Here is a 72,089-nt window from a genome sequence, read left to right as displayed (position 1 = left end):
AACCGTATGGCGCAAGAAATGGTATGTAAACCCCGTATTTACATATCTGCCACTGTGCAGGAGAATCCGTATAGGTGTTCGAGTGTTCGAACCGTAATGCGCAAGAAATGGTACGTAAACCCCGTATTTACATATCTGCCACTGTGTTGGAGAATCCGTATAGGTGTTCGAGTGTTCGAACCGTATTGCGCAAGAAATGGTATGTAAACCCCGTATTTACATATCTGCCACTGTGCAGGAGAATCCGTATAGGTGTTCGAGTGTTCGAACCGTATTTCGCAAGAAATGGTATGTAAACCCCGTATTTACATATCTGCCACTGTGCAGGAGAATCCGTATAGGTGTTCGAGTGTTCGAACCGTATTGCGCATGAAATGGTATGTAAACCCCGTATTTACATATCTGCCACTGTGCAGGAGAATCCGTATAGGTGTTCGAGTGTTCGAACCGTAATGCGCAAGAAATGGTAAGTAAACCCCGTATTTACATATCTGCCACTGTGCAGGAGAATCCGTATAGGTGTTCGAGTGTTCGAACCGTATTGCGCAAGAAATGATATGTAAACCCCGTATTTACATATCTGCCACTGTGCAGGAGAATCCGTATAGGTGTTCGAGTGTTCGAACCGTATTGCGCAAGAAATGGTATGTAAACCCCGTATTTACATATCTGCCACTGTGCAGGAGAATCCGTATAGGTGTTCGAGTGTTCGAACCGTATTGCGCAAGAAATGGTACGTAAACCCCGTATTTACATATCTGCCACTGTGCAAGAGAGTCCGTATACGTGTTCGATTGTTCGAACCGTAATGCGCAAGAAATGGTACGTAAACCCCGTATTTACATATCTGCCACTTTGCAGGAGAATCCGTATAGGTGTTCGAGTGTTCGAACCGTAATGCGCAAGAAATGGTATGTAAACCCCGTATTTACATATCTGCCACTGTGCAGGAGAATCCGTATAGGTGTTCGAGTGTTCGAACCGTATTGCGCAAGAAATGGTACGGAAACCCCATATTTACATATCTGCCAGTGTGCAGGACAATCCGTATAGGTGTTCGAGTGTTCGAACCGTATTGCGCAAGAAATGGTAGGTAAACCCCGTATTTACATATCTGCCACTGTGCAGGAGAATCCGTATAGGTGTTCGAGTGTTCGAACCGTATGGCGCAAGAAATGGTATGTAAACCCCGTATTTACATATCTGCCACTGTGCAGGAGAATCCGTATAGGTGTTCGTGTGTTCGAACCGTATGGCGCAAGAAATGGTATGTAAACCCCGTATTTATATATCTGCCACTGTGCAGGAGAATCCGTATAGGTGTTCGAGTGTTCGAACCGTAATGCGCAAGAAATGGTACGTAAACCCCGTATTTACATATCTGCCACTGTGCAGGAGAATCCGTATAGGTGTTCGAGTGTTCGAACCGTATTGCGCAAGAAATGGTATGTAAACCCCGTATTTACATATCTGCCACTGCGCAGGAGAATCCGTATAGGTGTTCGAGTGTTCGAACCGTATTGCGCAAGAAATGGTACGTAAACCCCGTATTTACATATCTGCCTCTGTGCACGAGAATCCGTATAGGTGTTCGAGTGTTCGAATCGTATTGCGAAAGAAATGGTAAGTAAACCCCGTATTTACATATCTGCCACTGTGCAGGAGAATCCGTATAGGTGTTCGAGTGTTCGAACCGTATTGCGCAAGAAATGGTATAAAAACCCCGTATTTACATATCTGCCACTGTGCAGGAGAATCCGTATAGGTGTTCGAGTGTTCGAACCGTATTGCGCAAGAAATGGTATGTAAACCCCGTATTTACATATCTGCCACTGTGCAGGAGAATCCGTATAGGTGTTCGATTGTTCGAACCGTATTGCGCAAGAAATGGTATGTAAACCCCGTATTTACATATCTGCCACTGTGCAGGAGAATCCGTATAGGTGTTCGAGTGTTCGAACCGTAATGCGCAAGAAATGGTACGTAAACCCCGTATTTACATATCTGCCACTTTGCAGGAGAATCCGTATAGGTGTTCGAGTGTTCGAACCGCAATGCGCAAGAAATGGTATGTAAACCCCGTATTTACATATCTGCCACTGTGCAGGAGAATCCGTATAGGTGTTCGAGTGTTCGAACCGTATTGCGCAAGAAATGGTACGGAAACCCCGTATTTACATATCTGCCAGTGTGCAGGACAATCCGTATAGGTGTCCGAGTGTTCGAACCGTATTGCGCAAGAAATGGTATGTAAACCCCGTATTCACATATCTGCCACTGTGCAGGAGAATCCGTATAGGTGTTCGAGTGTTCGAACCGTATGGCGCAAGAAATGGTATGTAAACCCCGTATTTACATATCTGCCACTGTACAGGAGAATCCGTATAGGTGTTCGAGTGTTCGAACCGTATGGCGCAAGAAATGGTATGTAAACCCCGTACTTACATATCTGCCACTGTGCAGGAGAATCCGTATAGGTGTTCGAGTGTTCGAACCGTAATGCGCAAGAAATGGAACGGAAACCCCGTATTTACATATCTGCCACTGTGCAGGAGAATCCGTATAGGTGTTCGAGTGTTCGAACCGTATTGCGCAAGAAATTGTATGTAAACCCGGATTTACATATCTGCCACTGTGCAGGAGAATCCGTATAGGTGTTTGAGTGTTCGAACCGTATTGCGCAAGAAATGGTATGTAAACCCCGTATTTACATATCTGCCACTGTGCAGGAGAATCCGTATAGGTGTTTGAGTGTTCGAACCGTATTGCGCAAGAAATGGTATGTAAACCCCGTATTTACATATCTGCCACTGTGCAGGAGAATCCGTATAGGTGTTCGAGTGTTCGAACCGTATTGCGCAAGAAATGGTATGTAAACCCCGTATTTACATATCTGCCACTGTGCAGGAGAATCCGTATAGGTGTTCGAGTGTTCGAACCGTATTGCGCAAGAAATGGTATGTAAACCCCGTATTTACATATCTGCCACTGTGCAGGAGAATCCGTATAGGTGTTCGAGTGTTCGAACAGTAATGCGCAAGAAATGGTAAGTAAACCCCGTATTTACATATCTGCCACTGTGCAGGAGAATCCGTATAGCTGTTCGAGTGTTCGAACCGTATTGCGCAAGAAATGGTATGTAAACCACGTATTTACATATCTGCCACTGTGCAGGAGAATCCGTATAGGTGTTCGAGTGTTCGAACCGTAATGCGCAAGAAATGGTACGTAAACCCCGTATTTACATATCTGCCACTGTGCAGGAGAATCCGTATAGGTGTTCGAGTGTTCGAACCGTATTGCGCAAGAAATGGTATGTAAACCCCGTATTTACATATCTGCCACTGTGCAGGAGAATCCGTATAGGTGTTCGAGTGTTCGAACCGTATTGCGCAAGAAATGGTATGTAAACCCCGTATTTACATATCTGCCACTGTGCTGGAGAATCCGTATAGGTGTTCGAGTGTTCGAACCGTATTGCGCAAGAAATGGTACGGAAACCCCGTATTTACATATCTGCCAGTGTGCAGGACAATCCGTATAGGTGTCCGTGTGTTCGAACCGTATTGCGCAAGAAATGGTATGTAAACCCCGTATTTACATATCTGCCACTGTGCAGGAGAATCCGTATAGGTGTTCGAGTGTTCGAACCGTATGGCGCAAGAAATGGTATGTAAACCCCGTATTTACATAACTGCCACTGTGCAGGAGAATCCGTATAGGTGTTCGAGTGTTCGAACCGTATGGCGCAAGAAATGGTATGTAAACTCCGTATTTACATATCTGCCACTGTGCAGGAGAATCGGTATAGGTGTTCGAGTGTTCGAACCGTATGGCGCAAGAAATGGTATGTAAACCCCGTATTTACATATCTGCCACTGTGCAGGAGAATCCGTATAGGTGTTCGAGTGTTCGAACCGTAATGCGCAAGAAATGGTACGTAAACCCCGTATTTACATATTTGCCACTGTGCAGGAGAATCCGTATAGGTGTTCGAGTGTTCGAACCGTATTGCGCAAGAAATGGTATGTAAACCCCGTATTTACATATCTACCACTGTGCAGGAGAATCCGTATAGGTGTTCGAGTGTTCGAACCGTATTGCGCAAGAAATGGTATATAAACCCCGTATTTACATATCTGCCACTGTGCAGGAGAATCCGTATAGGTGTTCGAGGGTTCGAACCGTATTGCGCAAGAAATGGTATGTAAACCCCGTATTTACATATCTGCCACTGTGCAGGAGAATCCGTATAGGTGTTCGAGTGTTCGAACCGTATTGCGCAAGAAATGGTATGTAAACCCCGTATTTACATATCTGCCACTGTGCAAGAGAGTCCGTATAGGTGTTCGAGTGTTCGAACTGTAATGCGCAAGAAATGGTACGTAAACCCCGTATTTACATATCTGCCACTTTGCAGGAGAATCCGTATAGGTGTTCGAGTGTTCGAACCGTAATGCCCAAGAAATGGTATGTAAACCCCGTATTTACATATCTGCCACTGTGCAGGAGAATCCGTATAGGTGTTCGACTGTTCGAACCGTATTGCGCAAGAAATGGTACGAAAACCCCGTATTTACATATCTGCCAGTGTGCAGGACAATCCGTATAGGTATCCGAGTGTTCGAACCGTATTGCGCAGGAAATGGTATGTAAACCCCGTATTTACATATCTGCCACTGTGCAGGAGAATCCGTATAGGTGTTCGAGTGTTCGAACCGTATGGCGCAAGAAATGGTATGTAAACCCCGTATTTACATATCTGCCACTGTGCAGGAGAATCCGTATAGGTGTTCGAGTGTTCGAACCGTATGGCGCAAGAAATGGTATGTAAACCCCGTATTTACATATCTGCCACTGTGCAGGAGAATCCGTATAGGTGTTCGAGTGTTCGAACCGTAATGCGCAAGAAATGGTACGTAAACCCCGTATTTACATATCTGCCACTGTGCAGGAGAATTCGTATAGGTGTTCGAGTGTTCGAACCGTATTGCGCAAGAAATGGTATGTAAACCCCGTATTTACATATCTGCCACTGTGCAGGAGAATCCGTATAGGTGTTCGAGTGTTCGAACCGTATTGCGCAAGAAATGGTATGTAAACCCCGTATTTACATATCTGCCACTGTGCAGGAGAATCCGTATAGGTGTGCGAGGGTTCGAACCGTATTGCGCAAGAAATGGTATGTAAACCCCGTATTTACATATCTGCCACTGTGCAGGAGAATCCGTATAGGTGTTCGAGTGTTCGAACCGTATTGCGCAAGAAATGGTATGTAAACCCCGTATTTACATATCTGCCACTGTGCAAGAGAGTCCGTATAGGTGTTCGAGTGTTCGAACCGTAATGCGCAAGAAATGGTACGTAAACCCCGTATTTACATATCTGCCACTGTGCAGGAGAATCCGTATAGGTGTTCGAGTGTTCGAACCGTAATGCCCAAGAAATGGTATGTAAACCCCGTATTTACATATCTGCCACTGTGCAGGAGAATCCGTATAGGTGTTCGAGTGTTCGAACCGTATTGCGCAAGAAATGGTACGAAAACCCCGTATTTACATATCTGCCAGTGTGCAGGACAATCCGTATAGGTGTTCGAGTGTTCGAACCGTATTGCGCAAGGAATGGTAGGTAAACCCCGTATTTACATATCTGCCACTGTGCAGGAGAATCCGTATAGGTGTTCGAGTGTTCGAACCGTATGGCGCAAGAAATGGTATGTAAACCCCGTATTTACATATTTGCCACTGTGCAGGAGAATCCGTATAGGTGTTCGAGTGTTCGAACCGTACGGCGCAAGAAATGGTAGGTAAACCCCGTATTTATATATCTGGCACTGTGCAGGAGAATCCGTATAGGTGTTCGAGTGTTCGAACCGTAATGCGCAAGAAATGGTACGTAAACCCCGTATTTACATATCTGCCACTGTGCAGGAGAATCCGTATAGGTGTTCGAGTGTTCGAACCGTATTGCGCAAGAAATGGTATGTAAACCCCGTATTTACATATCTGCCACTGTGCAGGAGAATACGTATAGGTGTTCGAGGGTTCGAACCGTATTGCGCAAGAAATGGTATGTAAACCCCGTATTTACATATCTGCCACTGTGCAGGAGAATCCGTATAGGTGTTCGAGGGTTCGAACCGTATTGCGCAAGAAATGGTATGTAAACCCCGTATTTACATATCTGCCACTGTGCAGGAGAATCCGTATAGGTGTTCGAGTGTTCGAACCGTATTGCGCAAGAAATGGTATGTAAACCCCGTATTTACATATCTGCCACTGTGCAAGAGAGTCCGTATAGGTGTTCGAGTGTTCGAACTGTAATGCGCAAGAAATGGTACGTAAACCCCGTATTTACATATCTACCACTTTGCAGGAGAATCCGTATAGGTGTTCGAGTGTTCGAACCGTAATGCCCAAGAAATGGTATGTAAACCCCGTATTTACATATCTGCCACTGTGCAGGAGAATCCGTATAGGTGTTCGACTGTTCGAACCGTATTGCGCAAGAAATGGTACGAAAACCCCGTATTTACATATCTGCCAGTGTGCAGGACAATCCGTATAGGTATCCGAGTGTTCGAACCGTATTGCGCAAGAAATGGTATGTAAACCCCGTATTTACATATCTGCCACTGTGCAGGAGAATCCGTATAGGTGTTCGAGTGTTCGAACCGTATGGCGCAAGAAATGGTATGTAAACCCCGTATTTACATATCTGCCACTGTGCAGGAGAATCCGTATAGGTGTTCGAGTGTTCGAACCGTATGGCGCAAGAAATGGTATGTAAACCCCGTATTTACATATCTGCCACTGTGCAGGAGAATCCGTATAGGTGTTCGAGTGTTCGAACCGTAATGCGCAAGAAATGGTACGTAAACCCCGTATTTACATATCTGCCACTGTGCAGGAGAATCCGTATAGGTGTTCGAGTGTTCGAACCGTATTGCGCAAGAAATGGTATGTAAACCCCGTATTTACATATCTGCCACTGTGCAGGAGAATCCGTATAGGTGTTCGAGTGTTCGAACCGTATTGCGCAAGAAATGGTATGTAAACCCCGTATTTACATATCTGCCACTGTGCAGGAGAATCCGTATAGGTGTGCGAGGGTTCGAACCGTATTGCGCAAGAAATGGTATGTAAACCCCGTATTTACATATCTGCCACTGTGCAGGAGAATCCGTATAGGTGTTCGAGTGTTCGAACCGTATTGCGCAAGAAATGGTATGTAAACCCCGTATTTACATATCTGCCACTGTGCAAGAGAGTCCGTATAGGTGTTCGAGTGTTCGAACCGTAATGCGCAAGAAATGGTACGTAAAACCCGTATTTACATATCTGCCACTTGCAGGAGAATCCGTATAGGTGTTCGAGTGTTCGAACCGTAATGCCCAAGAAATGGTATGTAAACCCCGTATTTACATATCTGCCACTGTGCAGGAGAATCCGTATAGGTGTTCGAGTGTTCGAACCGTATTGCGCAAGAAATGGTACGAAAACCCCGTATTTACATATCTGCCAGTGTGCAGGACAATCCGTATAGGTGTTCGAGTGTTCGAACCGTATTGCGCAAAGAATGGTAGGTAAACCCCGTATTTACATATCTGCCACTGTGCAGGAGAATCCGTATAGGTGTTCGAGTGTTCGAACCGTATGGCGCAAGAAATGGTATGTAAACCCCGTATTTACATATCTGCCAGTGTGCAGGACAATCCGTATAGGTGTTCGAGTGTTCGAACCGTAATGCGCAAGAAATGGTATGTAAACCCCGTATTTACATATCTGCCACTGTGCAGGAGAATCCGTATAGGTGTTCGAGTGTTCGAACCGTATTGCGCAAGAAATGGTACGGAAACCCCGTATTTACATATCTGCCAGTGTGCAGGACAATCCGTATAGGTGTCCGAGTGTTCGAACCGTATTGCGCAAGAAATGGTATGTAAACCCCGTATTTACATATCTGCCACTGTGCAGGAGAATCCGTATAGGTGTTCGAGTGTTCGAACCGTATGGCGCCAGAAATGGTATGTAAACCCCGTATTTACATATCTGCCACTGTGCAGGAGAATCCGTATAGGTTTTCGAGTGTTCGAACCGTATGGCGCAAGAAATGGTATGTAAACCCCGTACTTACATATCTGCCACTGTGCAGGAGAATCCGTATAGGTGTTCGAGTGTTCGAACCGTAATGCGCAAGAAATGGTACGTAAACCCCGTATTTACATATCTGCCACTGTGCAGGAGAATCCGTATAGGTGTGCGAGGGTTCGAACCGTATTGCGCAAGAAATGGTATGTAAACCCCGTATTTACATATCTGCCACGGTGCAGGAGAATCCGTATAGGTGTTCGAGTGTTCGAACCGTATTGCGCAAGAAATGGTATGTAAACCCCGTATTTACATATCTGCCACTGTGCAAGAGAGTCCGTATAGGTGTTCGAGTGTTCGAACCGTAATGCGCAAGAAATGGTACGTAAACCCCGTATTTACATATCTGCCACTGTGCAGGAGAATCCGTATAGGTGTTCGAGTGTTCGAACCGTAATGCCCAAGAAATGGTATGTAAACCCCGTATTTACATATCTGCCACTGTGCAGGAGAATCCGTATAGGTGTTCGAGTGTTCGAACCGTATTGCGCAAGAAATGGTACGAAAACCCCGTATTTACATATCTGCCAGTGTGCAGGACAATCCGTATAGGTGTTCGAGTGTTCGAACCGTATTGCGCAAGGAATGGTAGGTAAACCCCGTATTTACATATCTGCCACTGTGCAGGAGAATCCGTATAGGTGTTCGAGTGTTCGAACCGTATGGCGCAAGAAATGGTATGTAAACCCCGTATTTACATATTTGCCACTGTGCAGGAGAATCCGTATAGGTGTTCGAGTGTTCGAACCGTACGGCGCAAGAAATGGTATGTAAACCCCGTATTTATATATCTGGCACTGTGCAGGAGAATCCGTATAGGTGTTCGAGTGTTCGAACCGTAATGCGCAAGAAATGGTACGTAAACCCCGTATTTACATATCTGCCACTGTGCAGGAGAATCCGTATAGGTGTTCGAGTGTTCGAACCGTATTGCGCAAGAAATGGTATGTAAACCCCGTATTTACATATCTGCCACTGTGCAGGAGAATACGTATAGGTGTTCGAGGGTTCGAACCGTATTGCGCAAGAAATGGTATGTAAACCCCGTATTTACATATCTGCCACTGTGCAGGAGAATCCGTATAGGTGTTCGAGGGTTCGAACCGTATTGCGCAAGAAATGGTATGTAAACCCCGTATTTACATATCTGCCACTGTGCAGGAGAATCCGTATAGGTGTTCGAGTGTTCGAACCGTATTGCGCAAGAAATGGTATGTAAACCCCGTATTTACATATCTGCCACTGTGCAAGAGAGTCCGTATAGGTGTTCGAGTGTTCGAACTGTAATGCGCAAGAAATGGTACGTAAACCCCGTATTTACATATCTACCACTTTGCAGGAGAATCCGTATAGGTGTTCGAGTGTTCGAACCGTAATGCCCAAGAAATGGTATGTAAACCCCGTATTTACATATCTGCCACTGTGCAGGAGAATCCGTATAGGTGTTCGACTGTTCGAACCGTATTGCGCAAGAAATGGTACGAAAACCCCGTATTTACATATCTGCCAGTGTGCAGGACAATCCGTATAGGTATCCGAGTGTTCGAACCGTATTGCGCAAGAAATGGTATGTAAACCCCGTATTTACATATCTGCCACTGTGCAGGAGAATCCGTATAGGTGTTCGAGTGTTCGAACCGTATGGCGCAAGAAATGGTATGTAAACCCCGTATTTACATATCTGCCACTGTGCAGGAGAATCCGTATAGGTGTTCGAGTGTTCGAACCGTATGGCGCAAGAAATGGTATGTAAACCCCGTATTTACATATCTGCCACTGTGCAGGAGAATCCGTATAGGTGTTCGAGTGTTCGAACCGTAATGCGCAAGAAATGGTACGTAAACCCCGTATTTACATATCTGCCACTGTGCAGGAGAATCCGTATAGGTGTTCGAGTGTTCGAACCGTATTGCGCAAGAAATGGTATGTAAACCCCGTATTTACATATCTGCCACTGTGCAGGAGAATCCGTATAGGTGTTCGAGTGTTCGAACCGTATTGCGCAAGAAATGGTATGTAAACCCCGTATTTACATATCTGCCACTGTGCAGGAGAATCCGTATAGGTGTGCGAGGGTTCGAACCGTATTGCGCAAGAAATGGTATGTAAACCCCGTATTTACATATCTGCCACTGTGCAGGAGAATCCGTATAGGTGTTCGAGTGTTCGAACCGTATTGCGCAAGAAATGGTATGTAAACCCCGTATTTACATATCTGCCACTGTGCAAGAGAGTCCGTATAGGTGTTCGAGTGTTCGAACCGTATGGCGCAAGAAATGGTATGTAAACCCCGTATTTACATATCTGCCAGTGTGCAGGACAATCCGTATAGGTGTTCGAGTGTTCGAACCGTAATGCGCAAGAAATGGTATGTAAACCCCGTATTTACATATCTGCCACTGTGCAGGAGAATCCGTATAGGTGTTCGAGTGTTCGAACCGTATTGCGCAAGAAATGGTACGGAAACCCCGTATTTACATATCTGCCACTGTGCAGGAGAATCCGTATAGGTGTTCGAGTGTTCGAACCGTATTGCGCAAGAAATGGTATGTAAACCCCGTATTTACATATCTGCCACTGTGCAAGAGAGTCCGTATAGGTGTTCGAGTGTTCGAACCGTATGGCGCAAGAAATGGTATGTAAACCCCGTATTTACATATCTGCCAGTGTGCAGGACAATCCGTATAGGTGTTCGAGTGTTCGAACCGTAATGCGCAAGAAATGGTATGTAAACCCCGTATTTACATATCTGCCACTGTGCAGGAGAATCCGTATAGGTGTTCGAGTGTTCGAACCGTAATGCGCAAGAAATGGTACGTAAACCCCGTATTTACATATCTGCCACTGTGCAGGAGAATCCGTATAGGTGTTCGAGTGTTCGAACCGTATTGCGCAAGAAATGGTATGTAAACCCCGTATTTACATATCTGCCACTGTGCAGGAGAATCCGTATAGGTGTTCGAGTGTTCGAACCGTATTGCGCAAGAAATGGTATGTAAACCCCGTATTTACATATCTGCCACTGTGCAAGAGAGTCCGTATAGGTGTTCGAGTGTTCGAACCGTAATGCGCAAGAAATGGTACGTAAAACCCGTATTTACATATCTGCCACTTGCAGGAGAATCCGTATAGGTGTTCGAGTGTTCGAACCGTAATGCCCAAGAAATGGTATGTAAACCCCGTATTTACATATCTGCCACTGTGCAGGAGAATCCGTATAGGTGTTCGAGTGTTCGAACCGTATTGCGCAAGAAATGGTACGAAAACCCCGTATTTACATATCTGCCAGTGTGCAGGACAATCCGTATAGGTGTTCGAGTGTTCGAACCGTATTGCGCAAAGAATGGTAGGTAAACCCCGTATTTACATATCTGCCACTGTGCAGGAGAATCCGTATAGGTGTTCGAGTGTTCGAACCGTATGGCGCAAGAAATGGTATGTAAACCCCGTATTTACATATCTGCCAGTGTGCAGGACAATCCGTATAGGTGTTCGAGTGTTCGAACCGTAATGCGCAAGAAATGGTATGTAAACCCCGTATTTACATATCTGCCACTGTGCAGGAGAATCCGTATAGGTGTTCGAGTGTTCGAACCGTATTGCGCAAGAAATGGTACGGAAACCCCGTATTTACATATCTGCCAGTGTGCAGGACAATCCGTATAGGTGTCCGAGTGTTCGAACCGTATTGCGCAAGAAATGGTATGTAAACCCCGTATTTACATATCTGCCACTGTGCAGGAGAATCCGTATAGGTGTTCGAGTGTTCGAACCGTATGGCGCCAGAAATGGTATGTAAACCCCGTATTTACATATCTGCCACTGTGCAGGAGAATCCGTATAGGTTTTCGAGTGTTCGAACCGTATGGCGCAAGAAATGGTATGTAAACCCCGTACTTACATATCTGCCACTGTGCAGGAGAATCCGTATAGGTGTTCGAGTGTTCGAACCGTAATGCGCAAGAAATGGTACGTAAACCCCGTATTTACATATCTGCCACTGTGCAGGAGAATCCGTATAGGTGTGCGAGGGTTCGAACCGTATTGCGCAAGAAATGGTATGTAAACCCCGTATTTACATATCTGCCACTGTGCAGGAGAATCCGTATAGGTGTTCGAGTGTTCGAACCGTATTGCGCAAGAAATGGTATGTAAACCCCGTATTTACATATCTGCCACTGTGCAAGAGAGTCCGTATAGGTGTTCGAGTGTTCGAACCGTAATGCGCAAGAAATGGTACGTAAACCCCGTATTTACATATCTGCCACTGTGCAGGAGAATCCGTATAGGTGTTCGAGTGTTCGAACCGTAATGCCCAAGAAATGGTATGTAAACCCCGTATTTACATATCTGCCACTGTGCAGGAGAATCCGTATAGGTGTTCGAGTGTTCGAACCGTATTGCGCAAGAAATGGTACGAAAACCCCGTATTTACATATCTGCCAGTGTGCAGGACAATCCGTATAGGTGTTCGAGTGTTCGAACCGTATTGCGCAAGGAATGGTAGGTAAACCCCGTATTTACATATCTGCCACTGTGCAGGAGAATCCGTATAGGTGTTCGAGTGTTCGAACCGTATGGCGCAAGAAATGGTATGTAAACCCCGTATTTACATATTTGCCACTGTGCAGGAGAATCCGTATAGGTGTTCGAGTGTTCGAACCGTACGGCGCAAGAAATGGTATGTAAACCCCGTATTTATATATCTGGCACTGTGCAGGAGAATCCGTATAGGTGTTCGAGTGTTCGAACCGTAATGCGCAAGAAATGGTACGTAAACCCCGTATTTACATATCTGCCACTGTGCAGGAGAATCCGTATAGGTGTTCGAGTGTTCGAACCGTATTGCGCAAGAAATGGTATGTAAACCCCGTATTTACATATCTGCCACTGTGCAGGAGAATACGTATAGGTGTTCGAGGGTTCGAACCGTATTGCGCAAGAAATGGTATGTAAACCCCGTATTTACATATCTGCCACTGTGCAGGAGAATCCGTATAGGTGTTCGAGGGTTCGAACCGTATTGCGCAAGAAATGGTATGTAAACCCCGTATTTACATATCTGCCACTGTGCAGGAGAATCCGTATAGGTGTTCGAGTGTTCGAACCGTATTGCGCAAGAAATGGTATGTAAACCCCGTATTTACATATCTGCCACTGTGCAAGAGAGTCCTTATAGGTGTTCGAGTGTTCGAACTGTAATGCGCAAGAAATGGTACGTAAACCCCGTATTTACATATCTACCACTTTGCAGGAGAATCCGTATAGGTGTTCGAGTGTTCGAACCGTAATGCCCAAGAAATGGTATGTAAACCCCGTATTTACATATCTGCCACTGTGCAGGAGAATCCGTATAGGTGTTCGACTGTTCGAACCGTATTGCGCAAGAAATGGTACGAAAACCCCGTATTTACATATCTGCCAGTGTGCAGGACAATCCGTATAGGTATCCGAGTGTTCGAACCGTATTGCGCAAGAAATGGTATGTAAACCCCGTATTTACATATCTGCCACTGTGCAGGAGAATCCGTATAGGTGTTCGAGTGTTCGAACCGTATGGCGCAAGAAATGGTATGTAAACCCCGTATTTACATATCTGCCACTGTGCAGGAGAATCCGTATAGGTGTTCGAGTGTTCGAACCGTATGGCGCAAGAAATGGTATGTAAACCCCGTATTTACATATCTGCCACTGTGCAGGAGAATCCGTATAGGTGTTCGAGTGTTCGAACCGTAATGCGCAAGAAATGGTACGTAAACCCCGTATTTACATATCTGCCACTGTGCAGGAGAATCCGTATAGGTGTTCGAGTGTTCGAACCGTATTGCGCAAGAAATGGTATGTAAACCCCGTATTTACATATCTGCCACTGTGCAGGAGAATCCGTATAGGTGTTCGAGTGTTCGAACCGTATTGCGCAAGAAATGGTATGTAAACCCCGTATTTACATATCTGCCACTGTGCAGGAGAATCCGTATAGGTGTGCGAGGGTTCGAACCGTATTGCGCAAGAAATGGTATGTAAACCCCGTATTTACATATCTGCCACTGTGCAGGAGAATCCGTATAGGTGTTCGAGTGTTCGAACCGTATTGCGCAAGAAATGGTATGTAAACCCCGTATTTACATATCTGCCACTGTGCAAGAGAGTCCGTATAGGTGTTCGAGTGTTCGAACCGTAATGCGCAAGAAATGGTACGTAAAACCCGTATTTACATATCTGCCACTTGCAGGAGAATCCGTATAGGTGTTCGAGTGTTCGAACCGTAATGCCCAAGAAATGGTATGTAAACCCCGTATTTACATATCTGCCACTGTGCAGGAGAATCCGTATAGGTGTTCGAGTGTTCGAACCGTATTGCGCAAGAAATGGTACGAAAACCCCGTATTTACATATCTGCCAGTGTGCAGGACAATCCGTATAGGTGTTCGAGTGTTCGAACCGTATTGCGCAAAGAATGGTAGGTAAACCCCGTATTTACATATCTGCCACTGTGCAGGAGAATCCGTATAGGTGTTCGAGTGTTCGAACCGTATGGCGCAAGAAATGGTATGTAAACCCCGTATTTACATATCTGCCAGTGTGCAGGACAATCCGTATAGGTGTTCGAGTGTTCGAACCGTAATGCGCAAGAAATGGTATGTAAACCCCGTATTTACATATCTGCCACTGTGCAGGAGAATCCGTATAGGTGTTCGAGTGTTCGAACCGTATTGCGCAAGAAATGGTACGGAAACCCCGTATTTACATATCTGCCAGTGTGCAGGACAATCCGTATAGGTGTCCGAGTGTTCGAACCGTATTGCGCAAGAAATGGTATGTAAACCCCGTATTTACATATCTGCCACTGTGCAGGAGAATCCGTATAGGTGTTCGAGTGTTCGAACCGTATGGCGCCAGAAATGGTATGTAAACCCCGTATTTACATATCTGCCACTGTGCAGGAGAATCCGTATAGGTTTTCGAGTGTTCGAACCGTATGGCGCAAGAAATGGTATGTAAACCCCGTACTTACATATCTGCCACTGTGCAGGAGAATCCGTATAGGTGTTCGAGTGTTCGAACCGTAATGCGCAAGAAATGGTACGTAAACCCCGTATTTACATATCTGCCACTGTGCTGGAGAATCCGTATAGGTGTTCGAGTGTTCGAACCGTATTGCTCAAGAAATGGTATGTAAACCCCGTATTTACATATCTGCCACTGTGCAGGAGAATCCATATTGGTGTTCGAGTGTTCGAACCGTATTGCGCAAGAAATGGTATGTAAACCCCGTATTTACATATCTGCCACTGTGCAGGAGAATCCGTATAGGTGTTCGAGTGTTCGAACCGTATTGCGCAAGAAATGGTATGTAAACCCCGTATTTACATATCTGCCACTGTGCAGGAGAATCCGTATAGGTGTTCGAGTGTTCGAACCGTAATGCGCAAGAAATGGTAAGTAAACCCCGTATTTACATATCTGCCACTGTGCAGGAGAATCCGTATAGGTGTTCGAGTGTTCGAACCGTATTGCGCAAGAAATGGTATGTAAACCCCGTATTTACATATCTGCCACTGTGCAGGAGAATCCGTATAGGTGTTCGAGTGTTCGAACCGTATTGCGCAAGAAATGGTACGTAAACCCCGTATTTACATATCTGCCACTGTGCAAGAGAGTCCGTATAGGTGTTCGATTGTTCGAACCGTAATGCGCAAGAAATGGTACGTAAACCCCGTATTTACATATCTGCCACTTTGCAGGAGAATCCGTATAGGTGTTCGAGTGTTCGAACCGTAATGCGCAAGAAATGGTATGTAAACCCCGTATTTACATATCGGCCACTGTGCAGGAGAATCCGTATAGGTGTTCGAGTGTTCGAACCGTATTGCGCAAGAAATGGTACGGAAACCCCGTATTTACATATCTGCCAGTGTGCAGGACAATCCGTATAGGTGTTCGAGTGTTCGAACCGTATTGCGCAAGAAATGGTAGGTAAACCCCGTATTTACATATCTGCCACTGTGCAGGAGAATCCGTATAGGTGTTCGAGTGTTCGAACCGTATGGCGCAAGAAATGGTATGTAAACCCCGTATTTACATATCTGCCACTGTGCAGGAGAATCCGTATAGGTGTTCGAGTGTTCGAACCGTATGGCGCAAGAAATGGTATGTAAACCCCGTATTTATATATGTGCCACTGTGCAGGAGAATCCGTATAGGTGTTCGAGTGTTCGAACCGTAATGCGCAAGAAATGGTAAGTAAACCCCGTATTTACATATCTGCCACTGTGCAGGAGAATCCGTATAGGTGTTCGAGTGTTCGAACCGTATTGCGCAAGAAATGGTATGTAAACCCCGTATTTACATATCTGCCACTGTGCAGGAGAATCCGTATAGGTGTTCGAGTGTTCGAACCGTATTGCGCAAGAAATGGTACGTAAACCCCGTATTTACATATCTGCCACTGTGCAAGAGAGTCCGTATAGGTGTTCGATTGTTCGAACCGTAATGCGCAAGAAATGGTACGTAAACCCCGTATTTACATATCTGCCACTTTGCAGGAGAATCCGTATAGGTGTTCGAGTGTTCGAACCGTAATGCGCAAGAAATGGTATGTAAACCCCGTATTTACATATCGGCCACTGTGCAGGAGAATCCGTATAGGTGTTCGAGTGTTCGAACCGTATTGCGCAAGAAATGGTACGGAAACCCCGTATTTACATATCTGCCAGTGTGCAGGACAATCCGTATAGGTGTTCGAGTGTTCGAACCGTATTGCGCAAGAAATGGTAGGTAAACCCCGTATTTACATATCTGCCACTGTGCAGGAGAATCCGTATAGGTGTTCGAGTGTTCGAACCGTATGGCGCAAGAAATGGTATGTAAACCCCGTATTTACATATCTGCCACTGTGCAGGAGAATCCGTATAGGTGTTCGAGTGTTCGAACCGTATGGCGCAAGAAATGGTATGTAAACCCCGTATTTATATATGTGCCACTGTGCAGGAGAATCCGTATAGGTGTTCGAGTGTTCGAACCGTAATGCGCAAGAAATGGTACGTAAACCCCGTATTTACATATCTGCCACTGTGCAGGAGAATCCGTATAGGTGTTCGAGTGTTCGAACCGTATTGCGCAAGAAATGGTATGTAAACCCCGTATTTACATATCTGCCACTGTGCAGGAGAATCCGTATAGGTGTTCGAGGGTTCGAACCGTATTGCGCAAGAAATGGTATGTTAACCCCGTATTTACATATCTGCCACTGTGCAGGAGAATCCGTATAGGTGTTCGAGTGTTCGAACCGTATTGCGCAAGAAATGGTACGAAAACCCCGTATTTACATATCTGCCAGTGTGCAGGACAATCCGTATAGGTGTTCGAGTGTTCGAACCGTATTGCGCAAGGAATGGTAGGTAAACCCCGTATTTACATATCTGCCACTGTGCAGGAGAATCCGTATAGGTGTTCGAGGGTTCGAACCGTATTGCGCAAGAAATGGTATGTAAACCCCGTATTTACATATCTGCCACTGTGCAGGAGAATCCGTATAGGTGTTCGAGTGTTCGAACCGTATTGCGCAAGAAATGGTATGTAAACCCCGTATTTACATATCTGCCACTGTGCAAGAGAGTCCGTATAGGTGTTCGAGTGTTCGAACTGTAATGCGCAAGAAATGGTACGTAAACCCCGTATTTACATATCTGCCACTTTGCAGGAGAATCCGTATAGGTGTTCGAGTGTTCGAACCGTAATGCCCAAGAAATGGTATGTAAACCCCGTATTTACATATCTGCCACTGTGCAGGAGAATCCGTATAGGTGTTCGACTGTTCGAACCGTATTGCGCAAGAAATGGTACGAAAACCCCGTATTTACATATCTGCCAGTGTGCAGGACAATCCGTATAGGTATCCGAGTGTTCGAACCGTATTGCGCAAGAAATGGTATGTAAACCCCGTATTTACATATCTGCCACTGTGCAGGAGAATCCGTATAGGTGTTCGAGTGTTCGAACCGTATGGCGCAAGAAATGGTATGTAAACCCCGTATTTACATATCTGCCACTGTGCAGGAGAATCCGTATAGGTGTTCGAGTGTTCGAACCGTATGGCGCAAGAAATGGTATGTAAACCCCGTATTTACATATCTGCCACTGTGCAGGAGAATCCGTATAGGTGTTCGAGTGTTCGAACCGTAATGCGCAAGAAATGGTACGTAAACCCCGTATTTACATATCTGCCACTGTGCAGGAGAATCCGTATAGGTGTTCGAGTGTTCGAACCGTATTGCGCAAGAAATGGTATGTAAACCCCGTATTTACATATCTGCCACTGTGCAGGAGAATCCGTATAGGTGTTCGAGTGTTCGAACCGTATTGCGCAAGAAATGGTATGTAAACCCCGTATTTACATATCTGCCACTGTGCAGGAGAATCCGTATAGGTGTGCGAGGGTTCGAACCGTATTGCGCAAGAAATGGTATGTGAACCCCGTATTTACATATCTGCCACTGTGCAGGAGAATCCGTATAGGTGTTCGAGTGTTCGAACCGTATTGCGCAAGAAATGGTATGTCAACCCCGTATTTACATATCTGCCACTGTGCAAGAGAGTCCGTATAGGTGTTCGAGTGTTTGAACCGTAATGCGCAAGAAATGGTACGTAATCCCCGTATTTACATATCTGCCACTTTGCAGGAGAATCCGTATAGGTGTTCGAGTGTTCGAACCGTAATGCCCAAGAAATGGTATGTAAACCCCGTATTTACATATCTGCCACTGTGCAGGAGAATCCGTATAGGTGTTCGAGTGTTCGAACCGTATTGCGCAAGAAATGGTACGAAAACCCCGTATTTACATATCTGCCAGTGTGCAGGACAATCCGTATAGGTGTTCGAGTGTTCGAACCGTATTGCGCAAGGAATGGTAGGTAAACCCCGTATTTACATATCTGCCACTGTGCAGGAGAATCCGTATAGGTGTTCGAGTGTTCGAACCGTATGGCGCAAGAAATGGTATGTAAACCCCGTATTTACATATCTGCCACTGTGCAGGATAATCCGTATAGGTGTTCGAGTGTTCGAACCGTATGGCGCAAGAAATGGTATGTAAACCCCGTATTTATATATCTGCCACTGTGCAGGAGAATCCGTATAGGTGTTCGAGTGTTCGAACCGTAATGCGCAAGAAATGGTACGTAAACCCCGTATTTACATATCTGCCACTGTGCAGGAGAATCCGTATAGGTGTTCGAGTGTTCGAACCGTATTGCGCAAGAAATGGTATGTAAACCCTGTATTTACATATCTGCCACTGTGCAGGAGAATACGTATAGGTGTTCGAGGGTTCGAACCGTATTGCGCAAGAAATGGTATGTAAACCCCGTATTTACATATCTGCCACTGTGCAGGAGAATCCGTATAGGTGTTCGAGTGTTCGAACCGTATTGCGCAAGAAATGGTATAAAAACCCCGTATTTACATATCTGCCACTGTGCAGGAGAATCCGTATAGGTGTTCGAGTGTTCGAACCGTATTGCGCAAGAAATGGTATGTAAACCCCGTATTTACATATCTGCCACTGTGTAGGAGAATCCGTATAGGTGTTCGAGTGTTCGAACCGTATTGCGCAAGAAATGGTATGTAAACCCCGTATTTACATATCTGCCACTGTGCAGGAGAATCCGTATAGGTGTTCGAGTGTTCGAACCGTATTGCGCAAGAAATGGTATGTAAACCCCGTATTTACATATCTGCCACTGTGCAAGAGAGTCCGTATAGGTGTTCGAGTGTTCGAACTGTAATGCGCAAGAAATGGTACGTAAACCCCGTATTTACATATCTGCCACTTTGCAGGAGAATCCGTATAGGTGTTCGAGGGTTCGAACCGTAATGCCCAAGAAATGGTATGTAAACCCCGTATTTACATATCTGCCACTGTGCAGGAGAATCCGTATAGGTGTTCGACTGTTCGAACCGTATTGCGCAAGAAATGGTACGAAAACCCCGTATTTACATATCTGCCAGTGTGCAGGACAATCCGTATAGGTATCCGAGTGTTCGAACCGTATTGCGCAAGAAATGGTAGGTAAACCCCGTATTTACATATCTGCCACTGTGCAGGAGAATCCGTATAGGTGTTCGAGTGTTCGAACCGTATGGCGCAAGAAATGGTACGTAAACCCCGTATTTACATATCTGCCACTGTGCAGGAGAATCCGTATAGGTGTTCGAGTGTTCGAACCGTAATGCGCAAGAAATGGTACGTAAACCCCGTATTTACATATCTGCCACTGTGCAGGAGAATCCGTATAGGTGTTCGAGTGTTCGAACCGTATTGCGCAAGAAATGGTATGTAAACCCCGTATTTACATATCTGCCACTGTGCAGGAGAATCCGTATAGGTGTTCGAGGGTTCGAACCGTATTGCGCAAGAAATGGTATGTTAACCCCGTATTTACATATCTGCCACTGTGCAGGAGAATCCGTATAGGTGTTCGAGTGTTCGAACCGTATTGCGCAAGAAATGGTACGAAAACCCCGTATTTACATATCTGCCAGTGTGCAGGACAATCCGTATAGGTGTTCGAGTGTTCGAACCGTATTGCGCAAGGAATGGTAGGTAAACCCCGTATTTACATATCTGCCACTGTGCAGGAGAATCCGTATAGGTGTTCGAGTGTTCGAACCGTATGGCGCAAGAAATGGTATGTAAACCCCGTATTTACGTATCTGCCACTGTGCAGGAGAATCCGTATAGGTGTTCGAGTGTTCGAACCGTATGGCGCAAGAAATGGTATGTAAACCCCGTATTTATATATCTGCCACTGTGCAGGAGAATCCGTATAGGTGTTCGAGTGTTCGAACCGTAATGCGCAAGAAATGGTACGTAAACCCCGTATTTACATATCTGCCACTGTGCAGGAGAATCCGTATAGGTGTTCGAGTGTTCGAACCGTATTGCGCAAGAAATGGTATGTAAACCCCGTATTTACATATCTGCCACTGTGCAGGAGAATACGTATAGGTGTTCGAGGGTTCGAACCGTATTGCGCAAGAAATGGTATGTAAACCCCGTATTTACATATCTGCCACTGTGCAGGAGAATCCGTATAGGTGTTCGAGTGTTCGAACCGTATTGCGCAAGAAATGGTATAAAAACCCCGTATTTACATGTCTGCCACTGTGCAGGAGAATCCGTATAGGTGTTCGAGTGTTCGAACCGTATTGCGCAAGAAATGGTATGTAAACCCCGTATTTACATACCTGCCACTGTGCAGGAGAATCCGTATAGGTGTTCGAGTGTTCGAACCGTATTGCGCAAGAAATGGTATGTAAACCCCGTATTTACATATCTGCCACTGTGCAGGAGAATCCGTATAGGTGTTCGAGTGTTCGAACCGTATTGCGCAACAAATGGTATAAAAACCCCGTATTTACATATCTGCCACTGTGCAGGAGAATCCGTATAGGTGTTCGAGTGTTCGAACCGTATTGCGCAAGAAATGGTATGTAAACCCCGTATTTACATATCTGCCACTGTGCAAGAGAGTCCGTATAGGTGTTCGAGTGTTCGAACCGTAATGCGCAAGAAATGGTACGTAAACCCCGTATTTACATATCTGCCACTTTGCAGGAGAATCCGTATAGGTGTTCGAGTGTTCGAACCGTAATGCGCAAGAAATGGTATGTAAACCCCGTATTTACATATCTGCCACTGTGCAGGAGAATCCGTATAGGTGTTCGAGTGTTCGAACCGTATTGCGCAAGAAATGGTACGGAAACCCCGTATTTACATATCTGCCAGTGTGCAGGACAATCCGTATGGGTGTCCGAGTGTTCGAACCGTATTGCGCAAGAAATGGTATGTAAACCCCGTATTTACATATCTGCCACTGTGCAGGAGAATCCGTATAGGTGTTCGAGTGTTCGAACCGTATGGCGCAAGAAATGGTATGTAAACCCCGTATTTACATATCTGCCACTGTGCAGGAGAATCCGTATAGGTGTTCGAGTGTTCGAACCGTATGGCGCAAGAAATGGTATGTAAACCCCGTACTTACATATCTGCCACTGTGCAGGTGAATCCGTATAGGTGTTCGAGTGTTCGAACCGTAATGCGCAAGAAATGGTACGTAAACCCCGTATTTACATATCTGCCACTGTGCTGGAGAATCCATATAGGTGTTCGAGTGTTCGAACCGTATTGCTCAAGAAATGGTATGTAAACCCCGTATTTACATATCTGCCACTGTGCAGGAGAATCCATATAGGTGTTGGAGTGTTCGAACCGTATTGCGCAAGAAATGGTATGTAAACCCCGTATTTACATATCTGCCACTGTGCAGGAGAATCCGTATAGGTGTTCGAGTGTTCGAACCGTATTGCGCAAGAAATGGTATGTAAACCCCGTATTTACATATCTGCCACTGTGCAGGAGAATCCGTGTAGGTGTTCGAGTGTTCGAACCGTAATGCGCAAGAAATGGTAAGTAAACCCCGTATTTACATATCTGCCACTGTGCAGGAGAATCCGTATAGGTGTTCGAGTGTTCGAACCGTATTGCGCAAGAAATGGTATGTAAACCCCGTATTTACATATCTGCCACTGTGCAGGAGAATCCGTATAGGTGTTCGAGTGTTCGAACCGTAATGCGCAAGAAATGGTACGTAAACCCCGTATTTACATATCTGCCACTTTGCAGGAGAATCCGTATAGGTGTTCGAGTGTTCGAACCGTAATGCCCAAGAAATGGTATGTAAACCCCGTATTTACATATCTGCCACTGTGCAGGAGAATCCGTATAGGTGTTCGAGTGTTCGAACCGTATTGCGCAAGAAATGGTACGAAAACCCCGTATTTACATATCTGCCAGTGTGCAGGACAATCCGTATAGGTGTTCGAGTGTTCGAACCGTATTGCGCATGGAATGGTAGGTAAACCCCGTATTTACATATCTGCCACTGTGCAGGAGAATCCGTATAGGTGTTCGAGTGTTCGAACCGTATGGCGCAAGAAATGGTATGTAAACCCCGTATTTACATATCTGCCACTGTGCAGGAGAATCCGTATAGGTGTTCGAGTGTTCGAACCGTATGGCGCAAGAAATGGTATGTAAACCCCGTATTTATATATCTGCCACTGTGCAGGAGAATCCGTATAGGTGTTCGAGTGTTCGAACCGTAATGCGCAAGAAATGGTACGTAAACCCCGTATTTACATATCTGCCACTGTGCAGGAGAATCCGTATAGGTGTTCGAGTGTTCGAACCGTATTGCGCAAGAAATGGTATGTAAACCCCGTATTTACATATCTGCCACTGTGCAGGAGAATACGTATAGGTGTTCGAGGGTTCGAACCGTATTGCGCAAGAAATGGTATGTAAACCCCGTATTTACATATCTGCCACTGTGCAGGAGAATCCGTATAGGTGTTCGAGTGTTCGAACCGTATTGCGCAAGAAATGGTATAAAAACCCCGTATTTACATATCTGCCACTGTGCAGGAGAATCCGTATAGGTGTTCGAGTGTTCGAACCGTATTGCGCAAGAAATGGTATGTAAACCCCGTATTTACATATCTGCCACTGTGTAGGAGAATCCGTATAGGTGTTCGAGTGTTCGAACCGTATTGCGCAAGAAATGGTATGTAAACCCCGTATTTACATATCTGCCACTGTGCAGGAGAATCCGTATAGGTGTTCGAGTGTTCGAACCGTATTGCGCAAGAAATGGTATGTAAACCCCGTATTTACATATCTGCCACTGTGCAAGAGAGTCCGTATAGGTGTTCGAGTGTTCGAACTGTAATGCGCAAGAAATGGTACGTAAACCCCGTATTTACATATCTGCCACTTTGCAGGAGAATCCGTATAGGTGTTCGAGTGTTCGAACCGTAATGCCCAAGAAATGGTATGTAAACCCCGTATTTACATATCTGCCACTGTGCAGGAGAATCCGTATAGGTGTTCGACTGTTCGAACCGGATTGCGCAAGAAATGGTACGAAAACCCCGTATTTACATATCTGCCAGTGTGCAGGACAATCCGTATAGGTATCCGAGTGTTCGAACCGTATTGCGCAAGAAATGGTATGTAAACCCCGTATTTACATATCTGCCACCGTGCAGGAGAATCCGTATAGGTGTTCGAGTGTTCGAACCGTATGGCGCAAGAAATGGTATGTAAACCCCGTATTTACATATCTGCCACTGTGCAGGAGAATCCGTATAGGTGTTCGAGTGTTCGAACCGTATGGCGCAAGAAATGGTATGTAAACCCCGTATTTACATATCTGCCACTGTGCAGGAGAATCCGTATAGGTGTTCGAGTGTTCGAACCGTAATGCGCAAGAAATGGTACGTAAACCCCGTATTTACATATCTGCCACTGTGCAGGAGAATCCGTATAGGTGTTCGAGTGTTCGAACCGTATTGCGCAAGAAATGGTATGTAAACCCCGTATTTACATATCTGCCACTGTGTAGGAGAATCCGTATAGGTGTTCGAGTGTTCGAACCGTATTGCGCAAGAAATGGTATGTAAACCCCGTATTTACATATCTGCCACTGTGCAGGAGAATCCGTATAGGTGTGCGAGGGTTCGAACCGTATTGCGCAAGAAATGGTATGTGAACCCCGTATTTACATATCTGCCACTGTGCAGGAGAATCCGTATAGGTGTTCGAGTGTTCGAACCGTATTGCGCAAGAAATGGTATGTAAACCCCGTATTTACATATCTGCCACTGTGCAAGAGAGTCCGTATAGGTGTTCGAGTGTTCGAACCGTAATGCGCAAGAAATGGTACGTAAACCCCGTATTTACATATCTGCCACTTTGCAGGAGAATCCGTATAGGTGTTCGAGTGTTCGAACCGTAATGCCCAAGAAATGGTATGTAAACCCCGTATTTACATATCTGCCACTGTGCAGGAGAATCCGTATAGGTGTTCGAGTGTTCGAACCGTATTGCGCAAGAAATGGTACGAAAACCCCGTATTTACATATCTGCCAGTGTGCAGGACAATCCGTATAGGTGTTCGAGTGTTCGAACCGTATTGCGCAAGGAATGGTAGGTAAACCCCGTATTTACATATCTGCCACTGTGCAGGAGAATCCGTATAGGTGTTCGAGTGTTCGAACCGTATGGCGCAAGAAATGGTATGTAAACCCCGTATTTACATATCTGCCACTGTGCAGGAGAATCCGTATAGGTGTTCGAGTGTTCGAACCGTATGGCGCAAGAAATGGTATGTAAACCCCGTATTTATATATCTGCCACTGTGCAGGAGAATCCGTATAGGTGTTCGAGTGTTCGAACCGTAATGCGCAAGAAATGGTACGTAAACCCCGTATTTACATATCTGCCACTGTGCAGGAGAATCCGTATAGGTGTTCGAGTGTTCGAACCGTATTGCGCAAGAAATGGTATGTAAACCCCGTATTTACATATCTGCCACTGTGCAGGAGAATACGTATAGGTGTTCGAGGGTTCGAACCGTATTGCGCAAGAAATGGTATGTAAACCCCGTATTTACATATCTGCCACTGTGCAGGAGAATCCGTATAGGTGTTCGAGTGTTCGAACCGTATTGCGCAAGAAATGGTATAAAAACCCCGTATTTACATATCTGCCACTGTGCAGGAGAATCCGTATAGGTGTTCGAGTGTTCGAACCGTATTGCGCAAGAAATGGTATGTAAACCCCATATTTACATATCTGCCACTGTGTAGGAGAATCCGTATAGGTGTTCGAGTGTTCGAACCGTATTGCGCAAGAAATGGTATGTAAACCCCGTATTTACATATCTGCCACTGTGCAGGAGAATCCGTATAGGTGTTCGAGTGTTCGAACCGTAATGCGCAAGAAATGGTACGTAAACCCCGTATTTACATATCTGCCACTTTGCAGGAGAATCCGTATAGGTGTTCGAGTGTTCGAACCGTAATGCCCAAGAAATGGTATGTAAACCCCGTATTTACATATCTGCCACTGTGCAGGAGAATCCGTATAGGTGTTCGAGTGTTCGAACCGTATTGCGCAAGAAATGGTACGAAAACCCCGTATTTACATATCTGCCAGTGTGCAGGACAATCCGTATAGGTGTTCGAGTGTTCGAACCGTATTGCGCATGGAATGGTAGGTAAACCCCGTATTTACATATCTGCCACTGTGCAGGAGAATCCGTATAGGTGTTCGAGTGTTCGAACCGTATGGCGCAAGAAATGGTATGTAAACCCCGTATTTACATATCTGCCACTGTGCAGGAGAATCCGTATAGGTGTTCGAGTGTTCGAACCGTATGGCGCAAGAAATGGTATGTAAACCCCGTATTTATATATCTGCCACTGTGCAGGAGAATCCGTATAGGTGTTCGAGTGTTCGAACCGTAATGCGCAAGAAATGGTACGTAAACCCCGTATTTACATATCTGCCACTGTGCAGGAGAATCCGTATAGGTGTTCGAGTGTTCGAACCGTATTGCGCAAGAAATGGTATGTAAACCCCGTATTTACATATCTGCCACTGTGCAGGAGAATACGTATAGGTGTTCGAGGGTTCGAACCGTATTGCGCAAGAAATGGTATGTAAACCCCGTATTTACATATCTGCCACTGTGCAGGAGAATCCGTATAGGTGTTCGAGTGTTCGAACCGTATTGCGCAAGAAATGGTATAAAAACCCCGTATTTACATATCTGCCACTGTGCAGGAGAATCCGTATAGGTGTTCGAGTGTTCGAACCGTATTGCGCAAGAAATGGTATGTAAACCCCGTATTTACATATCTGCCACTGTGCAGGAGAATCCGTATCGGTGTTCGAGTGTTCGAACCGTATTGCGCAAGAAATGGTATGTAAACCCCGTATTTACATATCTGCCACTGTGCAGGAGAATCCGTATAGGTGTTCGAGTGTTCGAACCGTAATGCGCAAGAAATGGTAAGTAAACCCCGTATTTACATATCTGCCACTGTGCAGGAGAATCCGTATAGGTGTTCGAGTGTTCGAACCGTATTGCGCAAGAAATGGTATGTAAACCCCGTATTTACATATCTGCCACTGTGCAGGAGAATCCGTATAGGTGTTCGAGTGTTCGAACCGTAATGCGCAAGAAATGGTACGTAAACCCCGTATTTACATATCTGCCACTTTGCAGGAGAATCCGTATAGGTGTTCGAGTGTTCGAACCGTAATGCCCAAGAAATGGTATGTAAACCCCGTATTTACATATCTTCCACTGTGCAGGAGAATCCGTATAGGTGTTCGAGTGTTCGAACCGTATTGCGCAAGAAATGGTACGAAAACCCCGTATTTACATATCTGCCAGTGTGCAGGACAATCCGTATAGGTGTTCGAGTGTTCGAACCGTATTGCGCATGGAATGGTAGGTAAACCCCGTATTTACATATCTGCCACTGTGCAGGAGAATCCGTATAGGTGTTCGAGTGTTCGAACCGTATGGCGCAAGAAATGGTATGTAAACCCCGTATTTACATATCTGCCACTGTGCAGGAGAATCCGTATAGGTGTTCGAGTGTTCGAACCGTATGGCGCAAGAAATGGTATGTAAACCCCGTATTTATATATCTGCCACTGTGCAGGAGAATCCGTATAGGTGTTCGAGTGTTCGAACCGTAATGCGCAAGAAATGGTACGTAAACCCCGTATTTACATATCTGCCACTGTGCAGGAGAATCCGTATAGGTGTTCGAGTGTTCGAACCGTATTGCGCAAGAAATGGTATGTAAACCCCGTATTTACATATCTGCCACTGTGCAGGAGAATACGTATAGGTGTTCGAGGGTTCGAACCGTATTGCGCAAGAAATGGTATGTAAACCCCGTATTTACATATCTGCCACTGTGCAGGAGAATCCGTATAGGTGTTCGAGTGTTCGAACCGTATTGCGCAAGAAATGGTATAAAAACCCCGTATTTACATATCTGCCACTGTGCAGGAGAATCCGTATAGGTGTTCGAGTGTTCGAACCGTATTGCGCAAGAAATGGTATGTAAACCCCGTATTTACATATCTGCCACTGTGCAGGAGAATCCGTATCGGTGTTCGAGTGTTCGAACCGTATTGCGCAAGAAATGGTATGTAAACCCCGTATTTACATATCTGCCACTGTGCAGGAGAATCCGTATAGGTGTTCGAGTGTTCGAACCGTAATGCGCAAGAAATGGTAAGTAAACCCCGTATTTACATATCTGCCACTGTGCAGGAGAATCCGTATAGGTGTTCGAGTGTTCGAACCGTATTGCGCAAGAAATGGTATGTAAACCCCGTATTTACATATCTGCCACTGTGCCGGAGAATCCGTATAGGTGTTCGAGTGTTCGAACCGTATTGCGCAAGAAATGGTACGTAAACCCCGTATTTACATATCTGCCACTGTGCAAGAGAGTCCGTATAGGTGTTCGATTGTTCGAACCGTAATGCGCAAGAAATGGTACGTAAACCCCGTATTTACATATCTGCCACTTTGCAGGAGAATCCGTATAGGTGTTCGAGTGTTCGAACCGTAATGCGCAAGAAATGGTATGTAAACCCCGTATTTACATATCGGCCACTATGCAGGAGAATCCGTATAGGTGTTCGAGTGTTCGAACCGTATTGCGCAAGAAATGGTACGGAAACCCCGTATTTACATATCTGCCAGTGTGCAGGACAATCCGTATAGGTGTTCGAGTGTTCGAACCGTATTGCCCAAGAAATGGTAGGTAAACCCCGTATTTACATATCTGCCACTGTGCAGGAGAATCCGTATAGGTGTTCGAGTGTTCGAACCGTAATGCGCAAGAAATGGTATGTAAACCCCGTATTTACATATCTGCCACTGTGCAGGAGAATCCGTATTGGTGTTCGAGTGTTCGAACCGTATGGCGCAAGAAATGGTATGTAAACCCCGTATTTATATATGTGCCACTGTGCAGGAGAATCCGTATAGGTGTTCGAGTGTTCGAACCGTAATGCGCAAGAAATGGTACGTAAACCCCGTATTTACATATCTGCCACTGTGCAGGAGAATCCGTATAGGTGTTCGAGTGTTCGAACCGTATTGCGCAAGAAATGGTATGTAAACCCCGTATTTACATATCTGCCACTGTGCAGGAGAATCCGTATAGGTGTTCGAGGGTTCGAACCGTATTGCGCAAGAAATGGTATGTTAACCCCGTATTTACATATCTGCCACTGTGCAGGAGAATCCGTATAGGTGTTCGAGTGTTCGAACCGTATTGCGCAAGAAATGGTACGAAAACCCCGTATTTACATATCTGCCAGTGTGCAGGACAATCCGTATAGGTGTTCGAGTGTTCGAACCGTATTGCGCAAGGAATGGTAGGTAAACCCCGTATTTACATATCTGCCACTGTGCAGGAGAATCCGTATAGGTGTTCGAGTGTTCGAACCGTATGGCGCAAGAAATGGTATGTAAACCCCGTATTTACGTATCTGCCACTGTGCAGGAGAATCCGTATAGGTGTTCGAGTGTTCGAACCGTATGGCGCAAGAAATGGTATGTAAACCCCGTATTTATATATCTGCCACTGTGCAGGAGAATCCGTATAGGTGTTCGAGTGTTCGAACCGTAATGCGCAAGAAATGGTACGTAAACCCCGTATTTACATATCTGCCACTGTGCAGGAGAATCCGTATAGGTGTTCGAGTGTTCGAACCGTATTGCGCAAGAAATGGTATGTAAACCCCGTATTTACATATCTGCCACTGTGCAGGAGAATACGTATAGGTGTTCGAGGGTTCGAACCGTACTGCGCAAGAAATGGTATGTAAACCCCGTATTTACATATCTGCCACTGTGCAGGAGAATCCGTATAGGTGTTCGAGTGTTCGAACCGTATTGCGCAAGAAATGGTATAAAAACCCTGTATTTACATATCTGCCACTGTGCAGGAGAATCCGTATAGGTGTTCGAGTGTTCGAACCGTATTGCGCAAGAAATGGTATGTAAACCCCGTATTTACATACCTGCCACTGTGCAGGAGAATCCGTATAGGTGTTCGAGTGTTCGAACCGTATTGCGCAAGAAATGGTATGTAAACCCCGTATTTACATATCTGCCACTGTGCAGGAGAATCCGTATAGGTGTTCGAGTGTTCGAACCGTATTGCGCAACAAATGGTATAAAAACCCCGTATTTACATATCTGCCACTGTGCAGGAGAATCCGTATAGGTGTTCGAGTGTTCGAACCGTATTGCGCAAGAAATGGTATGTAAACCCCGTATTTACATATCTGCCACTGTGCAAGAGAGTCCGTATAGGTGTTCGAGTGTTCGAACCGTAATGCGCAAGAAATGGTACGTAAACCCCGTATTTACATATCTGCCACTTTGCAGGAGAATCCGTATAGGTGTTCGAGTGTTCGAACCGTAATGCGCAAGAAATGGTATGTAAACCCCGTATTTACATATCTGCCACTGTGCAGGAGAATCCGTATAGGTGTTCGAGTGTTCGAACCGTATTGCGCAAGAAATGGTACGGAAACCCCGTATTTACATATCTGCCAGTGTGCAGGACAATCCGTATAGGTGTCCGAGTGTTCGAACCGTATTGCGCAAGAAATGGTATGTAAACCCCGTATTTACATATCTGCCACTGTGCAGGAGAATCCGTATAGGTGTTCGAGTGTTCGAACCGTATGGCGCAAGAAATGGTATGTAAACCCCGTATTTACATATCTGCCACTGTGCAGGAGAATCCGTATAGGTGTTCGAGTGTTCGAACCGTATGGCGCAAGAAATGGTATGTAAACCCCGTACTTACATATCTGCCACTGTGCAGGAGAATCCGTATAGGTGTTCGAGTGTTCGAACCGTAATGCGCAAGAAATGGTACGTAAATCCCGTATTTACATATCTGCCACTGTGCTGGAGAATCCATATAGGTGTTCGAGTGTTCGAACCGTATTGCTCAAGAAATGGTATGTAAACCCCGTATTTACATATCTGCCACTGTGCAGGAGAATCCATATAGGTGTTCGAGTGTTCGAACCGTATTGCGCAAGAAATGGTATGTAAACCCCGTATTTACATATCTGCCACTGTGCAGGAGAATCCGTATAGGTGTTCGAGTGTTCGAACCGTATTGCGCAAGAAATGGTATGTAAACCCCGTATTTACATATCTGCCACTGTGCAGGAGAATCCGTATAGGTGTTCGAGTGTTCGAACCGTAATGCGCAAGAAATGGTAAGTAAACCCCGTATTTACATATCTGCCACTGTGCAGGAGAATCCGTATAGGTGTTCGAGTGTTCGAACCGTATTGCGCAAGAAATGGTATGTAAACCCCGTATTTACATATCTGCCACTGTGCAGGAGAATCCGTATAGGTGTTCGAGTGTTCGAACCGTATTGCGCAAGAAATGGTACGTAAACCCCGTATTTACATATCTGCCACTGTGCAAGAGAGTTCGTATAGGTGTTCGATTGTTCGAACCGTAATGCGCAAGAAATGGTACGTAAACCCCGTATTTACATATCTGCCACTTTGCAGGAGAATCCGTATAGGTGTTCGAGTGTTCGAACCGTAATGCGCAAGAAATGGTATGTAAACCCCGTATTTACATATCGGCCACTGTGCAGGAGAATCCGTATAGGTGTTCGAGTGTTCGAACCGTATTGCGCAAGAAATGGTACGGAAACCCCGTATTTACATATCTGCCAGTGTGCAGGACAATCCGTATAGGTGTTCGAGTGTTCGAACCGTATTGCGCAAGAAATGGTAGGTAAACCCCGTATTTACATATCTGCCACTGTGCAGGAGAATCCGTATAGGTGTTCGAGTGTTCGAACCGTATGGCGCAAGAAATGGTATGTAAACCCCGTATTTACATATCTGCCACTGTGCGGGAGAATCCGTATAGGTGTTCGAGTGTTCGAACCGTATGGCGCAAGAAATGGTATGTAAACCCCGTATTTACATATCTGCCACTGTGCAGGAGAATCCGTATAGGTGTTCGAGTGTTCGAACCGTATGGCGCAAGAAATGGTATGTAAACCCCGTATTTACATATCTGCCACTGTGCAGGAGAATCCGTATAGGTGTTCGAGTGTTCGAACCGTAATGCGCAAGAAATGGTACGTAAACCCCGTATTTACATATCTGCCACTGTGCAGGAGAATCCGTATAGGTGTTCGAGTGTTCGAACCGTATTGCGCAAGAAATGGTATGTAAACCCCGTATTTACATATCTGCCACTGTGCAGGAGAATCCGTATAGGTGTTCGAGTGTTCGAACCGTATTGCGCAAGAAATGGTATGTAAACCCCGTATTTACATATCTGCCACTGTGCAGGAGAATCCGTATAGGTGTGCGAGGGTTCGAACCGTGTTGCGCAAGAAATGGTATGTAAACCCCGTATTTACATATCTGCCACTGTGCAGGAGAATCCGTATAGGTGTTCGAGTGTTCGAACCGTATTGCGCAAGAAATGGTATGTAAACCCCGTATTTACATATCTGCCACTGTGCAAGAGAGTCCGTATAGGTGTTCGAGTGTTCGAACCGTAATGCGCAAGAAATGGTACGTAAACCCCGTATTTACATATCTGCCACTTTGCAGGAGAATCCGTATAGGTGTTCGAGTGTTCGAACCGTAATGCCCAAGAAATGGTATGTAAACCCCGTATTTACATATCTGCCACTGTGCAGGAGAATCCGTATAGGTGTTCGAGTGTTCGAACCGTATTGCGCAAGAAATGGTACGAAAACCCCGTATTTACATATCTGCCAGTGTGCAGGACAATCCGTATAGGTGTTCGAGTGTTCGAACCGTATTGCGCAAGGAATGGTAGGTAAACCCCGTATTTACATATCTGCCACTGTGCAGGAGAATCCGTATAGGTGTTCGAGTGTTCGAACCGTATGGCGCAAGAAATGGTATGTAAACCCCGTATTTACATATCTGCCACTGTGCAGGAGAATCCGTATAGGTGTTCGAGTGTTCGAACCGTACGGCGCAAGAAATGGTATGTAAACCCCGTATTTATATATCTGCCACTGTGCAGGAGAATCCGTATAGGTGTTCGAGTGTTCGAACCGTAATGCGCAAGAAATGGTACGTAAACCCCGTATTTACATATCTGCCACTGTGCAGGAGAATCCGTATAGGTGTTCGAGTGTTCGAACCGTATTGCGCAAGAAATGGTATGTAAACCCCGTATTTACATATCTGCCACTGTGCAGGAGAATACGTATAGGTGTTCGAGGGTTCGAACCGTATTGCGCAAGAAATGGTATGTAAACCCCGTATTTACATATCTGCCACTGTGCAGGAGAATCCGTATAGGTGTTCGAGGGTTCGAACCGTATTGCGCAAGAAATGGTATGTAAACCCCGTATTTACATATCTGCCACTGTGCAGGAGAATCCGTATAGGTGTTCGAGTGTTCGAACCGTATTGCGCAAGAAATGGTATGTAAACCCCGTATTTACATATCTGCCACTGTGCAAGAGAGTCCGTATAGGTGTTCGAGTGTTCGAACTGTAATGCGCAAGAAATGGTACGTAAACCCCGTATTTACATATCTGCCACTTTGCAGGAGAATCCGTATAGGTGTTCGAGTGTTCGAACCGTAATGCCCAAGAAATGGTATGTAAACCCCGTATTTACATATCTGCCACTGTGCAGGAGAATCCGTATAGGTGTTCGACTGTTCGAACCGTATTGCGCAAGAAATGGTACGAAAACCCCGTATTTACATATCTGCCAGTGTGCAGGAGAATCCGTATAGGTATCCGAGTGTTCGAACCGTATTGCGCAAGAAATGGTATGTAAACCCCGTATTTACATATCTGCCACTGTGCAGGAGAATCCGTATAGGTGTTCGAGTGTTCGAACCGTATGGCGCAAGAAATGGTATGTAAACCCCGTATTTACATATCTGCCACTGTGCAGGAGAATCCGTATAGGTGTTCGAGTGTTCGAACCGTATGGCGCAAGAAATGGTATGTAAACCCCGTATTTACATATCTGCCACTGTGCAGGAGAATCCGTATAGGTGTTCGAGTGTTCGAACCGTAATGCGCAAGAAATGGTACGTAAACCCCGTATTTACATATCTGCCACTGTGCAGGAGAATCCGTATAGGTGTTCGAGTGTTCGAACCGTATTGCGCAAGAAATGGTATGTAAACCCCGTATTTACATATCTGCCACTGTGCAGGAGAATCCGTATAGGTGTTCGAGTGTTCGAACCGTATTGCGCAAGAAATGGTATGTAAACCCCGTATTTACATATCTGCCACTGTGCAGGAGAATCCGTATAGGTGTGCGAGGGTTCGAACCGTATTGCGCAAGAAATGGTATGTAAACCCCGTATTTACATATCTGCCACTGTGCAGGAGAATCCGTATAGGTGTTCGAGTGTTCGAACCGTATTGCGCAAGAAATGGTATGTAAACCCCGTATTTACATATCTGCCACTGTGCAAGAGAGTCCGTATAGGTGTTCGAGTGTTCGAACCGTAATGCGCAAGAAATGGTACGTAAAACCCGTATTTACATATCTGCCACTTTGCAGGAGAATCCGTATAGGTGTTCGAGTGTTCGAACCGTAATGCCCAAGAAATGGTATGTAAACCCCGTATTTACATATCTGCCACTGTGCAGGAGAATCCGTATAGGTGTTCGAGTGTTCGAACCGTATTGCGCAAGAAATGGTACGAAAACCCCGTATTTACATATCTGCCAGTGTGCAGGACAATCCGTATAGGTGTTCGAGTGTTCGAACCGTATTGCGCAAGGAATGGTAGGTAAACCCCGTATTTACATATCTGCCACTGTGCAGGAGAATCCGTATAGGTGTTCGAGTGTTCGAACCGTATGGCGCAAGAAATGGTATGTAAACCCCGTATTTACATATCTGCCACTGTGCAGGAGAATCCGTATCGGTGTTCGAGTGTTCGAACCGTATGGCGCAAGAAATGGTATGTAAACCCCGTATTTATATATCTGCCACTGTGCAGGAGAATCCGTATAGGTGTTCGAGTGTTCGAACCGTAATGCGCAAGAAATGGTACGTAAACCCCGTATTTACATATCTGCCACTGTGCGGGAGAATCCGTATAGGTGTTCGAGTGTTCGAACCGTATTGCGCAAGAAATGGTATGTAAACCCCGTATTTACATATCTGCCACTGTGCAGGAGAATACGTATAGGTGTTCGAGGGTTCGAACCGTATTGCGCAAGAAATGGTATGTAAACCCCGTATTTACATATCTGCCACTGTGCAGGAGAATCCGTATAGGTGTTCGAGAGTTCGAACCGTATTGCGCAAGAAATGGTATAAAAACCCCGTATTTACATATCTGCCACTGTGCAGGAGAATCCGTACAGGTGTTCGAGTGTTCGAACCGTATTGCGCAAGAAATGGTATGTAAACCCCGTATTTACATATCTGCCACTGTGCAGGAGAATCCGTATAGGTGTTCGAGTGTTCGAACCGTATTGCGCAAGAAATGGTATGTAAACCCCGTATTTACATATCTGCCACTGTGCAGGAGAATCCGTATAGGTGTTCGAGTGTTCGAACCGTATTGCGCAAGAAATGGTATAAAAATTACGTATTTACATATCTGCCACTGTGCAGGAGAATCCGTATAGGTGTTCGAGTGTTCGAACCGTATTGCGCAAGAAATGGTATGTAAACCCCGTATTTACATACCTGCCACTGTGCAAGAGAGTCCGTATAGGTGTTCGAGTGTTCGAACCGTAATGCGCAAGAAATGGTACGTAAACCCCGTATTTACATATCTGCCACTTTGCAGGAGAATCCGTATAGGTGTTCGAGTGTTCGAACCGTAATGCGCAAGAAATGGTATGTAAACCCCGTATTTACATATCTGCCACTGTGCAGGAGAATCCGTATAGGTGTTCGAGTGTTCGAACCGTATTGCGCAAGAAATGGTACGGAAACCCCGTATTTACATATCTGCCAGTGTGCAGGACAATCCGTATAGGTGTCCAAGTGTTCGAACCGTATTGCGCAAGAAATGGTATGTAAACCCCGTATTTACATATCTGCCACTGTGCAGGAGAATCCGTATAGGTGTTCGAGTGTTCGAACCGTATGGCGCCAGAAATGGTATGTAAACCCCGTATTTACATATCTGCCACTGTGCAGGAGAATCCGTATAGGTTTTCGAGTGTTCGAACCGTATGGCGCAAGAAATGGTATGTAAACCCCGTACTTACATATCTGCCACTGTGCAGGAGAATCCATATTGGTGTTCGAGTGTTCGAACCGTAATGCGCAAGAAATGGTACGTAAACCCCGTATTTACATATCTGCCACTGTGCTGGAGAATCCGTATAGGTGTTCGAGTGTTCGAACCGTATTGCTCAAGAAATGGTATGTAAACCCCGTATTTACATATCTGCCACTGTGCAGGAGAATCCATATTGGTGTTCGAGTGTTCGAACCGTATTGCGCAAGAAATGGTATGTAAACCCCGTATTTACATATCTGCCACTGTGCAGGAGAATCCGTATAGGTGTTCGAGTGTTCGAACCGTATTGCGCAAGAAATGGTATGTAAACCCCGTATTTACATATCTGCCACTGTGCAGGAGAATCCGTATAGGTGTTCGAGTGTTCGAACCGTAATGCGCAAGAAATGGTATGTAAACCCCGTATTTACATATCTGCCACTGTGCAGGAGAATCCGTATAGGTGTTCGAGTGTTCGAACCGTATTGCGCATGGAATGGTAGGTAAACCCCGTATTTACATATCTGCCACTGTGCAGGAGAATCCGTATAGGTGTTCGAGTGTTCGAACCGTATGGCGCAAGAAATGGTATGTAAACCCCGTATTTACATATCTGCCACTGTGCAGGAGAATCCGTATAGGTGTTCGAGTGTTCGAACCGTATGGCGCAAGAAATGGTATGTAAACCCCGTATTTATATATCTGCCACTGTGCAGGAGAATCCGTATAGGTGTTCGAGTGTTCGAACCGTAATGCCCAAGAAATGGTATGTAAACCCCGTATTTACATATCTGCCACTGTGCAGGAGAATCCGTATAGGTGTTCGAGTGTTCGAACCGTATTGCGCAAGAAATGGTACGAAAACCCCGTATTTACATATCTGCCAGTGTGCAGGACAATCCGTATAGGTGTTCGAGTGTTCGAACCGTATTGCGCATGGAATGGTAGGTAAACCCCGTATTTACATATCTGCCACTGTGCAGGAGAATCCGTATAGGTGTTCGAGTGTTCGAACCGTATGGCGCAAGAAATGGTATGTAAACCCCGTATTTACATATCTGCCACTGTGCAGGAGAATCCGTATAGGTGTTCGAGTGTTCGAACCGTATGGCGCAAGAAATGGTATGTAAACCCCGTATTTATATATCTGCCACTGTGCAGGAGAATCCGTATAGGTGTTCGAGTGTTCGAACCGTAATGCGCAAGAAATGGTACGTAAACCCCGTATTTACATATCTGCCACTGTGCAGCAGAATCCGTATAGGTGTTCGAGTGTTCGAACCGTATTGCGCAAGAAATGGTATGTAAACCCCGTATTTACATATCTGCCACTGTGCAGGAGAATACGTATAGGTGTTCGAGGGTTCGAACCGTATTGCGCAAGAAATGGTATGTAAACCCCGTATTTACATATCTGCCACTGTGCAGGAGAATCCGTATAGGTGTTCGAGTGTTCGAACCGTATTGCGCAAGAAATGGTATAAAAACCCCGTATTTACATATCTGCCACTGTGCAGGAGAATCCGTATAGGTGTTCGAGTGTTCGAACCGTATTGCGCAAGAAATGGTATGTAAACCCCGTATTTACATATCTGCCACTGTGCAGGAGAATCCGTATCGGTGTTCGAGTGTTCGAACCGTATTGCGCAAGAAATGGTATGTAAACCCCGTATTTACATATCTGCCACTGTGCAGGAGAATCCGTATAGGTGTTCGAGTGTTCGAACCGTAATGCGCAAGAAATGGTAAGTAAACCCCGTATTTACATATCTGCCAGTGTGCAGGACAATCCGTATAGGTGTTCGAGTGTTCGAACCGTATTGCCCAAGAAATGGTAGGTAAACCCCGTATTTACATATCTGCCACTGTGCAGGAGAATCCGTATAGGTGTTCGAGTGTTCGAACCGTAATGCGCAAGAAATGGTATGTAAACCCCGTATTTACATATCTGCCACTGTGCAGGAGAATCCGTATTGGTGTTCGAGTGTTCGAACCGTATGGCGCAAGAAATGGTATGTAAACCCCGTATTTATATATGTGCCACTGTGCAGGAGAATCCGTATAGGTGTTCGAGTGTTCGAACCGTAATGCGCAAGAAATGGTACGTAAACCCCGTATTTACATATCTGCCACTGTGCAGGAGAATCCGTATAGGTGTTCGAGTGTTCGAACCGTATTGCGCAAGAAATGGTATGTAAACCCCGTATTTACATATCTGCCACTGTGCAGGAGAATCCGTATAGGTGTTCGAGGGTTCGAACCGTATTGCGCAAGAAATGGTATGTTAACCCCGTATTTACATATCTGCCACTGTGCAGGAGAATCCGTATAGGTGTTCGAGTGTTCGAACCGTATTGCGCAAGAAATGGTACGAAAACCCCGTATTTACATATCTGCCAGTGTGCAGGACAATCCGTATAGGTGTTCGAGTGTTCGAACCGTATTGCGCAAGGAATGGTAGGTAAACCCCGTATTTACATATCTGCCACTGTGCAGGAGAATCCGTATAGGTGTTCGAGTGTTCGAACCGTATGGCGCAAGAAATGGTATGTAAACCCCGTATTTACGTATCTGCCACTGTGCAGGAGAATCCGTATAGGTGTTCGAGTGTTCGAACCGTATGGCGCAAGAAATGGTATGTAAACCCCGTATTTATATATCTGCCACTGTGCAGGAGAATCCGTATAGGTGTTCGAGTGTTCGAACCGTAATGCGCAGGAAATGGTACGTAAACCCCGTATTTACATATCTGCCACTGTGCAGGGGAATCCGTATAGGTGTTCGAGTGTTCGAACCGTATTGCGCAAGAAATGGTATGTAAACCCCGTATTTACATATCTGCCACTGTGCAGGAGAATACGTATAGGTGTTCGAGGGTTCGAACCGTATTGCGCAAGAAATGGTATGTAAACCCCGTATTTACATATCTGCCACTGTGCAGGAGAATCCGTATAGGTGTTCGAGTGTTCGAACCGTATTGCGCAAGAAATGGTATAAAAACCCCGTATTTACATATCTGCCACTGTGCAGGAGAATCCGTATAGGTGTTCGAGTGTTCGAACCGTATTGCGCAAGAAATGGTATGTAAACCCCGTATTTACATACCTGCCACTGTGCAGGAGAATCCGTATAGGTGTTCGAGTGTTCGAACCGTATTGCGCAAGAAATGGTATGTAAACCCCGTATTTACATATCTGCCACTGTGCAGGAGAATCCGTATAGGTGTTCGAGTGTTCGAACCGTATTGCGCAACAAATGGTATAAAAACCCCGTATTTACATATCTGCCACTGTGCAGGAGAATCCGTATAGGTGTTCGAGTGTTCGAACCGTATTGCGCAAGAAATGGTATGTAAACCCCGTATTTACATATCTGCCACTGTGCAAGAGAGTCCGTATAGGTGTTCGAGTGTTCGAACCGTAATGCGCAAGAAATGATACGTAAACCCCGTATTTACATATCTGCCACTTTGCAGGAGAATCCGTATAGGTGTTCGAGTGTTCGAACCGTAATGCGCAAGAAATGGTATGTAAACCCCGTATTTACATATCTGCCACTGTGCAGGAGAATCCGTATAGGTGTTCGAGTGTTCGAACCGTATTGCGCAAGAAATGGTACGGAAACCCCGTATTTACATATCTGCCAGTGTGCAGGACAATCCGTATAGGTGTCCGAGTGTTCGAACCGTATTGCGCAAGAAATGGTATGTAAACCCCGTATTTACATATCTGCCACTGTGCAGGAGAATCCGTATAGGTGTTCGAGTGTTCGAACCGTATGGCGCAAGAAATGGTATGTAAACCCCGTATTTACATATCTGCCACTGTGCAGGAGAATCCGTATAGGTGTTCGAGTGTTCGAACCGTATGGCGCAAGAAATGGTATGTAAACCCCGTATTTATATATGTGCCACTGTGCAGGAGAATCCGTATAGGTGTTCGAGTGTTCGAACCGTAATGCGCAAGAAATGGTACGTAAACCCCGTATTTACATATCTGCCACTATGCAGGAGAATCCGTATAGGTGTTCGAGTGTTCGAACCGTATTGCGCATGAAATGGTATGTAAACCCCGTATTTACATATCTGCCACTGTGCAGGAGAATACGTATAGGTGTTCGAGGGTTCGAACCGTATTGCGCAAGAAATGGTATGTAAACCCCGTATTTACATATCTGCCACTGTGCAGGAGAATCCGTATAGGTGTTCGAGTGTTCGAACCGTATTGCGCAAGAAATGGTATAAAAACCCCGTATTTACATATCTGCCACTGTGCAGGAGAATCCGTATAGGTGTTCGAGTGTTCGAACCGTATTGCGCAAGAAATGGTATGTAAACCCCGTATTTACATACCTGCCACTGTGCAGGAGAATCCGTATAGGTGTTCGAGTGTTCGAACCGTATTGCGCAAGAAATGGTATGTAAACCCCGTATTTACATATCTGCCACTGTGCAGGAGAATCCGTATAGGTGTTCGAGTGTTCGAACCGTATTGCGCAACAAATGGTATAAAAACCCCGTATTTACATATCTGCCACTGTGCAGGAGAATCCGTATAGGTGTTCGAGTGTTCGAACCGTATTGCGCAAGAAATGGTATGTAAACCCCGTATTTACATATCTGCCACTGTGCAAGAGAGTCCGTATAGGTGTTCGAGTGTTCGAACCGTAATGCGCAAGAAATGATACGTAAACCCCGTATTTACATATCTGCCACTTTGCAGGAGAATCCGTATAGGTGTTCGAGTGTTCGAACCGTAATGCGCAAGAAATGGTATGTAAACCCCGTATTTACATATCTGCCACTGTGCAGGAGAATCCGTATAGGTGTTCGAGTGTTCGAACCGTATTGCGCAAGAAATGGTACGGAAACCCCGTATTTACATATCTGCCAGTGTGCAGGACAATCCGTATAGGTGTCCAAGTGTTCGAACCGTATTGCGCAAGAAATGGTATGTAAACCCCGTATTTACATATCTGCCACTGTGCAGGAGAATCCGTATAGGTGTTCGAGTGTTCGAACCGTATGGCGCAAGAAATGGTATGTAAACCCCGTATTTACATATCTGCCACTGTGCAGGAGAATCCGTATAGGTGTTCGAGTGTTCGAACCGTATGGCGCAAGAAATGGTATGTAAACCCCGTACTTACATATCTGCCACTGTGCAGGAGAATCCGTATAGGTGTTCGAGTGTTCGAACCGTAATGCGCAAGAAATGGTACGTAAATCCCGTATTTACATATCTGCCACTGTGCTGGAGAATCCATATAGGTGTTCGAGTGTTCGAACCGTATTGCTCAAGAAATGGTATGTAAACCCCGTATTTACATATCTGCCACTGTGCAGGAGAATCCATATAGGTGTTCGAGTGTTCGAACCGTATTGCGCAAGAAATGGTATGTAAACCCCGTATTTACATATCTGCCACTGTGCAGGAGAATCCGTATAGGTGTTCGAGTGTTCGAACCGTATTGCGCAAGAAATGGTATGTAAACCCCGTATTTACATATCTGCCACTGTGCAGGAGAATCCGTATAGGTGTTCGAGTGTTCGAACCGTAATGCGCAAGAAATGGTAAGTAAATCCCGTATTTACATATCTGCCACTGTGCAGGAGAATCCGTATAGGTGTTCGAGTGTTCGAACCGTATTGCGCAAGAAATGGTATGTAAACCCCGTATTTACATATCTGCCACTGTGCAGGAGAATCCGTATAGGTGTTCGAGTGTTCGAACCGTATGGCGCAAGAAATGGTATGTAAACCCCGTATTTATATATCTGCCACTGTGCAGGAGAATCCGTATAGGTGTTCGAGTGTTCGAACCGTAATGCCCAAGAAATGGTATGTAAACCCCGTATTTACATATCTGCCACTGTGCAGGAGAATCCGTATAGGTGTTCGAGTGTTCGAACCGTATTGCGCAAGAAATGGTACGAAAACCCCGTATTTACATATCTGCCAGTGTGCAGGACAATCCGTATAGGTGTTCGAGTGTTCGAACCGTATTGCGCATGGAATGGTAGGTAAACCCCGTATTTACATATCTGCCACTGTGCAGGAGAATCCGTATAGGTGTTCGAGTGTTCGAACCGTATGGCGCAAGAAATGGTATGTAAACCCCGTATTTACATATCTGCCACTGTGCAGGAGAATCCGTATAGGTGTTCGAGTGTTCGAACCGTATGGCGCAAGAAATGGTATGTAAACCCCGTATTTATATATCTGCCACTGTGCAGGAGAATCCGTATAGGTGTTCGAGTGTTCGAACCGTAATGCGCAAGAAATGGTACGTAAACCCCGTATTTACATATCTGCCACTGTGCAGCAGAATCCGTATAGGTGTTCGAGTGTTCGAACCGTATTGCGCAAGAAATGGTATGTAAACCCCGTATTTACATATCTGCCACTGTGCAGGAGAATACGTATAGGTGTTCGAGGGTTCGAACCGTATTGCGCAAGAAATGGTATGTAAACCCCGTATTTACATATCTGCCACTGTGCAGGAGAATCCGTATAGGTGTTCGAGTGTTCGAACCGTATTGCGCAAGAAATGGTATAAAAACCCCGTATTTACATATCTGCCACTGTGCAGGAGAATCCGTATAGGTGTTCGAGTGTTCGAACCGTATTGCGCAAGAAATGGTATGTAAACCCCGTATTTACATATCTGCCACTGTGCAGGAGAATCCGTATCGGTGTTCGAGTGTTCGAACCGTATTGCGCAAGAAATGGTATGTAAACCCCGTATTTACATATCTGCCACTGTGCAGGAGAATCCGTATAGGTGTTCGAGTGTTCGAACCGTAATGCGCAAGAAATGGTAAGTAAACCCCGTATTTACATATCTGCCAGTGTGCAGGACAATCCGTATAGGTGTTCGAGTGTTCGAACCGTATTGCCCAAGAAATGGTAGGTAAACCCCGTATTTACATATCTGCCACTGTGCAGGAGAATCCGTATAGGTGTTCGAGTGTTCGAACCGTAATGCGCAAGAAATGGTATGTAAACCCCGTATTTACATATCTGCCACTGTGCAGGAGAATCCGTATTGGTGTTCGAGTGTTCGAACCGTATGGCGCAAGAAATGGTATGTAAACCCCGTATTTATATATGTGCCACTGTGCAGGAGAATCCGTATAGGTGTTCGAGTGTTCGAACCGTAATGCGCAAGAAATGGTACGTAAACCCCGTATTTACATATCTGCCACTGTGCAGGAGAATCCGTATAGGTGTTCGAGTGTTCGAACCGTATTGCGCAAGAAATGGTATGTAAACCCCGTATTTACATATCTGCCACTGTGCAGGAGAATCCGTATAGGTGTTCGAGGGTTCGAACCGTATTGCGCAAGAAATGGTATGTTAACCCCGTATTTACATATCTGCCACTGTGCAGGAGAATCCGTATAGGTGTTCGAGTGTTCGAACCGTATTGCGCAAGAAATGGTACGAAAACCCCGTATTTACATATCTGCCAGTGTGCAGGACAATCCGTATAGGTGTTCGAGTGTTCGAACCGTATTGCGCAAGGAATGGTAGGTAAACCCCGTATTTACATATCTGCCACTGTGCAGGAGAATCCGTATAGGTGTTCGAGTGTTCGAACCGTATGGCGCAAGAAATGGTATGTAAACCCCGTATTTACGTATCTGCCACTGTGCAGGAGAATCCGTATAGGTGTTCGAGTGTTCGAACCGTATGGCGCAAGAAATGGTATGTAAACCCCGTATTTATATATCTGCCACTGTGCAGGAGAATCCGTATAGGTGTTCGAGTGTTCGAACCGTAATGCGCAGGAAATGGTACGTAAACCCCGTATTTACATATCTGCCACTGTGCAGGAGAATCCGTATAGGTGTTCGAGTGTTCGAACCGTATTGCGCAAGAAATGGTATGTAAACCCCGTATTTACATATCTGCCACTGTGCAGGAGAATACGTATAGGTGTTCGAGGGTTCGAACCGTATTGCGCAAGAAATGGTATGTAAACCCCGTATTTACATATCTGCCACTGTGCAGGAGAATCCGTATAGGTGTTCGAGTGTTCGAACCGTATTGCGCAAGAAATGGTATAAAAACCCCGTATTTACATATCTGCCACTGTGCAGGAGAATCCGTATAGGTGTTCGAGTGTTCGAACCGTATTGCGCAAGAAATGGTATGTAAACCCCGTATTTACATACCTGCCACTGTGCAGGAGAATCCGTATAGGTGTTCGAGTGTTCGAACCGTATTGCGCAAGAAATGGTATGTAAACCCCGTATTTACATATCTGCCACTGTGCAGGAGAATCCGTATAGGTGTTCGAGTGTTCGAACCGTATTGCGCAACAAATGGTATAAAAACCCCGTATTTACATATCTGCCACTGTGCAGGAGAATCCGTATAGGTGTTCGAGTGTTCGAACCGTATTGCGCAAGAAATGGTATGTAAACCCCGTATTTACATATCTGCCACTGTGCAAGAGAGTCCGTATAGGTGTTCGAGTGTTCGAACCGTAATGCGCAAGAAATGATACGTAAACCCCGTATTTACATATCTGCCACTTTGCAGGAGAATCCGTATAGGTGTTCGAGTGTTCGAACCGTAATGCGCAAGAAATGGTATGTAAACCCCGTATTTACATATCTGCCACTGTGCAGGAGAATCCGTATAGGTGTTCGAGTGTTCGAACCGTATTGCGCAAGAAATGGTACGGAAACCCCGTATTTACATATCTGCCAGTGTGCAGGACAATCCGTATAGGTGTCCGAGTGTTCGAACCGTATTGCGCAAGAAATGGTATGTAAACCCCGTATTTACATATCTGCCACTGTGCAGGAGAATCCGTATAGGTGTTCGAGTGTTCGAACCGTATGGCGCAAGAAATGGTATGTAAACCCCGTATTTACATATCTGCCACTGTGCAGGAGAATCCGTATAGGTGTTCGAGTGTTCGAACCGTATGGCGCAAGAAATGGTATGTAAACCCCGTACTTACATATCTGCCACTGTGCAGGAGAATCCGTATAGGTGTTCGAGTGTTCGAACCGTAATGCGCAAGAAATGGTACGTAAATCCCGTATTTACATATCTGCCACTGTGCTGGAGAATCCATATAGGTGTTCGAGTGTTCGAACCGTATTGCTCAAGAAATGGTATGTAAACCCCGTATTTACATATCTGCCACTGTGCAGGAGAATCCATATAGGTGTTCGAGTGTTCGAACCGTATTGCGCAAGAAATGGTATGTAAACCCCGTATTTACATATCTGCCACTGTGCAGGAGAATCCGTATAGGTGTTCGAGTGTTCGAACCGTATTGCGCAAGAAATGGTATGTAAACCCCGTATTTACATATCTGCCACTGTGCAGGAGAATCCGTATAGGTGTTCGAGTGTTCGAACCGTAATGCGCAAGAAATGGTAAGTAAACCCCGTATTTACATATCTGCCACTGTGCAGGAGAATCCGTATAGGTGTTCGAGTGTTCGAACCGTATTGCGCAAGAAATGGTATGTAAACCCCGTATTTACATATCTGCCACTGTGCAGGAGAATCCGTATAGGTGTTCGAGTGTTCGAACCGTATTGCGCAAGAAATGGTACGTAAACCCCGTATTTACATATCTGCCACTGTGCAAGAGAGTCCGTATAGGTGTTCGATTGTTCGAACCGTAATGCGCAAGAAATGGTACGTAAACCCCGTATTTACATATCTGCCACTTTGCAGGAGAATCCGTATAGGTGTTCGAGTGTTCGAACCGTAATGCGCAAGAAATGGTATGTAAACCCCGTATTTACATATCGGCCACTGTGCAGGAGAATCCGTATAGGTGTTCGAGTGTTCGAACCGTATTGCGCAAGAAATGGTACGGAAACCCCGTATTTACATATCTGCCAGTGTGCAGGACAATCCGTATAGGTGTTCGAGTGTTCGAACCGTATTGCGCAAGAAATGGTAGGTAAACCCCGTATTTACATATCTGCCACTGTGCAGGAGAATCCGTATAGGTGTTCGAGTGTTCGAACCGTATGGCGCAAGAAATGGTATGTAAACCCCGTATTTACATATCTGCCACTGTGCAGGAGAATCCGTATAGGTGTTCGAGTGTTCGAACCGTATGGCGCAAGAAATGGTATGTAAACCCCGTATTTATATATGTGCCACTGTGCAGGAGAATCCGTATAGGTGTTCGAGTGTTCGAACCGTAATGCGCAAGAAATGGTACGTAAACCCCGTATTTACATATCTGCCACTATGCAGGAGAATCCGTATAGGTGTTCGAGTGTTCGAACCGTATTGCGCATGAAATGGTATGTAAACCCCGTATTTACATATCTGCCACTGTGCAGGAGAATACGTATAGGTGTTCGAGGGTTCGAACCGTATTGCGCAAGAAATGGTATGTAAACCCCGTATTTACATATCTGCCACTGTGCAGGAGAATCCGTATAGGTGTTCGAGTGTTCGAACCGTATTGCGCAAGAAATGGTATAAAAACCCCGTATTTACATATCTGCCACTGTGCAGGAGAATCCGTATAGGTGTTCGAGTGTTCGAACCGTATTGCGCAAGAAATGGTATGTAAACCCCGTATTTACATACCTGCCACTGTGCAGGAGAATCCGTATAGGTGTTCGAGTGTTCGAACCGTATTGCGCAAGAAATGGTATGTAAACCCCGTATTTACATATCTGCCACTGTGCAGGAGAATCCGTATAGGTGTTCGAGTGTTCGAACCGTATTGCGCAACAAATGGTATAAAAACCCCGTATTTACATATCTGCCACTGTGCAGGAGAATCCGTATAGGTGTTCGAGTGTTCGAACCGTATTGCGCAAGAAATGGTATGTAAACCCCGTATTTACATATCTGCCACTGTGCAAGAGAGTCCGTATAGGTGTTCGAGTGTTCGAACCGTAATGCGCAAGAAATGATACGTAAACCCCGTATTTACATATCTGCCACTTTGCAGGAGAATCCGTATAGGTGTTCGAGTGTTCGAACCGTAATGCGCAAGAAATGGTATGTAAACCCCGTATTTACATATCTGCCACTGTGCAGGAGAATCCGTATAGGTGTTCGAGTGTTCGAACCGTATTGCGCAAGAAATGGTACGGAAACCCCGTATTTACATATCTGCCAGTGTGCAGGACAATCCGTATAGGTGTCCAAGTGTTCGAACCGTATTGCGCAAGAAATGGTATGTAAACCCCGTATTTACATATCTGCCACTGTGCAGGAGAATCCGTATAGGTGTTCGAGTGTTCGAACCGTATGGCGCAAGAAATGGTATGTAAACCCCGTATTTACATATCTGCCACTGTGCAGGAGAATCCGTATAGGTGTTCGAGTGTTCGAACCGTATGGCGCAAGAAATGGTATGTAAACCCCGTACTTACATATCTGCCACTGTGCAGGAGAATCCGTATAGGTGTTCGAGTGTTCGAACCGTAATGCGCAAGAAATGGTACGTAAATCCCGTATTTACATATCTGCCACTGTGCTGGAGAATCCATATAGGTGTTCGAGTGTTCGAACCGTATTGCTCAAGAAATGGTATGTAAACCCCGTATTTACATATCTGCCACTGTGCAGGAGAATCCATATAGGTGTTCGAGTGTTCGAACCGTATTGCGCAAGAAATGGTATGTAAACCCCGTATTTACATATCTGCCACTGTGCAGGAGAATCCGTATAGGTGTTCGAGTGTTCGAACCGTATTGCGCAAGAAATGGTATGTAAACCCCGTATTTACATATCTGCCACTGTGCAGGAGAATCCGTATAGGTGTTCGAGTGTTCGAACCGTAATGCGCAAGAAATGGTAAGTAAACCCCGTATTTACATATCTGCCACTGTGCAGGAGAATCCGTATAGGTGTTCGAGTGTTCGAACCGTATTGCGCAAGAAATGGTATGTAAACCCCGTATTTACATATCTGCCACTGTGCAGGAGAATCCGTATAGGTGTTCGAGTGTTCGAACCGTATTGCGCAAGAAATGGTACGTAAACCCCGTATTTACATATCTGCCACTGTGCAAGAGAGTCCGTATAGGTGTTCGATTGTTCGAACCGTAATGCGCAAGAAATGAAACGTAAACCCCGTATTTACATATCTGCCACTTTGCAGGAGAATCCGTATAGGTGTTCGAGTGTTCGAACCGTAATGCGCAAGAAATGGTATGTAAACCCCGTATTTACATATCGGCCACTGTGCAGGAGAATCCGTATAGGTGTTCGAGTGTTCGAACCGTATTGCGCAAGAAATGGTACGGAAACCCCGTATTTACATATCTGCCAGTGTGCAGGACAATCCGTATAGGTGTTCGAGTGTTCGAACCGTATTGCGCAAGAAATGGTAGGTAAACCCCGTATTTACATATCTGCCACTGTGCAGGAGAATCCGTATAGGTGTTCGAGTGTTCGAACCGTATGGCGCAAGAAATGGTATGTAAACCCCGTATTTACATATCTGCCACTGTGCAGGAGAATCCGTATAGGTGTTCGAGTGTTCGAACCGTATGGCGCAAGAAATGGTATGTAAACCCCGTATTTATATATGTGCCACTGTGCAGGAGAATCCGTATAGGTGTTCGAGTGTTCGAACCGTAATGCGCAAGAAATGGTACGTAAACCCCGTATTTACATATCTGCCACTATGCAGGAGAATCCGTATAGGTGTTCGAGTGTTCGAACCGTATTGCGCATGAAATGGTATGTAAACCCCGTATTTACAAATCTGCCACTGTGCTGGAGAATCCGTATAGGTGTTCAAGGGTTCGAACCGTATTGCGCAAGAAATGGTATGTTAACCCCGTATTTACATATCTGCCACTGTGCAGGAGAATCCGTATAGGTGTTCGAGTGTTCGAACCGTATTGCGCAAGAAATGGTATAAAAACCCCGTATTTACATATCTGCCACTGTGCAGGAGAATCCGTATAGGTGTTCGAGTGTTCGAACCGTATTGCGCAAGAAATGGTATGTAAACCCCGTATTTACATATCTGCCACTGTGCAGGAGAATCCGTATAGGTGTTCGAGTGTTCGAACCGTATTGCGCAAGAAATGGTATGTAAACCCCGTATTTACATATCTGCCACTGTGCAGGAGAATCCGTATAGGTGTTCGAGTGTTCGAACCGTATTGCGCAAGAAATGGTATAAAAACCCCGTATTTACATATCTGCCACTGTGCAGGAGAATCCGTATAGGTGTTCGAGTGTTCGAACCGTATTGCGCAAGAAATGGTATGTAAACCCCGTATTTACATATCTGCCACTGTGCAAGAGAGTCCGTATAGGTGTTCGAGTGTTCGAACCGTAATGCGCAAGAAATGGTACGTAAACCCCGTATTTACATATCTGCCACTTTGCAGGAGAATCCGTATAGGTGTTCGGGTGTTCGAACCGTAATGCGCAAGAAATGGTATGTAAACCCCGTATTTACATATCTGCCACTGTGCAGGAGAATCCGTATAGGTGTTCGAGTGTTCGAACCGTATTGCGCAAGAAATGGTACGGAAACCCCGTATTTACATATCTGCCAGTGTGCAGGACAATCCGTATAGGTGTCCGAGTGTTCGAACCGTATTGCGCAAGAAATGGTATGTAAACCCCGTATTTACATATCTGCCACTGTGCAGGAGAATCCGTATAGGTGTTCGAGTGTTCGAACCGTATGGCGCAAGAAATGGTATGTAAACCCCGTATTTATATATGTGCCACTGTGCAGGAGAATCCGTATAGGTGTTCGAGTGTTCGAACCGTAATGCGCAAGAAATGGTACGTAAACCCCGTATTTACATATCTGCCACTGTGCAGGAGAATCCGTATAGGTGTTCGAGTGTTCGAACCGTATTGCGCAAGAAATGGTATGTAAACCCCGTATTTACATATCTGCCACTGTGCAGGAGAATCCGTATAGGTGTTCGAGGGTTCGAACCGTATTGCGCAAGAAATGGTATGTTAACCCCGTATTTACATATCTGCCACTGTGCAGGAGAATCCGTATAGGTGTTCGAGTGTTCGAACCGTATTGCGCAAGAAATGGTACGAAAACCCCGTATTTACATATCTGCCACTGTGCAGGACAATCCGTATAGGTGTTCGAGTGTTCGAACCGTATTGCGCAAGGAATGGTAGGTAAACCCCGTATTTACATATCTGCCACTGTGCCGGAGAATCCGTATAGGTGTTCGAGTGTTCGAACCGTATGGCGCAAGAAATGGTATGTAAACCCCGTATTTACATATCTGCCACTGTGCAGGAGAATCCGTATAGGTGTTCGAGTGTTCGAACCGTATGGCGCAAGAAATGGTATGTAAACCCCGTATTTATATATCTGCCACTGTGCAGGAGAATCCGTATAGGTGTTCGAGTGTTCGTACCGTAATGCGCAAGAAATGGTACGTAAACCCCGTATTTACATATCTGCCACTGTGCAGGAGAATCCGTATAGGTGTTCGAGTGTTCGAACCGTATTGCGCAAGAAATGGTATGTAAACCCCGTATTTACATATCTGCCACTGTGCAGGAGAATACGTATAGGTGTTCGAGGGTTCGAACCGTATTGCGCAAGAAATGGTATGTAAACCCCGTATTTACATATCTGCCACTGTGCAGGAGAATCCGTATAGGTGTTCGAGTGTTCGAACCGTATTGCGCAAGAAATGGTATAAAAACCCCGTATTTACATATCTGCCACTGTGCAGGAGAATCCGTATAGGTGTTCGAGTGTTCGAACCGTATTGCGCAAGAAATGGTATGTAAACCCCGTATTTACATATCTGCCACTGTGCAGGAGAATCCGTATAGGTGTTCGAGTGTTCGAACCGTATTGCGCAAGAAATGGTATGTAAACCCCGTATTTACATATCTGCCACTGTGCAGGAGAATCCGTATAGGTGTTCGAGTGTTCGAACCGTATTGCGCAAGAAATGGTATAAAAACCCCGTATTTACATATCTGCCACTGTGCAGGAGAATCCGTATAGGTGTTCGAGTGTTCGAACCGTATTGCGCAAGAAATGGTATGTAAACCCCGTATTTACATATCTGCCACTGTGTAAGAGAGTCCGTATAGGTGTTCGAGTGTTCGAACCGTAATGCGCAAGAAATGGTACGTAAACCCCGTATTTACATATCTGCCACTTTGCAGGAGAATCCGTATAGGTGTTCGAGTGTTCGAACCGTAATGCGCAAGAAATGGTACGTAAACCCCGTATTTACATATCTGCCACTGTGCAGGAGAATCCGTATAGGTGTTCGAGTGTTCGAACCGTATTGCGCAAGAAATGGTATGTAAACCCCGTATTTACATATCTGCCACTGTACAGGAGAATACGTATAGGTGTTCGATGGTTCGAACCGTATTGCGCAAGAAATGGTATGTAAACCCCGTATTTACATATCTGCCACTGTGCAGGAGAATCCGTATAGGTGTTCGAGTGTTCGAACCGTATTGCGCAAGAAATGGTATAAAAACCCCGTATTTACATATCTGCCACTGTGCAGGAGAATCCGTATAGGTGTTCGAGTGTTCGAACCGTATTGCGCAAGAAATGGTATGTAAACCCCGTATTTACATATCTGCCACTGTGCAGGAGAATCCGTATAGGTGTTCGAGTGTTCGAACCGTATTGCGCAAGAAATGGTATGTAAACCCCGTATTTACATATCTGCCACTGTGCAGGAGAATCCGTATAGGTGTTCGAGTGTTCGAACCGTATTGCGCAAGAAATGGTATAAAAACCCCGTATTTACATATCTGCCACTGTGCAGGAGAATCCGTATAGGTGTTCGAGTGTTCGAACCGTATTGCGCAAGAAATGGTATGTAAACCCCGTATTTACATATCTGCCACTGTGCAAGAGAGTCCGTATAGGTGTTCGAGTGTTCGAACCGTAATGCGCAAGAAATGGTACGTAAACCCCGTATTTACATATCTGCCACTTTGCAGGAGAATCCGTATAGGTGTTCGAGTGTTCGAACCGTAATGCGCAAGAAATGGTATGTAAACCCCGTATTTACATATCTGCCACTGTGCAGGAGAATCCGTATAGGTGTTCGAGTGTTCGAACCGTATTGCGCAAGAAATGGTACGGAAACCCCGTATTTACATATCTGCCAGTGTGCAGGACAATCCGTATAGGTGTCCGAGTGTTCGAACCGTATTGCGCAAGAAATGGTATGTAAACCCCGTATTTACATATCTGCCACTGTGCAGGAGAATCCGTATAGGTGTTCGAGTGTTCGAACCGTATGGCGCAAGAAATGGTATGTAAACCCCGTATTTATATATGTGCCACTGTGCAGGAGAATCCGTATAGGTGTTCGAGTGTTCGAACCGTAATGCGCAAGAAATGGTACGTAAACCCCGTATTTACATATCTGCCACTGTGCAGGAGAATCCGTATAGGTGTTCGAGTGTTCGAACCGTATTGCGCAAGAAATGGTATGTAAACCCCGTATTTACATATCTGCCACTGTGCAGGAGAATCCGTATAGGTGTTCGAGGGTTCGAACCGTATTGCGCAAGAAATGGTATGTTAACCCCGTATTTACATATCTGCCACTGTGCAGGAGAATCCGTATAGGTGTTCGAGTGTTCGAACCGTATTGCGCAAGAAATGGTACGAAAACCCCGTATTTACATATCTGCCAGTGTGCAGGACAATCCGTATAGGTGTTCGAGTGTTCGAACCGTATTGCGCAAGGAATGGTAGGTAAACCCCGTATTTACATATCTGCCACTGTGCCGGAGAATCCGTATAGGTGTTCGAGTGTTCGAACCGTATGGCGCAAGAAATGGTATGTAAACCCCGTATTTACATATCTGCCACTGTGCAGGAGAATCCGTATAGGTGTTCGAGTGTTCGAACCGTATGGCGCAAGAAATGGTATGTAAACCCCGTATTTATATATCTGCCACTGTGCAAGAGAATCCGTATAGGTGTTCGAGTGTTCGTACCGTAATGCGCAAGAAATGGTACGTAAACCCCGTATTTACATATCTGCCACTGTGCAGGAGAATCCGTATAGGTGTTCGAGTGTTCGAACCGTATTGCGCAAGAAATGGTATGTAAGCCCCGTATTTACATATCTGCCACTGTGCAGGAGAATACGTATAGGTGTTCGAGGGTTCGAACCGTATTGCGCAAGAAATGGTATGTAAACCCCGTATTTACATATCTGCCACTGTGCAGGAGAATCCGTATAGGTGTTCGAGTGTTCGAACCGTATTGCGCAAGAAATGGTATAAAAATCCCGTATTTACATATCTGCCACTGTGCAGGAGAATCCGTATAGGTGTTCGAGTGTTCGAACCGTATTGCGCAAGAAATGGTATGTAAACCCCGTATTTACATATCTGCCACTGTGCAGGAGAATCCGTATAGGTGTTCGAGTGTTCGAACCGTATTGCGCAAGAAATGGTATGTAAACCCCGTATTTACATATCTGCCACTGTGCAGGAGAATCCGTATAGGTGTTCGAGTGTTCGAACCGTATTGCGCAAGAAATGGTATAAAAACCCCGTATTTACATATCTGCCACTGTGCAGGAGAATCCGTATAGGTGTTCGAGTGTTCGAACCGTATTGCGCAAGAAATGGTATGTAAACCCCGTATTTACATATCTGCCACTGTGTAAGAGAGTCCGTATAGGTGTTCGAGTGTTCGAACCGTAATGCGCAAGAAATGGTACGTAAACCCCGTATTTACATATCTGCCACTTTGCAGGAGAATCCGTATAGGTGTTCGAGTGTTCGAACCGTAATGCGCAAGAAATGGTATGTAAACCCCGTATTTACATATCTGCCACTGTGCAGGAGAATCCGTATAGGTGTTCGAGTGTTCGAACCGTATTGCGCAAGAAATGGTACGGAAACCCCGTATTTACATATCTGCCAGTGTGCAGGACAATCCGTATAGGTGTCCGAGTGTTCGAACCGTATTGCGCAAGAAATGGTATGTAAACCCCGTATTTACATATCTGCCACTGTGCAGGAGAATCCGTATAGGTGTTCGAGTGTTCGAACCGTATGGCGCAAGAAATGGTATGTAAACCCCGTATTTACATATCTGCCACTGTGCAGGAGAATCCGTATAGGTGTTCGAGTGTTCGAACCGTATGGCGCAAGAAATGGTATGTAAACCCCGTACTTACATATCTGCCACTGTGCAGGAGAATCCGTATAGGTGTTCGAGTGTTCGAACCGTAATGCGCAAGAAATGGTACGTAAACCCCGTATTTACATATCTGCCACTGTGCTGGAGAATCCGTATAGGTGTTCGAGTGTTCGAACCGTATTGCTCAAGAAATGGTATGTAAACCCCGTATTTACATATCTGCCACTGTGCAGGAGAATCCATATAGGTGCTCGAGTGTTCGAACCGTATTGCGCAAGAAATGGTATGTAAACCCCGTATTTACATATCTGCCACTGTGTAGGAGAATCCGTATAGGTGTTCGAGTGTTCGAACCGTATTGCGCAAGAAATGGTATGTAAAACCCGTATTTACATATCTGCCACTGTGCAGGAGAATCCGTATAGGTGTTCGAGTGTTCGAACCGTAATGCGCAAGAAATGGTAAGTAAACCCCGTATTTACATATCTGCCACTGTGCAGGAGAATCCGTATAAGTGTTCGAGTGTTCGAACCGTATTGCGCAAGAAATGGTATGTAAACCCCGTATTTACATATCTGCCACTGTGCAGGAGAATCCGTATAGGTGTTCGAGTGTTCGAACCGTATTGCGCAAGAAATGGTACGTAAACCCCGTATTTACATATCTGCCACTGTGCAAGAGAGTCCGTATAGGTGTTCGATTGTTCGAACCGTAATGCGCAAGAAATGGTACGTAAACCCCGTATTTACATATCTGCCACTTTGCAGGAGAATCCGTATAGGTGTTCGAGTGTTCGAACCGTAATGCGCAAGAAATGGTATGTAAACCCCGTATTTACATATCGGCCACTGTGCAGGAGAATCCGTATAGGTGTTCGAGTGTTCGAACCGTATTGCGCAAGAAATGGTACGGAAACCCCGTATTTACATATCTGCCAGTGTGCAGGACAATCCGTATAGGTGTTCGAGTGTTCGAACCGTATTGCGCAAGAAATGGTAGGTAAACCCCGTATTTACATATCTGCCACTGTGCAGGAGAATCCGTATAGGTGTTCGAGTGTTCGAACCGTATGGCGCAAGAAATGGTATGTAAACCCCATATTTACATATCTGCCACTGTGCAGGAGAATCCGTATAGGTGTTCGAGTGTTCGAACCGTATGGCGCAAGAAATGGTATGTAAACCCCGTATTTATATATGTGCCACTGTGCAGGAGAATCCGTATAGGTGTTCGAGTGTTCGAACTGTAATGCGCAAGAAATGGTACGTAAACCCCGTATTTACATATCTGCCACTGTGCAGGAGAATCCGTATAGGTGTTCGAATGTTCGAACCGTATTGCGCAAGAAATGGTATGTAAACCCCGTATTTACATATCTGCCACTGTGCAGGAGAATCCGTATAGGTGTTCGAGGGTTCGAACCGTATTGCGCAAGAAATGGTATGTTAACCCCGTATTTACATATCTGCCACTGTGCAGGAGAATCCGTATAGGTGTTCGAGTGTTCGAACCGTATTGCGCAAGAAATGGTATGTAAACCCCGTATTTACATATCTGCCACTGTGCAGGAGAATCCGTATAGGTGTTCGAGTGTTCGAACCGTATTGCGCAAGAAATGGTATAAAAACCCCGTATTTACATATCTGCCACTGTGCAGGAGAATCCGTATAGGTGTTCGAGTGTTCGAACCGTATTGCGCAAGAAATGGTATGTAAACCCCGTATTTACATATCTGCCACTGTGTAAGAGAGTCCGTATAGGTGTTCGAGTGTTCGAACCGTAATGCGCAAGAAATGGTACGTAAACCCCGTATTTACATATCTGCCACTTTGCAGGAGAATCCGTATAGGTGTTCGAGTGTTCGAACCGTAATGCGCAAGAAATGGTACGTAAACCCCGTATTTACATATCTGCCACTGTGCAGGAGAATCCGTATAGGTGTTCGAGTGTTCGAACCGTATTGCGCAAGAAATGGTATGTAAACCCCGTATTTACATATCTGCCACTGTACAGGAGAATACGTATAGGTGTTCGATGGTTCGAACCGTATTGCGCAAGAAATGGTATGTAAACCCCGTATTTACATATCTGCCACTGTGCAGGAGAATCCGTATAGGTGTTCGAGTGTTCGAACCGTATTGCGCAAGAAATGGTATAAAAACCCCGTATTTACATATCTGCCACTGTGCAGGAGAATCCGTATAGGTGTTCGAGTGTTCGAACCGTATTGCGCAAGAAATGGTATGTAAACCCCGTATTTACATATCTGCCACTGTGCAGGAGAATCCGTATAGGTGTTCGAGTGTTCGAACCGTATTGCGCAAGAAATGGTATGTAAACCCCGTATTTACATATCTGCCACTGTGCAGGAGAATCCGTATAGGTGTTCGAGTGTTCGAACCGTATTGCGCAAGAAATGGTATAAAAACCCCGTATTTACATATCTGCCACTGTGCAGGAGAATCCGTATAGGTGTTCGAGTGTTCGAACCGTATTGCGCAAGAAATGGTATGTAAACCCCGTATTTACATATCTGCCACTGTGCAAGAGAGTCCGTATAGGTGTTCGAGTGTTCGAACCGTAATGCGCAAGAAATGGTACGTAAACCCCGTATTTACATATCTGCCACTTTGCAGGAGAATCCGTATAGGTGTTCGAGTGTTCGAACCGTAATGCGCAAGAAATGGTATGTAAACCCCGTATTTACATATCTGCCACTGTGCAGGAGAATCCGTATAGGTGTTCGAGTGTTCGAACCGTATTGCGCAAGAAATGGTACGGAAACCCCGTATTTACATATCTGCCAGTGTGCAGGACAATCCGTATAGGTGTCCGAGTGTTCGAACCGTATTGCGCAAGAAATGGTATGTAAACCCCGTATTTACATATCTGCCACTGTGCAGGAGAATCCGTATAGGTGTTCGAGTGTTCGAACCGTATGGCGCAAGAAATGGTATGTAAACCCCGTATTTATATATGTGCCACTGTGCAGGAGAATCCGTATAGGTGTTCGAGTGTTCGAACCGTAATGCGCAAGAAATGGTACGTAAACCCCGTATTTACATATCTGCCACTGTGCAGGAGAATCCGTATAGGTGTTCGAGTGTTCGAACCGTATTGCGCAAGAAATGGTATGTAAACCCCGTATTTACATATCTGCCACTGTGCAGGAGAATCCGTATAGGTGTTCGAGGGTTCGAACCGTATTGCGCAAGAAATGGTATGTTAACCCCGTATTTACATATCTGCCACTGTGCAGGAGAATCCGTATAGGTGTTCGAGTGTTCGAACCGTATTGCGCAAGAAATGGTACGAAAACCCCGTATTTACATATCTGCCAGTGTGCAGGACAATCCGTATAGGTGTTCGAGTGTTCGAACCGTATTGCGCAAGGAATGGTAGGTAAACCCCGTATTTACATATCTGCCACTGTGCCGGAGAATCCGTATAGGTGTTCGAGTGTTCGAACCGTATGGCGCAAGAAATGGTATGTAAACCCCGTATTTACATATCTGCCACTGTGCAGGAGAATCCGTATAGGTGTTCGAGTGTTCGAACCGTATGGCGCAAGAAATGGTATGTAAACCCCGTATTTATATATCTGCCACTGTGCAAGAGAATCCGTATAGGTGTTCGAGTGTTCGTACCGTAATGCGCAAGAAATGGTACGTAAACCCCGTATTTACATATCTGCCACTGTGCAGGAGAATCCGTATAGGTGTTCGAGTGTTCGAACCGTATTGCGCAAGAAATGGTATGTAAGCCCCGTATTTACATATCTGCCACTGTGCAGGAGAATACGTATAGGTGTTCGAGGGTTCGAACCGTATTGCGCAAGAAATGGTATGTAAACCCCGTATTTACATATCTGCCACTGTGCAGGAGAATCCGTATAGGTGTTCGAGTGTTCGAACCGTATTGCGCAAGAAATGGTATAAAAATCCCGTATTTACATATCTGCCACTGTGCAGGAGAATCCGTATAGGTGTTCGAGTGTTCGAACCGTATTGCGCAAGAAATGGTATGTAAACCCCGTATTTACATATCTGCCACTGTGCAGGAGAATCCGTATAGGTGTTCGAGTGTTCGAACCGTATTGCGCAAGAAATGGTATGTAAACCCCGTATTTACATATCTGCCACTGTGCAGGAGAATCCGTATAGGTGTTCGAGTGTTCGAACCGTATTGCGCAAGAAATGGTATAAAAACCCCGTATTTACATATCTGCCACTGTGCAGGAGAATCCGTATAGGTGTTCGAGTGTTCGAACCGTATTGCGCAAGAAATGGTATGTAAACCCCGTATTTACATATCTGCCACTGTGTAAGAGAGTCCGTATAGGTGTTCGAGTGTTCGAACCGTAATGCGCAAGAAATGGTACGTAAACCCCGTATTTACATATCTGCCACTTTGCAGGAGAATCCGTATAGGTGTTCGAGTGTTCGAACCGTAATGCGCAAGAAATGGTATGTAAACCCCGTATTTACATATCTGCCACTGTGCAGGAGAATCCGTATAGGTGTTCGAGTGTTCGAACCGTATTGCGCAAGAAATGGTACGGAAACCCCGTATTTACATATCTGCCAGTGTGCAGGACAATCCGTATAGGTGTCCGAGTGTTCGAACCGTATTGCGCAAGAAATGGTATGTAAACCCCGTATTTACATATCTGCCACTGTGCAGGAGAATCCGTATAGGTGTTCGAGTGTTCGAACCGTATGGCGCAAGAAATGGTATGTAAACCCCGTATTTACATATCTGCCACTGTGCAGGAGAATCCGTATAGGTGTTCGAGTGTTCGAACCGTATGGCGCAAGAAATGGTATGTAAACCCCGTACTTACATATCTGCCACTGTGCAGGAGAATCCGTATAGGTGTTCGAGTGTTCGAACCGTAATGCGCAAGAAATGGTACGTAAACCCCGTATTTACATATCTGCCACTGTGCTGGAGAATCCGTATAGGTGTTCGAGTGTTCGAACCGTATTGCTCAAGAAATGGTATGTAAACCCCGTATTTACATATCTGCCACTGTGCAGGAGAATCCATATAGGTGCTCGAGTGTTCGAACCGTATTGCGCAAGAAATGGTATGTAAACCCCGTATTTACATATCTGCCACTGTGTAGGAGAATCCGTATAGGTGTTCGAGTGTTCGAACCGTATTGCGCAAGAAATGGTATGTAAAACCCGTATTTACATATCTGCCACTGTGCAGGAGAATCCGTATAGGTGTTCGAGTGTTCGAACCGTAATGCGCAAGAAATGGTAAGTAAACCCCGTATTTACATATCTGCCACTGTGCAGGAGAATCCGTATAAGTGTTCGAGTGTTCGAACCGTATTGCGCAAGAAATGGTATGTAAACCCCGTATTTACATATCTGCCACTGTGCAGGAGAATCCGTATAGGTGTTCGAGTGTTCGAACCGTATTGCGCAAGAAATGGTACGTAAACCCCGTATTTACATATCTGCCACTGTGCAAGAGAGTCCGTATAGGTGTTCGATTGTTCGAACCGTAATGCGCAAGAAATGGTACGTAAACCCCGTATTTACATATCTGCCACTTTGCAGGAGAATCCGTATAGGTGTTCGAGTGTTCGAACCGTAATGCGCAAGAAATGGTATGTAAACCCCGTATTTACATATCGGCCACTGTGCAGGAGAATCCGTATAGGTGTTCGAGTGTTCGAACCGTATTGCGCAAGAAATGGTACGGAAACCCCGTATTTACATATCTGCCAGTGTGCAGGACAATCCGTATAGGTGTTCGAGTGTTCGAACCGTATTGCGCAAGAAATGGTAGGTAAACCCCGTATTTACATATCTGCCACTGTGCAGGAGAATCCGTATAGGTGTTCGAGTGTTCGAACCGTATGGCGCAAGAAATGGTATGTAAACCCCATATTTACATATCTGCCACTGTGCAGGAGAATCCGTATAGGTGTTCGAGTGTTCGAACCGTATGGCGCAAGAAATGGTATGTAAACCCCGTATTTATATATGTGCCACTGTGCAGGAGAATCCGTATAGGTGTTCGAGTGTTCGAACTGTAATGCGCAAGAAATGGTACGTAAACCCCGTATTTACATATCTGCCACTGTGCAGGAGAATCCGTATAGGTGTTCGAATGTTCGAACCGTATTGCGCAAGAAATGGTATGTAAACCCCGTATTTACATATCTGCCACTGTGCAGGAGAATCCGTATAGGTGTTCGAGGGTTCGAACCGTATTGCGCAAGAAATGGTATGTTAACCCCGTATTTACATATCTGCCACTGTGCAGGAGAATCCGTATAGGTGTTCGAGTGTTCGAACCGTATTGCGCAAGAAATGGTATGTAAACCCCGTATTTACATATCTGCCACTGCGCAGGAGAATCCGTATAGGTGTTCGAGTGTTCGAACCGTATTGCGCAAGAAATTGTACGTAAACCCCGTATTTACATATCTGCCTCTGTGCACGAGAATCCGTATAGGTGTTCGAGTGTTCGAACCGTATTGCGAAAGAAATGGTATGTAAACCCCGTATTTACATATCTGCCACTGTGCAGGAGAATCCGTATAGGTGTTCGAGTGTTCGAACCGTATTGCGCAAGAAATGGTACGTAAACCCCGTATTTACATATCTGCCACTGTGCAGGAGAATCCGTATAGGTGTTCGAGTGTTCGAACCGTATTGCGCAAGAAATGGCATGTAAACCCCGTATTTACATATCTGCCACTGTGCAAGAGAGTCCGTATAGGTGTTCGAGTGTTCGAACCGTAATGCGCAAGAAATGGTACGTAAACCCCGTATTTACATATCTGCCACTTTGCAGGAGAATCCGTATAGGTGTTCGAGTGTTCGAACCGTAATGCGCAAGAAATGGTATGTAAACCCCGTATTTACATATCTGCCACTGTGCAGGAGAATCCGTATAGGTGTTCGAGTGTTCGAACCGTATTGCGCAAGAAATGGTGCGGAAACCCCGTATTTACATATCTGCCAGTGTGCAGGACAATCCGTATAGGTGTCCGAGTGTTCGAACCGTATTGCGCAAGAAATGGTATGTAAACCCCGTATTTACATATCTGCCACTGTGCAGGAGAATCCGTATAGGTGTTCGAGTGTTCGAACCGTATGGCGCAAGAAATGGTATGTAAACCCCGTATTTACATATCTGCCACTGTGCAGGAGAATCCGTATAGGTGTTCGAGTGTTCGAACCGTATGGCGCAAGAAATGGTATGTAAACCCTGTATTTACATATCTGCCACTGTGCAGGAGAATCCGTATAGGTGTTCGAGTGTTCGAACCATAATGCGCAAGAAATGGTACGTAAACCCCGTATTTACATATCTGCCACTGTGCTGAAGAATCCGTATAGGTGTTCGAGTGTTCGAACCGTATTGCGCAAGAAATGGTATGTAAACCCCGTATTTACATATCTGCCACTGTGCAGGAGAATCCGTATAGGTGTTCGAGTGTTCGAACCGTAATGCGCAAGAAATGGTAAGTAAACCCCGTATTTACATATCTGCCACTGTGCAGGAGAATCCGTATAGGTGTTCGAGTGTTCGAACCGTATTGCGCAAGAAATGATAGGTAAACCCCGTATTTACATATCTGCCACTGTGCAGGAGAATCCGTATAGGTGTTCGAGTGTTCGAACCGTATTGCGCAAGAAATGGTATGTAAACCCCGTATTTACATATCTGCCACTGTGCTGGAGAATCCGTATAGGTGTTCGAGGGTTCGAACCGTATTGCGCAAGAAATGGTACGTAAACCCCGTATTCACATATCTGCCACTGTGCAAGAGAGTCCGTATAGGTGTTCGAGTGTTCGAACCGTAATGCGCAAGAAATGGTACGTAAACCCCGTATTTACATATCTGCCACTGTGCAGGAGAATCCGTATAGGTGTTCGAGTGTTCGAACCGTATTGCGCAAGAAATGATAGGTAAACCCCGTATTTACATATCTGCCACTGTGCAGGAGAATCCGTATAGGTGTTCGAGTGTTCGAACCGTATTGCGCAAGAAATGGTATGTAAACCCCGTATTTACATATCTGCCACTGTGCTGGAGAATCCGTATAGGTGTTCGAGGGTTCGAACCGTATTGCGCAAGAAATGGTACGTAAACCCCGTATTCACATATCTGCCACTGTGCAAGAGAGTCCGTATAGGTGTTCGAGTGTTCGAACCGTAATGCGCAAGAAATGGTACGTAAACCCCGTATTTACATATCTGCCACTGTGCAGGAGAATCCGTATAGGTGTTCGAGTGTTCAAACCGTATTGCGCAAGAAATGGTATGTAAGCCCCGTATTTACATATCTGCCACTGTGCAGGAGAATACGTATAGGTGTTCGAGGGTTCGAACCGTATTGCGCAAGAAATGGTATGTAAACCCCGTATTTACATATCTGCCACTGTGCAGGAGAATCCGTATAGGTGTTCGAGTGTTCGAACCGTATTGCGCAAGAAATGGTATAAAAATCCCGTATTTACATATCTGCCACTGTGCAGGAGAATCCGTATAGGTGTTCGAGTGTTCGAACCGTATTGCGCAAGAAATGGTATGTAAACCCCGTATTTACATATCTGCCACTGTGCAGGAGAATCCGTATAGGTGTTCGAGTGTTCGAACCGTATTGCGCAAGAAATGGTATAAAAACCCCGTATTTACATATCTGCCACTGTGCAGGAGAATCCGTATAGGTGTTCGAGTGTTCGAACCGTATTGCGCAAGAAATGGTATGTAAACCCCGTATTTACATATCTGCCACTGTGTAAGAGAGTCCGTATAGGTGTTCGAGTGTTCGAACCGTAATGCGCAAGAAATGGTACGTAAACCCCGTATTTACATATCTGCCACTTTGCAGGAGAATCCGTATAGGTGTTCGAGTGTTCGAACCGTAATGCGCAAGAAATGGTATGTAAACCCCGTATTTACATATCTGCCACTGTGCAGGAGAATCCGTATAGGTGTTCGAGTGTTCGAACCGTATTGCGCAAGAAATGGTACGGAAACCCCGTATTTACATATCTGCCAGTGTGCAGGACAATCCGTATAGGTGTCCGAGTGTTCGAACCGTATTGCGCAAGAAATGGTATGTAAACCCCGTATTTACATATCTGCCACTGTGCAGGAGAATCCGTATAGGTGTTCGAGTGTTCGAACCGTATGGCGCAAGAAATGGTATGTAAACCCCGTATTTACATATCTGCCACTGTGCAGGAGAATCCGTATAGGTGTTCGAGTGTTCGAACCGTATGGCGCAAGAAATGGTATGTAAACCCCGTACTTACATATCTGCCACTGTGCAGGAGAATCCGTATAGGTGTTCGAGTGTTCGAACCGTAATGCGCAAGAAATGGTACGTAAACCCCGTATTTACATATCTGCCACTGTGCTGGAGAATCCGTATAGGTGTTCGAGTGTTCGAACCGTATTGCTCAAGAAATGGTATGTAAACCCCGTATTTACATATCTGCCACTGTGCAGGAGAATCCATATAGGTGCTCGAGTGTTCGAACCGTATTGCGCAAGAAATGGTATGTAAACCCCGTATTTACATATCTGCCACTGTGTAGGAGAATCCGTATAGGTGTTCGAGTGTTCGAACCGTATTGCGCAAGAAATGGTATGTAAAACCCGTATTTACATATCTGCCACTGTGCAGGAGAATCCGTATAGGTGTTCGAGTGTTCGAACCGTAATGCGCAAGAAATGGTAAGTAAACCCCGTATTTACATATCTGCCACTGTGCAGGAGAATCCGTATAAGTGTTCGAGTGTTCGAACCGTATTGCGCAAGAAATGGTATGTAAACCCCGTATTTACATATCTGCCACTGTGCAGGAGAATCCGTATAGGTGTTCGAGTGTTCGAACCGTATTGCGCAAGAAATGGTACGTAAACCCCGTATTTACATATCTGCCACTGTGCAAGAGAGTCCGTATAGGTGTTCGATTGTTCGAACCGTAATGCGCAAGAAATGGTACGTAAACCCCGTATTTACATATCTGCCACTTTGCAGGAGAATCCGTATAGGTGTTCGAGTGTTCGAACCGTAATGCGCAAGAAATGGTATGTAAACCCCGTATTTACATATCGGCCACTGTGCAGGAGAATCCGTATAGGTGTTCGAGTGTTCGAACCGTATTGCGCAAGAAATGGTACGGAAACCCCGTATTTACATATCTGCCAGTGTGCAGGACAATCCGTATAGGTGTTCGAGTGTTCGAACCGTATTGCGCAAGAAATGGTAGGTAAACCCCGTATTTACATATCTGCCACTGTGCAGGAGAATCCGTATAGGTGTTCGAGTGTTCGAACCGTATGGCGCAAGAAATGGTATGTAAACCCCATATTTACATATCTGCCACTGTGCAGGAGAATCCGTATAGGTGTTCGAGTGTTCGAACCGTATGGCGCAAGAAATGGTATGTAAACCCCGTATTTATATATGTGCCACTGTGCAGGAGAATCCGTATAGGTGTTCGAGTGTTCGAACTGTAATGCGCAAGAAATGGTACGTAAACCCCGTATTTACATATCTGCCACTGTGCAGGAGAATCCGTATAGGTGTTCGAATGTTCGAACCGTATTGCGCAAGAAATGGTATGTAAACCCCGTATTTACATATCTGCCACTGTGCAGGAGAATCCGTATAGGTGTTCGAGGGTTCGAACCGTATTGCGCAAGAAATGGTATGTTAACCCCGTATTTACATATCTGCCACTGTGCAGGAGAATCCGTATAGGTGTTCGAGTGTTCGAACCGTATTGCGCAAGAAATGGTATGTAAACCCCGTATTTACATATCTGCCACTGCGCAGGAGAATCCGTATAGGTGTTCGAGTGTTCGAACCGTATTGCGCAAGAAATTGTACGTAAACCCCGTATTTACATATCTGCCTCTGTGCACGAGAATCCGTATAGGTGTTCGAGTGTTCGAACCGTATTGCGAAAGAAATGGTATGTAAACCCCGTATTTACATATCTGCCACTGTGCAGGAGAATCCGTATAGGTGTTCGAGTGTTCGAACCGTATTGCGCAAGAAATGGTACGTAAACCCCGTATTTACATATCTGCCACTGTGCAGGAGAATCCGTATAGGTGTTCGAGTGTTCGAACCGTATTGCGCAAGAAATGGCATGTAAACCCCGTATTTACATATCTGCCACTGTGCAAGAGAGTCCGTATAGGTGTTCGAGTGTTCGAACCGTAATGCGCAAGAAATGGTACGTAAACCCCGTATTTACATATCTGCCACTTTGCAGGAGAATCCGTATAGGTGTTCGAGTGTTCGAACCGTAATGCGCAAGAAATGGTATGTAAACCCCGTATTTACATATCTGCCACTGTGCAGGAGAATCCGTATAGGTGTTCGAGTGTTCGAACCGTATTGCGCAAGAAATGGTGCGGAAACCCCGTATTTACATATCTGCCAGTGTGCAGGACAATCCGTATAGGTGTCCGAGTGTTCGAACCGTATTGCGCAAGAAATGGTATGTAAACCCCGTATTTACATATCTGCCACTGTGCAGGAGAATCCGTATAGGTGTTCGAGTGTTCGAACCGTATGGCGCAAGAAATGGTATGTAAACCCCGTATTTACATATCTGCCACTGTGCAGGAGAATCCGTATAGGTGTTCGAGTGTTCGAACCGTATGGCGCAAGAAATGGTATGTAAACCCTGTATTTACATATCTGCCACTGTGCAGGAGAATCCGTATAGGTGTTCGAGTGTTCGAACCATAATGCGCAAGAAATGGTACGTAAACCCCGTATTTACATATCTGCCACTGTGCTGAAGAATCCGTATAGGTGTTCGAGTGTTCGAACCGTATTGCGCAAGAAATGGTATGTAAACCCCGTATTTACATATCTGCCACTGTGCAGGAGAATCCGTATAGGTGTTCGAGTGTTCGAACCGTAATGCGCAAGAAATGGTAAGTAAACCCCGTATTTACATATCTGCCACTGTGCAGGAGAATCCGTATAGGTGTTCGAGTGTTCGAACCGTATTGCGCAAGAAATGATAGGTAAACCCCGTATTTACATATCTGCCACTGTGCAGGAGAATCCGTATAGGTGTTCGAGTGTTCGAACCGTATTGCGCAAGAAATGGTATGTAAACCCCGTATTTACATATCTGCCACTGTGCTGGAGAATCCGTATAGGTGTTCGAGGGTTCGAACCGTATTGCGCAAGAAATGGTACGTAAACCCCGTATTCACATATCTGCCACTGTGCAAGAGAGTCCGTATAGGTGTTCGAGTGTTCGAACCGTAATGCGCAAGAAATGGTACGTAAACCCCGTATTTACATATCTGCCACTGTGCAGGAGAATCCGTATAGGTGTTCGAGTGTTCGAACCGTATTGCGCAAGAAATGATAGGTAAACCCCGTATTTACATATCTGCCACTGTGCAGGAGAATCCGTATAGGTGTTCGAGTGTTCGAACCGTATTGCGCAAGAAATGGTATGTAAACCCCGTATTTACATATCTGCCACTGTGCTGGAGAATCCGTATAGGTGTTCGAGGGTTCGAACCGTATTGCGCAAGAAATGGTACGTAAACCCCGTATTCACATATCTGCCACTGTGCAAGAGAGTCCGTATAGGTGTTCGAGTGTTCGAACCGTAATGCGCAAGAAATGGTACGTAAACCCCGTATTTACATATCTGCCACTTTGCAGGAAAATCCGTATAGGTGTTCGAGTGTTCGAACCGTAATGCGCAAGAAATGGTATGTAAACCCCGTATTTACATATCTGCCACTGTGCAGGAGAATCCGTATAGGTGTTCGAGTGTTCGAACTATATTGCGCAAGAAATGGTACGGAAACCCCGTATTTACATATCTGCCAGTGTGCAGGACAATCCGTATAGGTGTTCGAGTGTTCGAACCGTATTGCGCAAGAAATGGTATGTAAACCCCGTATTTACATATCTGCCACTGTGCAGGAGAAGCCGTATAGGTGTTCGAGTGTTCGAACCGTATGGCGCAAGAAATGGTATGTAAGCCCCGTATTTACATATCTGCCACTATGTAGGAGAATCCGTATAGGTGTTCGAGTGTTCGAACCGTATGGCGCAAGAAATGGTATGTAAACCCCGTATTTACATATCTGCCACTGTGCAGGAGAATCCGTATAGGTGTTCGAGTGTTCGAACCGTAATGCGCAAGAAATGGTACGTAAACCCCGTATTTACATATCTGCCACTGTGCAGGAGAATCCGTATAGCTGTTCGAGTGTTCGAACCGTATTGCGCAAGAAATGGTATGTAAACCCCGTATTTACATGTCTGCCACTGTGCAGGAGAATCCGTATAGGTGTTCGAGGGTTCGAACCGTATTGCGCAAGAAATGGTATGTAAACCACGTATTTACATATCTGCCACTGTGCAGGAGAATCCGTATAGGTGTTCGAGTGTTCGAACCGTATTGCGCAAGAAATGGTATGTAAACCCCGTATTTACATATCTGCCACTGCGCAGGAGAATCCGTATAGGTGTTCGAGTGTTCGAACCGTATTGCGGAAGAAATGGTACGTAAACCCCGTATTTACATATCTGCCTCTGTGCACGAGAATCCGTATAGGTGTTCGAGTGTTCGAATCGTATTGCGAAAGAAATGGTAAGTAAACCCCGTATTTACATATCTGCCACTGTGCAGGAGAATCCGTATAGGTGTTCGAGTGTTCGAACCGTATTGCGCAAGAAATGGTATAAAAATCCCGTATTTACATATCTGCCACTGTGCAGGAGAATCCGTATAGGTGTTCGAGTGTTCGAACCGTATTGCGCAAGAAATGGTATGTAAACCCCGTATTCACATATCTGCCACTGTGCAGGAGAATCCGTATAGGTGTTCGAGTGTTCGAACCGTAATGCGCAAGAAATGGTAAGTAAACCCCGTATTTACATATCTGCCACTGTGCAGGAGAATCCGTATAGGTGTTCGAGTGTTCGAACCGTATTGCGAAAGAAATGGTATGTAAACCCCGTATTTACATATCTGCCACTGTGCAGGAGAATCCATATAGGTGTTCGAGTGTTCGAACCGTAATGCGCAAGAAATGGTGAGTAAACCCCGTATTTTCATATCTGCCACTGTGCAGGAGAATCCGTATAGTTGTTCGAGTGTTCGAACCGTATTGCGCAAGAAATGATATGTAAACCCCGTATTTACATATCTGCCACTGTGCAGGAGAATCCGTATAGGTGTTCGAATGTTCGAACCGTATTACGCAAGAAATGGTATGTAAACCCCGTATTTACATATCTGCCACTGTGCAGGAGAATCCGTATAGGTGTTCGAGTGTTCGAACCGTATTGCGCAAGAAATGGTACGTAAACCCCGTATTTACATATCTGCCTCTGTGCACGAGAATCCGTATAGGTGTTCGAGTGTTCGAATCGTATTGCGAAAGAAATGGTAAGTAAACCCCGTATTTACATATCTGCCACTGTGCAGGAGAATCCGTATAGGTGTTCGAGTGTTCGAACCGTATTGCGCAAGAAATGGTATAAAAATCCCGTATTTACATATCTGCCACTGTGCAGGAGAATCCGTATAGCTGTTCGAGTGTTCGAACCGTATTGCGCAAGAAATGGTATGTAAACCCCGTATTTACATATCTGCCACTGTGCAGGAGAATCCGTATAGGTGTTCGAGTGTTCGAACCGTAATGCGCAAGAAATGGTGAGTAAACCCCGTATTTTCATATCTGCCACTGTGCAGGAGAATCCATATAGGTGTTCGAGTGTTCGAACCGTATTGCGCAAGAAATGATATGTAAACCCCGTATTTACATATCTGCCACTGTGCAGGAGAATCCGTATAGGTGTTCGAGTGTTCGAACCGTATTGCGCAAGAAATGGTATGTAAACCCCGTATTTACATATCTGCCACTGTGCAGGAGAATCCGTATAGGTGTTCGAGTGTTCGAACCGTATTGCGCAAGAAATGGTACGGAAACCCCGTATTTACATATCTGCCAGTGTGCAGGACAATCCGTATAGGTGTCCGAGATTTTGAACCGTATTGCCCAAGAAATGGTATGTAAACCCCGTATTTACATATCTGCCACTGTGCAGGAGAATCCGTATAGGTGTTCGAGTGTTCGAGCCGTATGGCGCAAGAAATGATATGTAAACCCCGTATTTACATATCTGCCACTGTGCAGGAGAATCCGTATAGGTTTTCGAGTGTTCGAACCGTATGGCGCAAGAAATGGTATGTAAACCCCGTATTTAAATATCTGCCACTGTGCAGGAGAATCCGTATAGGTGTTCGAGTGTTCGAACCGTAATGCGCAAGAAATGGTAAGTAAACCCCGTATTTACATATCTGCCACTGTGCAGGAGAATCCGTATAGGTGTTCGAGTGTTCGAACCGTATTGCGAAAGAAATGGTATGTAAACCCCGTATTTACATATCTGCCACTGTGCAGGAGAATCCATATAGGTGTTCGAGTGTTCGAACCGTAATGCGCAAGAAATGGTGAGTAAACCCCGTATTTTCATATCTGCCACTGTGCAGGAGAATCCGTATAGTTGTTCGAGTGTTCGAACCGTATTGCGCAAGAAATGGTATGTAAACCCCGTATTTACATGTCTGCCACTGTGCAGGAGAATCCGTATAGGTGTTCGAGGGTTCGAACCGTATTGCGCAAGAAATGGTATGTAAACCACGTATTTACATATCTGCCACTGTGCAGGAGAATCCGTATAGGTGTTCGAGTGTTCGAACCGTATTGCGCAAGAAATGGTATGTAAACCCCGTATTTACATATCTGCCACTGCGCAGGAGAATCCGTATAGGTGTTCGAGTGTTCGAACCGTATTGCGGAAGAAATGGTACGTAAACCCCGTATTTACATATCTGCCTCTGTGCACGAGAATCCGTATAGGTGTTCGAGTGTTCGAATCGTATTGCGAAAGAAATGGTAAGTAAACCCCGTATTTACATATCTGCCACTGTGCAGGAGAATCCGTATAGGTGTTCGAGTGTTCGAACCGTATTGCGCAAGAAATGGTATAAAAATCCCGTATTTACATATCTGCCACTGTGCAGGAGAATCCGTATAGGTGTTCGAGTGTTCGAACCGTATTGCGCAAGAAATGGTATGTAAACCCCGTATTCACATATCTGCCACTGTGCAGGAGAATCCGTATAGGTGTTCGAGTGTTCGAACCGTAATGCGCAAGAAATGGTAAGTAAACCCCGTATTTACATATCTGCCACTGTGCAGGAGAATCCGTATAGGTGTTCGAGTGTTCGAACCGTATTGCGAAAGAAATGGTATGTAAACCCCGTATTTACATATCTGCCACTGTGCAGGAGAATCCATATAGGTGTTCGAGTGTTCGAACCGTAATGCGCAAGAAATGGTGAGTAAACCCCGTATTTTCATATCTGCCACTGTGCAGGAGAATCCGTATAGTTGTTCGAGTGTTCGAACCGTATTGCGCAAGAAATGATATGTAAACCCCGTATTTACATATCTGCCACTGTGCAGGAGAATCCGTATAGGTGTTCGAATGTTCGAACCGTATTACGCAAGAAATGGTATGTAAACCCCGTATTTACATATCTGCCACTGTGCAGGAGAATCCGTATAGGTGTTCGAGTGTTCGAACCGTATTGCGCAAGAAATGGTACGTAAACCCCGTATTTACATATCTGCCTCTGTGCACGAGAATCCGTATAGGTGTTCGAGTGTTCGAATCGTATTGCGAAAGAAATGGTAAGTAAACCCCGTATTTACATATCTGCCACTGTGCAGGAGAATCCGTATAGGTGTTCGAGTGTTCGAACCGTATTGCGCAAGAAATGGTATAAAAATCCCGTATTTACATATCTGCCACTGTGCAGGAGAATCCGTATAGCTGTTCGAGTGTTCGAACCGTATTGCGCAAGAAATGGTATGTAAACCCCGTATTTACATATCTGCCACTGTGCAGGAGAATCCGTATAGGTGTTCGAGTGTTCGAACCGTAATGCGCAAGAAATGGTGAGTAAACCCCGTATTTTCATATCTGCCACTGTGCAGGAGAATCCATATAGGTGTTCGAGTGTTCGAACCGTATTGCGCAAGAAATGATATGTAAACCCCGTATTTACATATCTGCCACTGTGCAGGAGAATCCGTATAGGTGTTCGAGTGTTCGAACCGTATTGCGCAAGAAATGGTATGTAAACCCCGTATTTACATATCTGCCACTGTGCAGGAGAATCCGTATAGGTGTTCGAGTGTTCGAACCGTATTGCGCAAGAAATGGTACGGAAACCCCGTATTTACATATCTGCCAGTGTGCAGGACAATCCGTATAGGTGTCCGAGATTTTGAACCGTATTGCCCAAGAAATGGTATGTAAACCCCGTATTTACATATCTGCCACTGTGCAGGAGAATCCGTATAGGTGTTCGAGTGTTCGAGCCGTATGGCGCAAGAAATGATATGTAAACCCCGTATTTACATATCTGCCACTGTGCAGGAGAATCCGTATAGGTTTTCGAGTGTTCGAACCGTATGGCGCAAGAAATGGTATGTAAACCCCGTATTTAAATATCTGCCACTGTGCAGGAGAATCCGTATAGGTGTTCGAGTGTTCGAAC

This window comes from Camellia sinensis, chromosome 10 (genome assembly GCF_055761805.1).
Source record: "Camellia sinensis isolate YWXY chromosome 10, ASM5576180v1, whole genome shotgun sequence".
Taxonomy (NCBI): Eukaryota; Viridiplantae; Streptophyta; class Magnoliopsida; order Ericales; family Theaceae; genus Camellia; species Camellia sinensis.
Note: the sequence above shows the minus strand (reverse complement) of the source record.